At 34.3% G+C, this 72,089-nt stretch overlaps 5 protein-coding genes and 1 long non-coding RNA gene across 9 annotated transcripts in view; 2 read left to right on the top strand and 4 right to left on the bottom strand.

Annotated features, from left to right (window-relative positions):
- Positions 1–18,857: 18,857 nt before the first annotated feature.
- Positions 18,858–19,680, top strand: LOC112001613 (actin-depolymerizing factor 7). The gene is made up of 2 exons (XM_024033786.2): positions 18,858–19,120; positions 19,506–19,680. The coding sequence occupies exons 1-2, from the start codon at positions 18,879–18,881 to the stop codon at positions 19,651–19,653; spliced, it is 390 nt and encodes a 129-aa protein (XP_023889554.2). The 5' UTR covers positions 18,858–18,878; the 3' UTR covers positions 19,654–19,680.
- Positions 19,681–22,004: 2,324 nt separating this feature from the next.
- On the bottom strand, positions 22,005–38,272 carry LOC136067118 (uncharacterized). Its single transcript, XR_010628635.1, has 2 exons — positions 37,792–38,272; positions 22,005–22,855 (listed from the first exon to the last, which is right to left on the bottom strand). It is a non-coding gene; the product is annotated as an uncharacterized LOC136067118 (long non-coding RNA).
- LOC112001595 (receptor-like protein EIX2) lies at positions 24,546–26,333 on the bottom strand. Its single transcript, XM_024033768.2, has one exon. The coding sequence runs from the start codon at positions 26,294–26,296 to the stop codon at positions 24,878–24,880; it is 1,419 nt and encodes a 472-aa protein (XP_023889536.2). The 5' UTR covers positions 26,297–26,333; the 3' UTR covers positions 24,546–24,877.
- LOC112016895 (L10-interacting MYB domain-containing protein-like) lies at positions 26,366–34,794 on the bottom strand. 2 transcript variants are annotated; one of them, XM_065772440.1, is made up of 4 exons: positions 34,446–34,794; positions 34,251–34,308; positions 26,720–27,435; positions 26,366–26,631 (listed from the first exon to the last, which is right to left on the bottom strand). In XM_065772440.1, the coding sequence occupies exons 3-4, from the start codon at positions 27,422–27,424 to the stop codon at positions 26,392–26,394; spliced, it is 945 nt and encodes a 314-aa protein (XP_065628512.1). In that variant the 5' UTR covers positions 27,425–27,435; positions 34,251–34,308; positions 34,446–34,794; the 3' UTR covers positions 26,366–26,391. The 2 variants fall into 2 exon arrangements, with proteins under 2 accessions (XP_065628512.1, XP_065628513.1); XM_065772441.1 differs by lacking the exons at positions 26,366–26,631; positions 26,720–27,435 and adding exons at positions 27,535–28,295; positions 28,387–28,737 and having other exon boundaries at positions 34,446–34,772.
- Positions 38,273–41,121: 2,849 nt separating the features above from the next.
- LOC112030464 (heavy metal-associated isoprenylated plant protein 31) lies at positions 41,122–42,342 on the bottom strand. Its single transcript, XM_024063152.2, has 3 exons — positions 42,081–42,342; positions 41,896–41,974; positions 41,122–41,498 (listed from the first exon to the last, which is right to left on the bottom strand). Exons 1-3 carry the CDS (start codon positions 42,087–42,089, stop codon positions 41,170–41,172), a joined length of 417 nt encoding a protein of 138 aa, XP_023918920.1. The 5' UTR covers positions 42,090–42,342; the 3' UTR covers positions 41,122–41,169.
- Positions 42,343–63,297: 20,955 nt separating this feature from the next.
- The window catches only part of LOC112001598 (uncharacterized), a 10,050-nt gene continuing 1,258 nt past the window's right edge, over positions 63,298–72,089 (top strand). For 2 of the 3 annotated variants that reach the window (XM_065772436.1, XM_024033771.2), the window contains exons 1-5: positions 63,298–65,801; positions 67,055–67,647; positions 70,357–70,549; positions 71,120–71,184; positions 71,368–71,578. In XM_065772436.1, coding sequence (XP_065628508.1) covers positions 65,691–65,801; positions 67,055–67,647; positions 70,357–70,549; positions 71,120–71,184; positions 71,368–71,578 — 1,173 coding nt within the window. In that variant the 5' untranslated portion in view covers positions 63,298–65,690. The remainder of the gene's footprint in view (positions 65,802–67,054; positions 67,648–70,356; positions 70,550–71,119; positions 71,185–71,367; positions 71,579–72,089) is intronic. The other variant, XM_065772437.1, reaches the window with a different exon arrangement.

Here is a 72,089-nt window from a genome sequence, read left to right as displayed (position 1 = left end):
ATTTCCAGCGTAGCTGAGTGCATCAAAGCTCTGAAGCTGGGTGCTTGAAGGAATTCTACCTGAGAAGTCGTTGTATGACAAGTCCAAGTGACTAAGAATGTCAAATTAGACATGCTTGGAGGAATCTCACCCGATAGATGATTTCGAGAGAGATCAACAGACTCTAACTCTTTCATGGTCCCAATTTTTTCTGGTATGTTTCCTATCAAATGGTTTTGAGACAAATTCAAAAAATGCAATTTAGAAAGAAATGAGATTTCAATAGGGATTGATCCAGACAAGTTGTTACTTGAAAGGTCTATTATTTTAACAAATCTAAGGTTCCCTTCTTATTCTAATACATTCCCTTTGGGGACCAACATAAGACTGACATAGTAGGGGCTAACATCATTAAAATACTCCAAATTTACACCATATGCATAATTATGCAGCATTGCCATGGCCCTAATCAGATTCAAACACTTTAGTATGGAACCTGATTGGCTATTATTAGCAAGATCCAATACTTTGAGATATGAAAGTTGGCATATTTGTAGAGGTATATGCCCTTTGAACCCACTCGACCTACGGAGAATTTGAAGACTTGGCATTTTTCCAATCCAAAGTGGTATGGTCATTGGAAAATGATTCTCACCTATATCAATGAGCATCAAATTTGAGCACTTTTGTAATGAGGGGGGAATATCCCCAGAGATGCTATTGTTATGTAAACGCAATGCTTTGAGCCCAACTAAAGACACCATCAAGTAAGGAATTCTACCTGATAAATTATTGCTCCCTAAATTTAAATAGACCAAAGACTGCCAATACATCCAATAATGAGAAAGTTTTCCTGATAAGAGATTGTTTGATGCATCTAAAACCTCTAATTTATTCCTTCTATTCTCCTCGTGGCATAGGAAAGTAGAAATGGATCTAGAAAATGAGTTGTTAGCTATGTTGAGCATTTTAACATTTGCAGACAAATGTGGTAGCTGACCTTTCAAGTGATTATATTTTAGATTTAAGATCCTAGAATTTAGCAAGATGTCAGATACATCACCTTCTATGTTGTTGCTAGAGAGATCGATGGTATCAACATTTGAAGTCCAATTCCAAAACCAACTCGGAGCCTTGTCCAAAATTCCTGACATGGACATTAGTAGAACCTCGAGAAACCTTTGTGTTTTTAGCCATTCTGGAAAGTTAGGTCCTATCTTGCAAAAGCTCATGTCAGCAAATTGAAGTTGGAAAGGAGGAACCCAATTGGAATTGACATTGAAGAACAAGGATGTTTAAGACACCGATAGCACCTTTAATTTTGAAAATTTGGTAAAAAACACTACATCTAGATTGCTTGTTAGTTTTTTTTTTTTTTATCTCCAATAGCTAAGAACTTTAAATTTGAGAGTAGTGCAAGACTCTTTGGGAAAGTGCCATTTTGAAGAGATTCTTGATATTTATGAATCTCAGACAGAAGCAAGATTACAATAGAGAAAAATAATGAGAAAGATTAGTGAAGGTAACGAGAGAGAAAGAGTGAGAAAGAAAGAGAAAATGAGAGAGTAAAATTCTATGAATGATGAAAATATCTTGCTTGATTGTACAAATGATCAACTGCTTCCTATTTATACACTCACTCTATCACTCTTAACTGATCAATAATTAGATCCAAACTATGCGGATCAAGTCCGTAAATCACGAAAATATACACAGCTAAATAACAAACTTTTGCCCAAAACTAATTGAGTCTTAAAACAGAGTGAACAACATTGTTTTGCAGTGCATCCTGTACTTTGGCTCTGCGTTATTCAAAATGGTGTGTTACATTAAATGAAACGATGTGTTTCACAACATTAATCTGGCTTCACCGTTTTGTTTGTCCTGTGCTGTCATTTTGATCATCCCTAAACTTAAGCTTCTTTAAGTTGCTTCTATCTTCAACATCCCCCCTCAAATGAAAGGGGGAGGAATCCACCAAGTGTTTGCATCTGAGAAGAAGGAACAGAGGAGCAAATAAAGGCTTGGTAAAGATATCAACCAAATTATCTTTGCCTGAGACAAATCCAACACACAAATCTTTGCGTAACATTTTTTCACGGACATAGTGATAATCAACCTCTAGATGCTTGGTACGAGAGTGAAACACAGGATTAGCAGACAATGCAATGGTAGAAACATTGTCACACCACAAGACTGGGATATGAGTAGCCAAAAGCTTGACTGAGAGCAGAGATAAGATGATCAACCTGAACTGAGCTGTTACCAGTAACAATAATATCATCCACATACAACAATAGATAAATGATAGTACCAGAAGAATGAAACATGAAAAGAGAATTGTCTGCAATTGAGGCAATGAACCCAAGATGGAGAAGATGAAAGGAAAATCTCTCAAACCATGCCTTGGGAGCTTGCTCCATAAAGAGATTTGTGCAACTTGCAAACATAGGAAGGATGTTTAGGATCTTCATACCCAGGAGGCTATGCCATATAAACCTCCTGCTTAAGGAAGCCATGTAGAATGGCATTGGAGACATCAAGTTGCCTAAGGGACCAGTTGCAGCTCACTGCTATAGCTAGGACAAGCCTCACAGTTGCTGGTTTGATGACAGGACTGAATGTCTCTTGGTAATCAATACCTGCTTGTTGATGAAACCCTTTAGCCACAAGTCTAGCCTTATACCTTGATATGGAACCATCACTGTTAAGCTTAAGCTTATAAACCCATTTACAGCCAACCAAATTGACATTAGGAGGAGCTGGAACCAAGGACCAAGTATGCTACCTCTGGAGAGCCTGAAATTCAGTATCCATAGCCTCACACCATTTGGGGTATTTGGAAGCAATCCTATAAGTGGGTGGTTCAGTAAAAGTGTAGCCTAGAACTTCTTTGTAACATATTTTGGAAATAGGCTTAGTGATCCCACTCTTGGATTTGGTTTGCATAGGGTGATGGTTTAAGGTAGTAGGTTGTGGAAGGGCAGTAACAGGTGGATCAGACTGAGAGGGAGCAGACTCAGGTAAAGGGGATGAGGAATTAGGCTGAGACACATGATCATAAGGTGTATCTGAGTGAGAAGAATAAGACTGAGATGAGGCAGGAGTTGGAAGAGAAGAAGACTGAGATGAGACATTACCAAGAAAAGCACCAAGAAGAGAGGGATGAGTGAGAGAATGGAGATATAACTGATTTGAGAGCCAAAGTGTATCAAAAGGAACATGGGAAGAAGTTGGATCAGATGTAGAGACAATGAGAGTAGAGAAAGGGAATTTTGACTCATTGAAAACAACATGCCTAGAGATGTAGAAACGTTTAGAGCTGATATCAAGACATAGATAACCTTTGAAACCAGTGGGGTAACCAAGAAAGATGCATTCCACAGTCCTAGGTTCAAGCTTGTGACTAGTGTAGGGTCTAAGATTAGGATAACAAGCACAGCCAAAAATCTTAAGCTGTGAGAGGTCAGGTTTTATGGAGTATAACTTGAACCAAGGAGAATGAAAATTCATAACTGAGGTAGGAAGGAGATTGATCAAGGAAACAGCAGTTTGAATGGCATATGACCAATAAGAAGAAGGTATAGAGGCTTGAGACAAAAGAGTGATAGATGTCTTAATAAGATGTCTGTGTTTTCTCTCAACAAGGCCATTTTGTTGAGGAGTATATGGGCAAGAGTGCTGGTGAATGATATCTTGTTGTAACAGATAAGTTTTAAAGACATTAGAGGTATATTCACCACCCCCATCTGACCTAAAAATCTTGATTTTGGCAGAAAATTGAGTTTCAACCATAGCCTTAGATTTAGACTTAAGCAAGTAAAGTCATGTAAATCTGGTATAATTGATAGGCCACAATATGAATGACCCCTTGTGATTAAACCAATTAATTACTTAGCCAAGTTATTAATTAATCAACTTATCATGCAATTGCGAGAAAGCACAAACAAATCACCAAAAACTAAATATGTAGTGAAAATTAAATAACTCAGTGATTTGTTTACGAATGGGGAAAAACCTCGCAGCAAAAACCCCATCGGGTGATTTTCAGGTCACCACTCCCAAAACTCCACTATTATCAAATCAAGTGGTTACAAGTAAAGGAATCCCAAGTACCTTACCAACCTACAGTTGGACCTTTACCCAATACTCAATTGGACTTGATCTGTAGTGACAATTTCCACCTTTGATGCACGGCTCCTAAGTACGTGACTAACCAATGCGCGGATCCCAGTATGCGACTTCAAAACACCAACTTAAGGAAGAAAGGTTGGTTGTAAAATTCTTCAGTTCATCCTACACGATGAAGATCAGGAAGATGCTTGGTCACAAAACCCTTTGGTGCAAATACACAGCAACTTCTTCAGAGAAGATGAACTAGGTTAAGAACTTCGTCTTTGATCAAAATTTGCCTGAACAGAGATTGCTCAATGCTTTTGCAACTTGTGTACCACTTGACGGCTCTTAAAACAATCCTTTTATATGTTTAGGGTTTGGAGAAAAGAAGGCCCAAAAGCATATTTACGGATCCCAAGAAAATCAGATCAGAAAATCTGAAATTATAAATCTCGACAGATAGCAGGTGTCGAGATAGCTATCGAGCAGGTGTCAAGCTTTAATGAAATTGCACTTCAGCTTGCTTTTTCTTGGACAGACTTGATGACTTCAACACTTGACCTTGAAACCTTATTTCTTGAAGTATTAAAAACACCTAGAACTACCCAATTACAAGTAGAATGAGTTTTGTCAAAAGATTTAGCCAATTTACATAAATAAGTGACATATGTTCTTAGCAAGTGAAAACACATGTCCTAACAATAATGATCAATAAAGATAACATAGAATCTAAAGCCATCAACAGAATTAACAGGTGCAGGGCCCCATAAATCTGAATGCACAAGTTCAAAAAGAGAAGAGGCAACAAACTGAGAATTTGGAAAAGATTGATTATGCATTTTACCATACAAATAGTGTGTACAAGTATGGTCAACAGAATTACACTTATTCAAAACATAATTGACATTTAGAAACAGAAGTTTGAGCACTTGATCATGAGGATGACCAAGTCTCTTGTGCCAAAGAGACTTATTGACAACAAAAAAATTGACAACAGAATAACTAGTAACATTGTTGTAGACCTTAGAAGGCAAAGAAAGCTGAGAAGCCCTTTGAGGATAGATGGGATAAACTCCATCTTCACTCTTGCTCTGGTATAGAACCTTCTCTATGGCCAAAGCTTGAATGGAAAGTATATTCTCATCAAAATAGCACCAACAATTATTGTCATGATAGATTTTATGAATTGAGGCAAGGTTTGAGGCAATGGAAGGAGCCCTAAAAACATTATTAAGATGAATATTTGATTTAGTGAGAGGTATAAGAACATTACCAGTGTGTGTAATAGGAAGATTTTGGCCATTTCCTACATTGAGGTGATCCTGACCATTGTAAGGCTTTGGGAAGTTGAGGTGATTGAGGTTGGCTGTGACATGGTTTGTAGCAGCATTGTCAGCAAGCCAGGGCTGGTCTTGAATAAGGCAGGCATTGGAAGCAGTGGCCATTGCTGCAAGTTTGGTAGGAGGATGCTTCCCTTGATATGCATAATCCATTCTATGGTAACAATCCAGAGCAGTATGGCCTAATTTACCACAAATCTGACAAGATGGTCTCTCTGACCTTGGACCAACATTAGGTTGAACTTGCTGAAATTGATTAAAGTGTTGATATTGGGATGATTGATTAGTTGGTCCTTTATCTCCTCTACCACCCCTATTGTTGAAGTTGCCTCTATTGAAAACTTGATTATAACCACTATTGTTAGGTTTTGGAGTAGTTGCTGCCATGGCAAAAACTGAGTCTTTTACATCTAGGCCATCATTTTGATATTCCTCCTCAGCACTGAGCATAGTAGAAAGCTCATCAAAACTTAGTTTTGTACTCCTGGTCCTTATAGCAGACCTGAAAGCATTGTATTCTCTGGGAAGGCCTTTAATTGCAATGTGGAGGAGTTTCCTCATTATCTATAATCATTCTAACTGCAAGAAGTTTGTCTCTTACCACTTTAATTTTCTGCAAATATAGATCTACAGAATCATTGCCCTTCTTCAAATCATGTAATTCACCTTTCAAATTCACAATGCGTGACCTAGAGATCAAACAGAATCTGTTCTCCAAAAGACCTTCCAAACCTCCATTACTGAGGTACAACCAACAGTGAGGGCAAGAACTGATGGAGTCAAGGTTGAACTCATGAAGATCAATAATGCCTTCTCCTTAGATTTCCAGATCAAGAAGTCTGGATTCAAGATTGTGGTGTAGTTACCAGAAAGATCTTTCAGAAATTTCTCAAGAACTAGCTCAGGTTCTTCAAGCAATTCAAACAATCCAATACCATGGTAATTTGGTATTTCTAAACGATATAATTTGTACTATCCAATTTCACAGTCATCATGTTGGACATATTTGAGAGTAATAACAGTGGTTGATTCATCACATTCACTGAAGGAATTGATGATGTAGATGAAGACGCCATTGTAGAACTTGAGGACACCATTGTAGAACTTGAAGCTGCCATAGTTGTGCTTTGAGTAGAGATTAACTCGGGCTCTGATACCATGAAGAGATTCTTGATATTTATGAATCTCAGACAGAAGTAGGAATGACAACGGATCGGGTTCGGGTCAGGTTTTTCCATACCCGGACTCGACCCGCGGGCCAAGGCCTGTGGCCTGAACCTGGCCCGTTTACTAAGTGGGTTTTTTTTCGGGGGCTCGAACCCGCCCCTACCGGAGCCCGTGGGGCCCGCGGGCCCTGTTAAGGGATTGGGCCCAATTCGTGGCCCAACCAAAAATTTTTTTTTAACTAATTCTTCAATTTTGAAAAAAAAAAAAAATCACAAAACATAAAATAGAATTAAAACACAAGAACACGCATGAACACAAACCCAAAAAATTCAAACACAAGAACACAACCCAAAACATTAACAAGAACCTAACATTAAACCGTCTCTAGCAAACCCAGAAAAACCCAAATTAATTATCCAACCAAAATTTGAATAAACCCAAAAATTTTCTTTGAATAAACCCAAAATATCTTTGAATAAACCCAAACCGTCTCTAGCAAACCCAAAAATATCTTTAAATAAACCCAAAATTTCTTGGGAAACAAACACACAAATCCAAACACCATACAACAATACAAACCCAAAAACACCATTCAGTCCGTGAGTATCACAACCTTCACTCCATAAACCGCTGTTCAATTTGTGAGAAGAGAAATTGAGATAAGAGAGAGGCGAGATTAAAGAGAGTGTGTTAGTGACTAAGAGTGAGTGAGGGCTGTGAGAGTGTGAGGCCGTGTCGGACTGGTGTTGGAGTGACTGAGCTGAGGGAGAGGGAGTGACTGAGCTGAGGGAGGGAGGTGTGAGGCAGTTTTGGAGTGACTGAGCTGAGGGAGAGAGGCGTGAGTGCTGAAGAAAATAGAAATGAGGGATTAGGGATTTAGGGTTAGATTATAGGTATATATATAGAGAGGGTATTTTTGTAATTTCTGAGTACCGGGTTTTTATCTGGGCCGGGTTTAGGGTCGGGTCTCGGATTTTTTTAAAAAAAATCCGAACCCGACCCGGACCTGTTTCGGGTTTTTTTTATAAAAAAAAACCCATACTCGACCCTATTTCTAATCGGACCGGGTAAAATCCGGCTCATTAGGGTCGGGCCGGACCGGGTACCCGCGGGTCGGGCAAAAATTGTCATCCCTAGACAGAAGCAAGATTATAGCAGAGAAAAATAATGAGAAAGATCAGTGAAGATAACGAGAGAGAAAGAGTGAGAAAGAGAGAAAATTTCTATGAATGATGAAAATATCTTGCTTGATTGTACAAATGATCAACTGCCTCCTATTTATACACTCACTCTATCACTCCTAACTGATCAATAATTAGATCCAAACTATGTGGATCAAGTCCATAAATCACGGAAATATACATAGCTAAATAACAAACTTTTGCCCAAAACTAACTGAGTCTTAAAACAGAGTGAACGACATCGTTTTGCAGCGCATCCTGTACTTTGGCTCTGCGTTATTCAAAACGGTGTGTTACGTTAAATGAAACGATGTGTTTCACAACATTAATCTAGCTTCACCGTTTTGTTTGTCCTGTGCTGTCATTTTGATCATCCCTAAACTTAAGCTTCTTTAAGTTGCTTCTATCTTCAACACATTTAACTGATTATCATAGAGGATTAATCCCCACATGAAAGATAAATTCCCAAGGGATGAAGGAATAGGACCACTAAAAGAATTAATTTGGAGATCAAGCCCTGTTAGATGCTTAAGTTGCCCAATTGACTCCGGAATATTTCCAGTTAGATGACTTTTCGCCAATTCTAGAATTCCTAACTTTTGAAGAGGGTTGCACTGATATTAGAGAACCAATTAGGAATCTCATGACTGAAAAGATTTTCGGAAAGATCAAGGACTAGAAGAGATGTAAAATTGACAAATCCAAGAGATGGATTTAGGCTATCAAGATGACAATATTGCAAGAGTAGCTTATAAAGAGATGGAAGCCTACTCATTATTTGAAGCCAATCAGGTGCTGCGTGAAGGTCGACAAAGGACATGTCAAGGTATTTCATGGAAGAGAGACTAGGCATCCAATGAAGACTATCCACATAAAGGCCAGAGTAATATCCAACATCCAAATAGTGAAGGCCTGAAAGATTTCCAAGCTGATGAGGAATCAGTCCACAGAATCCAGAGAGAGCGAGATGTTTCAGACTCGCCATTGAACCAAGGAAACTTGGAATACGAGTACAATTAAAATTACTAAAACTCAAGTCCAAGTAATTCAAATATTCTAATTCAAGCAAAAAATGACTGATCTCACCATGTAAGTTGTGATTACCAACGCGGAGCTCTCTAACTCTACCAGTTTTGTTGTCGCAAAGAACTCCTTCCCATCTACAACAGTCTTCTTGGTCAGACCAGGATGAGAGTGTGTTCCCAGAGTTTGTGAGACCTAGCTCTTTGAAGATTAGCAGTGCCTGTTTCTCTTTTTCATTGCAAGAGATATTTGAGCTTCCTTTGCAGAAGCTGAACGTTGCTGCAAAGAACCATAGTAAAAAGTACATGACTTGCAGAAGAGTTATCCATGATAAAGCAAAAACAAGGGAAGAGACGGGTTCAAAGACAACTGTGAAGGTTGTGAGCAGGTTGAAGTTGAACCTCAAACCCATGATAATATAGGCTTCACTAACTTCCATGCATGGCTAGTTGGCTACATAAACAAAATTTGACTTTTTGACTTCTTTTTGCGTTTTTGTTGGTGACTTGTTGACTACGTAAGTATTATTTTTCTTTGATCAGCACACCAAGGAATTGGGATTGTCCAAATTCTGTTACTTCTAAGTATTTTCTCCCTGTCAAAGATTAAAGCTGCAGAATGAGGAAGCTCGAGGAGAAACTGAGTCTGCAGAAAAGAACATTGAATCCGCAGAAAAGAATAAATCCGCCAAAACGACTGTAGCTTAGCTTGCAATTGTTTTCTTTGTATAGAGCTACTTGTAGTTTTGTTAGCACATGATAAACACGTGATCACTTAAATGTACAACTATACAGTTTGTTAGGATTAGTTGTTAGTAAGTTAGTTAGCGTTTTCCCTCTTTTATTGGTTGTATATAAACCGCTTTGTAACCTCAAGTTATTCAGATTAATCAGAATATTCATTCAATCAAATCTGATTCTCCCTCTTTAAAATTAAAAAAAAAAAAAAAAAAAAACCATTAACAACAGAATTGAATCATTGGTATCTTTGAAAATTTGGTCCGTGCAAAAAAATTCCTATATTTTGTAATCTACTTTTTTTTCATTTCGTGTCATTAACCATCTTAACATTGAGTAAGATCTAGAATTTTCCAATCAAATGTTATCTTCCATTCAATTCAAGGGCCTTGTTTTAAACCAGGTAAAATAGTTTCAACTGCTAGAAACACGGTGATGATATGGTCCGATGGCGAATGGCTAGAGAGCTCTATGCAGGACACGTGTTGGGAATTTTTCACAATTAAGCTAACATAGTCCATTGTGATTGAGTCATAATAAAGTGAGTGTCAATTGTAATTTCATGTGAAAGTGATGTTTTATTCACAACTTGCAATTTTAGTAAGTTGTGAAAAAGTTTTAATGTCCTTAATTATAATTAATTAGGTGTTGAACTTTTTTTTTTTACCAATGAACTATTAGGTTAAATTCAATTAGGTAAGAGTACATAGCTTTTCTTGCATTGCTTGAATTCAATTACGAAACTAAGATACTTTACCTAAGTTATATATATATATATATATATCTATCTATTATTTTGGAAATATAAGGAGAAAGGCATGTCATTCAATTGACAAGTCCTCACTAATTTGAAGAAATTACCTATAGAATCTGTTAAGGATAAGATCGGCAACAAATCCAAAATACAAATCCAAGCTAGTTGTGATAAAGAGGAGTCTTTGAATTCTAAAATTCAAAAACTTTGTGCAAATAACAATCAAGCTAGTGATAAGAACAGTTGTCAAAAATAGACTTCTTTTGTATTTTAAACTCCTTCTATCTGTAACTTTATCTTCTTGTAATTTGTAACTCAAAAACGTATTATAGATATGCAGTACTGCCAACACTATTTTGGTAGGGCTGAAAAATTCAATCATTGTCTTGCACTTATTTGCTTTTACAGAATCCAAATTGGCCATTCTCAATCTTTCACAATTCTTCACCAAAATCCTCAACATTTTTCACGAAATTCCCACACCCAGTAGGCTCAAAAAGAAAAAGAAAAAGAATTGACCTATGATCTTTGGTTGGGCCCATATACAAAAAATGGAAGTGCAAAACATGTTTGTTGTGGTTGCGGGGGTATGGGCCATATCCAATATATGTCAGCTTTGGGTTGTGCTGCAGTGTCAAGAAGAGTGAGGAGTTTAGGACTGTTTTGGGTGAAATTGCTTTGGAAACAGAGGTGGTGGTGAATGCTGAATCAATGGGCTGGGATGAGATTCGGAAGTCATATAGACTTGTGGCACAAGAATTGAGGCCTTGGTTTCTTCTTCAACTCGGAAAAAGGTTGTTTTTCTGCTGGGTTCATAGAAACTGCAACAATGTAGCCCACTACGGAGCTAAATGGACTTTTACAATAGTAGTAATTTTGCTGACTAAGTTATGCCGAAGGATTTTCCTCAAGCAAGTAATTGAGCCCTGGCCCATGATTTTCAGATTTTGTACCTGATCTGTTTCAAACTTTCTATAAAGTATTTGTGGAAATTAAATTGCAAACCTCATTATTGGGAGTTTTAAAAAAGTTTTTGGGGAAATCATATTTTAAATCCATAGTTTATAATAATTGTCTCATTGATTAGATATGTGTATTGGCTCATCCTCTCTCATAACATGTGCACCTTACAAATATGTGAGACTCACATATTATGAGAATAATAATACATATATCCAATGCATGTTATAAATTCTCTATATTGTGGGTTCCAATTAGCTCAACTGATAAAATTTCTAATGGTTGTATAAGAGATTTAATGGTGTGTTTGGTTGGAATGAAAACAAGGAGGATGGAAAATAAAGAGAGGAACATAGGATGGAAAATGCTGTTTTTTACTATTTGGTTGAGGAAGGAAAATAGGAAAGACAGAAGAAAACCCGGGAGAAATTTTTCACTCCTTGGCCCACTTTTTTTATCCTCCCAAATTGGGAGGAAAATGTGGAGAGAAAAGTGTTGTGAAAGGACTTTTACACAAATACCCTCTCTCACCTATCTCTCATTCATGACCTGATGACCCTTCTCTCACCTATCCCTCATTCATGACCTACCCCTCATTCATGACCTGATGACTTTTGTCCACAAATTATCCTTATCACTTTTGCCTCTTCTCATCCTTACTTTCACAGCACACCAACGCCCAAGTTCTCTTCTTTTTTCTTTTTCTTTTTTTCAACGTGACCTGATCAAGTTGATACATTCTATTTATTCTTGTCCTCATTGTACTCCTTATTATTGTAATTTTTACATTATAATAATAAAAATTTATATATATGATGAGGTAAATTTTATATTATTTAATGAGTACAAATAAATCTATTTCTTACCTATTATGTAACAAGGGTATAATAGTCAATTTATATAAATTACATTTTCCATCCTTCCATTTTTCTCTCCAACCAAACAAAAGAGTTTTCCATCCTCTCACTTTTCCACATTTCCAACCAAACACACAAGAGGGAAAACTAAATATTTTCTATCCTATCATAATTTTCCATTCTCCCACTTTTCCACTCCTCCAACCAAACGGACTCTAAGGTTCAATCTCCACTTACACCAAAAACTGACTAGTGTTTTGGTCTTATGATAAAGAGGTATCATCATAAACGAATGTTATAAGTTGAAACTCTCTTAAAAAAAAAAAAAAATTCTTCATAGTTTATGGGTAATTTCAAATTAAATGCTATAGTTTTATAATATACTGATTGCACCCTATAATTTGCCACCAAATTGGTTGAATACAGTCTTTATATAAACTAGCCGCGAACCCGCGCGTTGCGCGTGATAATTATTTTTATGGTGGTTTTATTAAAAAAAAATTTACAATTTAAACTAATCTAATAATGAGTAATGTATTTCATAATTATATTTTTATTTATTATAAGAACAATCATAAGTGTAATATAGGATCAATCCAAACACCAAAAAAAAAAATAATAAACTAAAAAAAATTAATAAAACTTAACAATGATTAATTGAACCAATATTAGGATAAAATTTTGTTTTTGATAATCTATTAAGGTTATTTTCTTTGTAGAAATTATAATTTCGGCCGCTCAAAACATATTATCAAATAAACAATTATTAGCGAAATCTAAGAATTAAATTTCTATACATGCATTGTTAAAAAATAATAATAATTAAAATAAAATTACAAAAGTTAAAATTTGTCACCTATTCGATTATTTTTGTTTGGCTAACCTTTGCTTTTCTTTCGTTTGGCTAACTTTTGTTTTTCTTTAAATAAATGGCAATATAAAGTACTTCTAGTACAACTATTAAGAGTACTTTGTCCACCACAAAAGATTAGAAAATAAACAAAAATTAGTAAAGTCTCATAGTTTAACATCTAAATTGAGCACTATAAAAAATCATGCTATGTAACAAAATAAATGCCAAATTATCCAAATCATGCTATGTAATAGAATAATATTATATTTTTATATGCTATATTTAATTCTTTAAAACGCAATAGGATAACATTTAACATTCAAAGAGAATAAAAAATAAATTAAAAAAACAACAACAACAATTTAAAAAACTAAACTAAATCACAATTTAAAAAACTAAACTAAATCGCATTAACCCAAAATAGAGTTTTAAAGAATATAAAAAATTATCAACCTAAAGTAGAGATGCAAGAAAAATAAAAAAAATCCACCAAAAAATTTAGAGAGAGAGAGAGAGAGAGAGAGAGAACCTTTTTTTTTTTTGTGAGGGAAAACTATGCATAGAATAGAAGAGATAGTGACAAATTTATAGTAAGAATGTGTGAATAAGAAAAGACAAAAATAAAGGAAGATAAAGGGAAAGAGGAAGAATGATATTAATGGAGAGGGTAGTGGGGAGATGAAAAGGTAAAGAGAAAGATTGGAGAAGTGTAAATAAATAGTGGAAGTAAATAAATAAGTAGTGAACTGCATTTATAGGGTTGAAAATTGTAAAAATCATTTTTAAATTGTAGAAAAATTATATTTTAAAAAAGAAAAGGAAAAAAAAGAATGACGTGGCAGCTAATGTGGCGCAACGTGAGAGCAGCAGCATTAAACACTACGCTTCAGCTTTTAGTAATATATAGACTAGCCGCGAACCCGTGCGTTGCGCGTGATAATTATTTTTATGGTGATTTTATTAAAAAAAAAATTACAATTTAAACTAATCTAATAATAAGTAATATATTTCGTAATTATATTTTTATTTATTATAAGAACAATCATAAATGTAATATATGATCAATCCAAAACACCAAAAAAACATAAACTAAAAAAAAAAAAAAAAACTTAACAATGATTAATTCAACCAATATTAGGATAAAAATTTGTTTTTGATAATCTATTAAGGTTATTTTCTTTGTAGAAATTATAATTTTGGCCGCTCAAAACATATTATCAAATAAACAATTATTAGCAAAATCTAAGAATTAAATTTCTATACATGCATTATAATAAAATAATAATAATTAAAATAAATTGCAAAAGTTAAAATTTGTCACCTATCCGATTATTTTTTTTGGCTAACTTTGCTTTTCTTTCGTTTGGCTAACCTTTGCTTTTCTTTAAATAAATGGCATTATAAAGTACTTCTAGTATAACTATTAAGAGTACTTTGTCCACAAAAAATGATTAGAAAATAAACAAAAATTAGTAAAGTCTCATAGTTTAACATCTAAATTGAGCACTATAAAAAATCATGCTATGTAACAGAATAAATACCAAATTATCCAAATCATGCTATATAATAGAATAATATTATATTTTTATATGCTATATTTAATTCTTTAGAACGCAATAGGATAACATTTAACATTCAAAGAGAATAAAAAAATTAAAAAAAAAAAAACAACAACAACAACAATTTAAAAAACTAAACTAAATTGCATTAACCCAAATAGAGTTTTAAAGAATATAAAAATTATCAACCTAAAGTAGAGATGCAGAGAAATAAAAAAATTCACCAAAAAATTGAGAGAGAGAGAGAGAGAGAGAGAGAGAGAGAGAGAGAGGGAACCTTTTTTTTTTGTGAGGGAAAACTATGCATAGAATAGAAGAGATAGTGACAAATTTATAGTAAGAATGTGTGAATAAGAAGAGACAAAAATAAAGGAAGATGAAGGGAAAAAGGAAGAATGATATTAATGTAGAGGATAGTGAGGAGATGAAAATGTAAATGAGGGAGAAAGATTGAAGAAGTAGTGGGGAGATGAAATGGTAAGGGAGAGAGAAAGGTTGAAGAAGTGTAAATAAGTAGTAGAAGTAAATAAATAAATAGTGGGCTGCATTTATAGGGCTGAAAATTGTAAAAATTATTTTAAAATTGTAGAAAAATTATATTTTAAAAAAGAAAAAAAAAATGACGTGACAGCTGATGTGGCGCAACGTGAGAGCAGCAGCATTAAATGCTACGTTTCAGCTTTTAGTAATATATAGATAGATATAGATTACATTTTTCATCCTTCTATTTTTCTCTCCAAGTAAACAAAAGAGTTTTCCATCCTCTCACTTTTCCACCCCTCCAACCAAACACACAAGAGGGAAAACCAAATATTTTCTATCCTACCGTAATTTTCCATCCTCCCACTTTTCCACTCCTCCAACCAAACGAATCCTAAGGTTCAATCTCCACTTACACCAAAAACTGACTAGTGTTTTGATCTTATAATAAAGAGTTATCATCAGAAGCGAACGTCATAAGTTGAAACTCTCTAAAAAAAAAATTCTCCATAGTTTATGGGTAATTTCAAATTAAATGCTATAGCTTTATATTATACTGATTGCACCCTATAATTTGCCACCAAATTGGTTGAATACAGTCTCTATAAAAAAATTAAAAATCAAAAATTAAAAAACTCCCTATAATTTAATGAAGGTTTCAAAGTAAACTTTACAATTTTATAAGTTAAAAGCTAAACCCTATAATTTAAGGGATTTTCACCCTTAAATTAAATTAAGTTGGCACATGAGAACTCTTAGGTTAATCTGTAAATGAGAAAGAGTCCTACAAGAGGAGTGTAAGACGTCATTATTGTTCACAAAGAAATAAATTGTAAAATGTATCCTTTGACAACATATTCAAGGATCATACTCATGAAATTAATTCATATTTTAGTAAGAGTACACTTTAATATCAATTGAGAACTATGAATAGACCCTGACAAATTAAGTATCACTTATGCCCAAAATTAACAGAAAGAACAGTGTGTCACGGTCAATTTGGCCAAAGAAATCCAAATTATGATACTTTAATGTGCAGTAATAGTACCATATTGTTGCACCTTTATTATTGGGACAATGTGACCGAATTTCGTTGGCTGCATTAACAATACAACTCTTGCAATCTTTCTCTAAGATATCACCACAACAAATGGTAAGCCCATAAACTATGTCTGCGCTTGACCCTTTATGCCTATTGCAAAACCAGTGGAAGGGATTTCATAGGAAAGATAAGGAAAAAGCTCATTCAAATTTGTATCATAATGGTCTATAATTGTGGAATTTACCCAAACCAAAATTCAACCAAAGCTACAAAAGAGAGAGAGAAGACTTTGTGATGTAAAATTTAAAAAATACAATACCAAAACATATATTAAAAAAAAACCATCAACCTTAATCAGAGTTGTAAGAAAGAACAAAAATCCATAGAGAGAGAGAGAGAGAGAGAGAGAGAGAGAGAGAGAGAGAGAGCACTCACAATTTTTCGAAGGAAAAATATGGATTGAATGAGAGAAATGCTATCGGATTTATACAAAAATAAAATGGGGGAGAAGAAGAGTCAAAATATAAGAGAAAATTGATTAAGTGTAACGGTAAAGAAGAGGGTAGTGGGGAGATGAAGAGGAAAAAAGGGAGGGGAAAGGTTGGGAAAAATGTAACAGTAAATGTGAACTCATAGGAAGAAGAAGAGGTGTTTTTTATTTATTTATTTATTTTTTTAAGAATAGGGAGAATAAAAGTTTTAAAAGAGAGAGAAAAAAAAAAGAAAATAAGTGGATGATGTGGCCGCTGATGTGGCTCAACGGGAGTGTAGCAACAATAATTGCTACGCTTCAGCTTTTAGTAATATATAGATTTTTACATTATAATAATAAAAATTTATATATATGATGAGGTAAATTTTATATTATTTAATTAGTACAAATAAATCTATTTCTTACCTATTATGTAACAAGGGTATAATAGTCAATTTATATAAATTACATTTTCCATCCTTCCATTTTTCTCTCCAACCAAACAAAAGAGTTTTCCATCCTCTTACTTTTCCACCCTTCCAACCAAACACACAAGAGGGAAAACTAAATATTTTCTATCCTATCATAATTTTCCATTCTTCCACTTTTCCACTCCTCCAACCAAACGGACCCTAAGGTTCAATCTCCACTTACACCAAAAACTGACTAGTGTTTTGGTCTTATGATAAAGAGTTATCATCAGAAGCGAACGTTATAAGTTGAAACTCTCTTTAAAAAAAAAAATTCTCCATAGTTTATGGGTAATTTCAAATTAAATGCTATAGTTTTATAATATACTGATTGCACCCTATAATTTGCCACCAAATTGGTTGAATACAGTCTTTATATAAATTACATTTTTCATCCTTCTATTTTTCTCTCCAAGCAAACAAAAGAGTTTTCCATCCTCTCACTTTTCCACCCCTCCAACCAAACACACAAGAGGGAAAACCAAATATTTTCTATCCTACCATAATTTTCCATCCTCCCACTTTTCCACTCCTCCAACCAAACGGATCTTAAGGTTCAATCTCTACTTACACCAAAAACTGACTAGTGTTTTGATCTTATAATAAAGAGTTATCATCAGAAGCGAACGTCATAAGTTGAAACTCTTTAAAAAAAAAAATTCTCCATAGTTTATGGGTAATTTCAAATTAAATGCTATAGCTTTATAATATACTGATTGCACCCTATAATTTGCCACCAAATTGGTTGAATACAGTCTCTATAAAAAAATTAAAAATCAAAAATTAAAAAACCCCCTATAATTTAATGAAGGTTTCAAAGTGAACTTTACAATTTTATAAGTTAAAAGCTAAACCCTATAATTTAAGGGATTTTCACCCTTAAATTAAATTAAGTTGGCACATGAGAACTCTTAGGTTAATCTGTAAATGAGAAAGAGTCCTACAAGAGGAGTGTAAGACGTCATTATTGTTCACAAAGAAATAAATTGTAAAATGTATCCTTTGACAACATATTCAAGGATCATACTCATGAAATTAATTCATATTTTAGTAAGAGTACACTTTAATATCAATTGAGAACTATGAATAGACCCTGACAAATTAAGTATCACTTATGCCCAAAATTAACAGTCTACAAAATCACATGACCACAGTAATAATCACCACAATATGGTAATACTTTGTAGGGAGGGATTCGACTAGTGCATTTTGACAAAATATACCGCAGGTGCCTTTTGGTCATGTCTCGCAAGTTCACATGTTTGTTATGCCATAGCATTATAGCAACCAAGTAACACAATATGATGTTTCTCAAAAAACTTTTTTTAAAAAGCAATGACAATATGCTTTGTCTAAAACTATGATTTATGACAGCATATTACCAAGTAATGACAATATGATGTTTCTCAAAAAACTTTAAAAAAAAGTAATGACAATATGCTTTTTCTAAAATTATGATTTATGATAGCATATGAAAATGAATTGCAAATATGCAATAAAAAAAAATTTGGGGTCGATTATAGATCCTTGACAAGATTAATTAGGGTTAGTCTTATGTATTTTTTTCCTACATTATATTCTATTTGAAGTCATCGCCTCTATTACTTTCTTAGTTGAGATTTTTATTTTTATTTTTTATAGAATCAATTAACGTGTCATTTTTAACTACTTGTACTAATACTATTTTTGGTTTTCCTTTACCTTTTTCGTTCCCTTAACTTAAATCAACTCGCCATTCATTACTTCTTGATATTGTTTTCTTCTTAAACAAATAGATCCTATTAACTTAAATAATTTATTGTATATGTGTAAATATGTTTGTGATGTGTACATGTTTTTTTTTTCTTCCAAAATTAAATCTTTGGGTTAGGCAAATGTGGCGTCTTGTATGGATGTGAGTGATGAATGTAATCTGAAGTTCTTGGAGCTAATAGCAAAGAGTAACAGCAGGTTTATTATTTTCAAGGTTGAGAATCAAGAAGTGGTGGTAGAAAAACTTGGAATCCCGGATGAAGCCTATGAGGACTTCACCGCATCTCAGCCTGCCAGTGAGCGCCGCATTACTGTCTTTAATTTTGATTTCATCACTGATCAGAATTTCCAGAAAAGTAAAATTTTTTTTTTCTCATTGCATGGTAATTAAGATTTTCTCCAACAGTCTATATGAATGCTTAAAGACTAGTCCTTTAGTGTATATACTAGTGGCATATTGAAATAGAGATAAAAAGCAAAATGTATAGTAATACTAATCTTTCGATTAACATTCAAAGAACTAATTTTCTGCTTTTTTGAGAAAAAAAGTCACGAAATTTTTATGCTTCTAGGAGTAATGGAAATTCTCACAAAATATTTCTGATAAGTAATGACACAATGGAACTAGAAAATGGATGCCAAATAATATTTGGCTTCCAGGCTAACACTGCTCCTCTTTGGAGGCAATTGATCATATATTGAAGGCCAAAATAACAATTTGATACACAATGGTGTTTGTGAAAGTTAACTCTCTTGTTTTCAGGTCACCTTTCTTCAAAGGGAGAAGTAAGGTGGTCTATGCCAGCTCCGAGGATAGATTCAAGAGTCAACTGGATGGAATTGAAGTTGAGTTGCAAGCAACAGATTCTAGTGAAATGAGCCTTGGCATTTTAAAAGGACGAACACTGTAAATGTTGTCATTTTTTTTACTTTGATGTTTAGCCATTCCTAACAATTACATTATGTGAGCATTGTTTTTCCGTTCCTCGTCAATTGTTTTTTCTTGTTGTATGTGTTTTATACTAAACCTGTAGTTAACGCCATACCATGAATTTATCTGTCATGATTAGTACTTATTAGGTTGTTTGTCCAAACTCCGAAGTCACTTGATAGCACATAACTCGTCTTTTCTGTGTTGGTGTGTTTTAATGTAGAGGACAGAGCACTTGGAAAAGCACTGCATCTGTCTTTTATCAGAAAAATCTAATTCTAAGTATCCATTCGTACTCGCCCATTTTAAGGAATAGATGAGTGAATTCTAAACCTGTTAGAATTGCTTTGCCGACTAATCTTTGTGGCCTCTTCGAAAGCATGAGCCAGAGCCACCTTCTAAAGCATAAACAACCTGCAGTGATCAATGGCATTGCCATGTGCATTTAAGTTAGGAATTTGAAGTACTTATGAGCTGCATGACCACCAACACAATTCTATTCTTAATATTAGTATATCCCCCAATAGAGTAAAAGCTTTTAGCATGTTATGTGTGTGGTGTAGTAAAAAACTATATGATGCAGATATGTCTGAGAAATAACTCGTCATAGTGACTTTATTTATTTATTTAAGTGAAGTCTGCATTTCAAAATGAACCATATTTCATATGGCAATAGTAAAATTAAGAGGTAAGCTATGAATCAAATTACAGTTGCAGTGCAGCGCTACAACATCAACATGAGCAAAAAAACCATTCTAGGACATAAGGTCAGTTTGGAAACAGCTTATTTAGTTGAAACTGAAAACTTTTTACTGAAAGTACTGTAGATAAAGCTAAAAGTACTGTAAATAAAGCTAAAAGTACTGTAGATAAAGCTAAAAGTTAGTTGAAATAGTACAGTGGGACCTATAAATAGTACCAAAAAATGCAATGAGACCTATGAATAATAGCAAAAATAAGTTAAATAGAAAAATAAGTCGCCTAATATAATCTATCCAAACGCAACCATAATACGTAGAAGATGATGCCTGTCACTTACATCTATGCTTACTCAACTTTTAAAGGAATCAGTCTACTATTAACATTGTAGTCACATGGATCTTTCATGCCATTGATAAACCTGAAATAAGCATGCCTCTTAAGTCCTTTTGAAGAAGATTACTCCACAAACTCCCCAATGGCCGACAGAAAATCCAACTCTCATACCTATACAGAACCAGAAATTTTCAGTCATCTTCATCTTGCCAAATGCTTTGTGCAAGTTTTGGCAATGTAGCTAAATGCATAAAAACTCAGAAGCCGGATGCCTAAACGAGTTGTTCTTGACAAATTGTTGTATGGCAGGTTCAAGTAACTAAGAACAGGAAAATTAGATATGCCATGAAGAATTTTGCCCAAAGATTGCTTATTAAGACATCAAGGGATTCCAACAATGTCATGTCCTTGGATTTTTTTGGTACCTTTCCCATCAAATGAATTTTAGACAAGTTTAAGCAACAGAATCCAGTAAGACCTCAGTAAAAATTGATCCAGAAAATTTGTTACTTGAAAGGTCTGTACTCCGTAAAAATACGGAATAATAAGACTCCTGGAAAGTGCTAGAGAATAATAAGAAGTAGCCGTGAGGTTATAGCTCAAGTCCATTTGAACACCTTGGTATATGTCTTGACAGGCTATTAAGGGCAAGATCCAAAACCAAAAGAAAGGCAAGTTGCCATAAGTTTTTCCAACAATTGTTGGATTTTAAGCTGAGAGCTACTAGATTTTTCATTTCCCTACTCAAGCTTGGTACAATCACTGTAAATCTATTCTGGCCTAGATCAAGGAGCCCAAAATGTGTGCAGTTTGCAATGAAAAAGTTACATTTCTGAAGAAGCTATTGTGTTCAAGCACAAGGATTCAAGCTTATATAAAGAAGCCAATGAGTTCGGAGTTCCACCTGAAAGTTTATCTTTCCCAAAAATAAACATGGTTTAGAGATAGCCAATGCATCCAGCAATGGGGAATTACCAGGGCACCCTTTATTCATGTTATGGCACTGTAATGGTGATAGTGGTGTGGAAAATTAATTGTGCAGTATTCAACATTCTAACATTGGGAGATAATCATGGTAGTGGACCATTGAAGCAATTAGAGCTCAATTACAACTTCAGAGTTTAGCGATGTGTTGGATGCATCACCATTAATTTGTTTCTCAGAGAGGTTAATTAATGAAATGCAGTCCAGGCTTAAATATAGTAATGTACTATATAGTTTTGCAATGTAATGTAATGTACATAGCCATATTCCTGAACCAGTCTGATATTGTCTGAAATTCCAAACGTTTAGATGTCTAACTACTTAAGAGATTTTTGTGTTTGTAACTATGCAAGAAACTGGCAACCAATCTTACAACTTACAAGATCTCACTGTAAGAGATTTTTTTTTTGCTAAGAGTGGTTTATTAGACAAAAGAACTACATACAGCCATCCTCCCTTAAGGCATAACATAAAAGCACATCTGGCTAAGGCATGAGCAATGCCATTTACAGTCCTAAAAACCAAGCAAAATTACAGACATCAAAATGCTCTTTTACTGCTAAAATATCTTCAATCAGCACACACAATTCCAAGACTTGGGCAACTGTTCACCTCAGTTAGAGAGTCAATTCAAATCTTAGAATCTCCTTACACAATCAGCTTTGTACCCCAAAATCCTTGGCTGTAACATAGCTCACAGGACAGCTTTTGTTTCAACCATCTCAGTCTTGCACAAAGAAGTGATGACTGACCATGCTTTATCCACCTGGCCTTCCCAATTTCTTAAAGCAGCACCAATGGTAGTATTTCTGTTGATTGATGGCAGCATCACAGTTGAACTTAAGTAATCAACAAGAGGTCTTTGTCATTTGCCTTGCTCTTTTTGATTTATCTCCCTGTACCATTCCTGCAAAGTTGATAGAAAGCTGTCAAAGCTCTTAAAAGTCTTGAAAACTATCTTAACAGTTAAGACAGAATCACCATTACACCATGCTCTGTGCCTTGCTTTCCATATCAGATCAGAAACTATAGCAGCAAACAAGGTGAAGTTCTCCTTCATAATTTGATCTCCCAAAACATCTGGAGGAGGCTTAAGTATCAACTTGACCAGCTCAAAACTGGAGTACATATTGAGGGAAGCAATGTTGAGAACTCAACCAGACCTGAATCACATAGCTTTGGTGGAGTCACACTGACAAAACAAATGCAAACTATTTTCTTCTGCTAAACGACACAGAGAGCAAGAAAGTTCCTCCAAATTTGAGATGCTGTTTATTTTAACTTTGGAAATGGGAAAGGCATCTGATGCTGGACAGAATGGATTGGGAAACAGAATGAAGGGAAAAGAAAGAAGAACAGGACAAATCCCTATGCTTCACCCCGTAAAATAAGCCTGAAACCCCAGGCTTCACCATTATGGATGGCAATGTGATAGGGCAGGGTTGGATCAGGGGTGCCTCAACCCTTATTCAGGACGGGAGTAGGACAGGGCGGGTTGAATGTATTTTACCATTCCTAATGAGGTGGCTTCGACATTAAAAAGGTAAAGATTAGAGAGAGAGGGAATAGGAAGTTACAAGAGTGCTAAAAGGAAGAGAAAGTAAGTGTTTTGAAGGATGGTCATAGAATTTGTAAAAGAAAAAGGTATATATTAGTTTGTGCAAAAGATATTAAATTATAGACATAAATAATTTAAATATATATGAATTAAAAAACATATATACACATTCAGGGCAGGGTGAGCAAAACCCATCCTTGCCTTGTCATCTCTTCGGGGTGGGGAAATCCTGCACTAGGTAGGACGGGCCAAGTGGGGCAGGGATTTTTTGCCATTCCTATTCACCACCTATGGGTACTTGAATCACCACCAAGCTTAGAGGAACATCTCTAATCAGAAAATTCTGATTCACATCTCTTATTAGAGAATTCTGATTCAAAGCGCACTGTTTCAAACCATTCTTGGAGCCTCTTTTTAATAGGCTTCAAGGAGTACATCGAGCCATAATCTCATTCCACAAAATCCTGAACAACATTAAATTTGAAATTCAAAAGTGAAATCCCAAAAGAATTCTAAATTAAAAAAATGAAATATGAGATTTCAAGTAAATAAATTTTGATATAATTTTGGTTTTGCTTTGCTTCCTGCATCAATATCCTTAACAACTCCCCACAGGAAATGTTCGGGCTTTCATGAAGTTTAAAACTCCATAGAGCCTTCCAGAGGTCCTGTTTTTATTATTGAATCTGTGATGTTGAGACAGCCAATATGCAGAATTAACTTTGGAGCTACCTCGATGACAATGGAGTTTGAAGACAAGGAACTTCTGCAATTATCTTCGTCCATTCATGAAGTTTAGGACTCCAAGGAACTTTTTACAATGTTTAAGTCATCCAAATCTGAGAGTTGCTCCAACCACTCTAGTGTAGTGCTCCTCAAGTTTGAGAAGTTTGCAAGACACTCAGGCATAGAAAGAATAGTCATTATATAGAATGAATGATACGCAAGATGCCTAAATTGGCCAAAGGAAGCTGGGATTTCCCCGGCAAGATTATTGCTGGGGAAGAACATGTTCAAGTTGTAAATATTTAATATGGTATGTGGTATTGGACCATGATCCTTCTCTACAAATATTTCCATCTAAATATATTAGCAATATACTTACCAAAAAGGCCATAAAATTGTCAACTTTTCCAACCGCTTCTCCATGCCAAACAGGTCCACTGAGGTGAAGCCATGAAGCAACAAACATTTCTATAATAGGTGCAATGTGCTTGCGCATAGGTACAACAGTGTTCTATGTAATTCATGGAGCACAAAAAAACCCAGTTGCCACTTTTTTTAGTAAGAAAATCTTAATAAAAATCGTACTACACATAGAATTTTCTTCACATTAGAATGCTCATCAAAGGATATTAAACAAAATACTTAGAAGAGCCACTACATAATAGCACATTTCTTCACAGTTTAATGCATCATCATATGCGCATTATTCCAACAGTAGCTACAACATCAACAAGAGCAAAATATCCTAGACAACATAGTTTCCAATTTTATACTTGACAGAAGATAATGCCTTTAGCTTACCAAAATGTTAGCCTCTTAAAATTTTTGCAGATCTAGTTCACCTTCAACACTATAGTTACATAGGCTGAACTTTCACGTTATTGACAAACCAGAAATAAGTCTAAGTATTTTTGAAGAAAGGAGCAGCACAAACTCCCCAAAAACCTACAGCAAATCCAACCCCCAAGCCACTGTAAAACCATGATGTTTCAGAGTCATCTTCTGCTTTGCCCACAGGAGTCACACCAGCTTTGCCCACAGGAGTATTACCATCAGATTCTTGCTCTTTTCTGCAGATTGTTATAAGAGGAGCTCCACACAGTTCAGGATTTCCAGTGTAGCGAAGTGCATCAAAGCTCTGAAGTTGGGTGCTTGAAGGAATTCTACCTGAGAAGTTGTTGTATGACAAGTCCAAGTAACTAAGAAATGTCAAATTAGACATGCTTGGAGGAATTTCACCCGACAGATGATTTCTTGAGAGATCAATAGACTCTAACTCTTTCATTGTCCCAATTTTTTCTGGTATCTTCCCCGTTAAATGGTTTCGAGATAAGTTCAAAAAATTCAATTGGAAAAGAACTGAAATTTCATTAGGGATTGATCCTGACAAGTTATTACTTGAAAGGTCAATGATGCTAACAAATATAAGGTTCTCTTCATACCTTAATTCCTCCCCCTTGGGAATTAACATGAGACTCTCGAAGTAGGTGCCTGCATCTTCAGAATACTCCATAGTTTCATAGTTTTCAACATGGGGCATTGCCATGGAATTGATAGAATTCAAACACTTTGGTATGGGTCCTGATAGGCTATTATTTGCAAGATCCAATACTCTAAGAGAAGAAAGTTGGCATGTCTGAAGAGGTATATGCCCTTTCAACACACTAGATCTTAGACGGAGAATAGTAAGACTTTTCATTTCTCCAATCCAGAGTGGTATGGTCATTGACAAATTATTTTCACCCATATCAAGAAGTCCCAAATTTGAGCACTTTTGCAATGATGAAGGAATATCCCCATAAATGCTATTGTTGGGTAATCGCAATGCTTTGAGTGCAACTAAAGACCCCATTGAGTTAGGAATTCTACCTGACAAACAATTGCTCCCCAAGTTTAAATGGATCAAATACTGCCAATACCTCCAACAATGAGAAAGTTCTCCTGACAAAAGATTGTTTGATGCATCTAAAACTTGTAACTTATTTTTTCTATTAGTCTTTTGGCACAGGAAATTGGAAATGGGTCCAGAAAATAAGTTGTTAGCCACATCAAGCACTCTGACATTTGCAGACAAACGAGGCAGCTGACCTTTCAAGTGATTAGAACTTAGATCTAAGACAGTAGAATTCACCAAAAAATTTGGTACGTCGCCTTCTATGTTATTGGCAGAGAGATTGACGAAGTCAATGTTTGAAGTCCAATTCCAAAACCAACTCGGAGCCTTGTCCGAAATTCCTGACATGGACATTAACAAAACCTTGAGAGATCTTTGTGTTTGTAGCCATGCAGGAAAGTTAGGTCCTATCTTGCAAGAGCTCATGTGGGCATATATAAGTTGAAAAGGTGGAACCCAATTGGAATTCANTATTAAACACACACACAAGGTGTCATTATAATGAACAATTGATTAACCAATTACAAACCTGGTGGTGGGTGTGGAAAGTTGTTACTTTGTTTACGAATAGCATCAAGAAAAATGTGGGTGTCGTGTGCTGCACCTTCCCATCCAGGCAAAACAAATGTGAATAACATATCAAAGTCACATGCAGCCATTACATTTTGGGTTGGATATCCCTTTCTTCCAAAGTATGGAATGGACTTCTCAGTAGGTACAATCGCTACCACATGTGTGCCATCAATCGCACCAATGCAATCCTAATAAAAACATTAATAGTTTTTAGTTCCACATGACAATTATCTTATAGACAATAACATTTATTCAAATATACAATAGTACACATACTTTGAAATGTGGCCAATAAATTGGATGGTCTTGTATTTTGGTTGGAACTTCACTAAAAGTTGGATCCGAAGGCTTTACATATGCAGCTGCAAACCGAGCACCCAACAGAGTGACCATCTTCTCAAAATGTCTACTTATGGTTTCACCCGAATGCTGAAATATTTCTTGAACCATTCGGTTACATGTTCCATGACCAAGTATCAGTAAACAGATTGCCACTGACTCTTCTAATCTTATATTCCTTGAATGTTGAAGTCCATAGTCGTGTTGTAAAACTTGACACAAATTTTGAAACACCTCCTTTTTCATTCTAAACATGTTGTAACACAATGTCTCATTACCTTCCATACAACGTCTCACCCAAGCCCACCCTGTTTGTTCAGAATCATAACAAGGAGTCTTATTAATGTATTTATTGAAATATGTCACAACTGCTTCACAAGTAACTGCCACAAGCTGGTAAAGCTTCTCATCAGAATCATCGTTACTATCATCATCATCATCAGAATCACTATCACTATCATCATCACTGTCACTACTCTCATCATCATCATCATCATCATCATTATTGTTATCACCATCATTATTATTGTCAGCAATGTTATAATCACCACCATCATTATCATCACAATAATTTCTATAATCCCCATCCATTAATAGTTCCATAAAATGGCCACTCTCATGAATACCATTATAATCATCCATATTGGTTTACGCTACACAACAAAGTAACAAATAATCAACCATTGGTAATACTTTTAATATAAATCAACATAATAATCAACAAAGTAACAAAAGGCAACAATAGGTCCCAATTCAAAACATCAAGTTAATATTATATTACACATATAGTAGTCCAAAACTAATACTAAATATCACATAACATAGTTTAAAGTTAATACAACATAGCATACTTAATAAAGCTAATATTAGTCGTAAGCTAATACAACATAAAAATAATATTAGTCTTAAGCTAATACAGAGTGCCACATAAGATTGGTCACTTCTTGTTTTCCCTACAAATCATTTCTTGTAGCCACTCCAGCTGTGACTCTGACTCCTTGAAAGCTAGGAACATCTCCCTACGTGACTTTTTTAGTAAGACAATGGAAGCTTGAATCGCAAACTTACTATCCACTCCAGGAAGTGTTCTCACAATCGCCATGACATTATCAATCGAACTTGGTGACTCTTGAGAAGTACCTTCATGCCTATTCTGACATACAGTTATTAATTGACTAATACGATTGTCTAACATTGCAGCTCCTCCTATCTTCTTCTTTTTCTTCTGTGAGGGTATTGATTCACTAGTTCGCTTTTGTCCTGAACTACGTGATTGACTAGTATGTCCTTGCTGCAAACTATCAATGTCTAAACTCATGTCACATCGATCATCCTTAAATTCGGAGCTACCATCTGAATCACCAGCACCCTCTTGTGGCATTGTTGGAGGGAGTGTATTTGAAGAAGGGGTCCATGCAGCTACTCCAGTTGCTGCAACATCCCTAAACATTATATCAAGTTCATCTAGATTCTGTGGACCTTTCTCTCGAAATTTTCTAGCTTTGGGTAATTCCTACAAAATGTAATTGTAATTTCACTCAGATAACAATAATATAAAAAAACTATCTCCAACTAACTACATATAAATAAAATACTCAACTCACCTCCAACTTCCGCGTCCACCAATCATCAGGAGCACGAATCGTTCCCCTCTCTGCATCCCAACCTAAACCTGTGTCAAGATTCCTCAATTGTTCCCACACTCTCCAGTCACCTTTTAATACATCCCACCTACTTTTTAATTGACCCCTATCATAGTTTTGACCGGTCTCATCACAAAATTTGGTCACTAGAGTAGTCCAACCTTTGGTACTAAAGGCAGCACCTTTTGATCTATTCCCAAGTTGAATCTGTTCCACACAAAGCTTACAAAAAGTAGTTGTCCAGCTTGGATTAATATCCCATAATGCTCTAGCCTTTTTTTCCTCAGGGTTGGAAGTGGTGTTTTTACCCATCTATAAAGTTAACCAACCATAAGAAATGCAAAAAATAGAATTCATAATTTAGCAATTACAAATATTTAACGCTGACTTAAAATATAAAAAATCTCACAGCAGCTAAGGTTGAACTAAAAAATAGTAAATGGAAAATAAGCAAACAATGTTTGGATATACGTTAAACTAGCAGTGTTTAAAACCATAAAAACAAACCATAAAAACTAGCAATGTTTTGAATTTAATCAGATCACTATTAATAAAAACCCCATGATTACCCTGACAACAACTGCATATTGTCTTTTTTCTCCTCTGATTTTCAGACCCCAAACCCAAACTGTTAAATTCCAATCAACAAAAACAAATAACTAAACAAGTAAAGGAACATTACCCATTAATCTATAACAATAACTCTCTTCAAATAACCAAACTGTTAAATTCCAATCAAGCTTCCCAATAACTGTATCTTGTTTCAAGTTATCACTGACAGTGAGGCTTTTAACTTAGTCAAGGCTGACTTCATTGATGGAAGTTTTAAGTCATATTTCTGAGTAATACAATCAATTTCTAAACCAAATGGTACTAATTGAATAATTGTAAATAAAATTCAGCTTACAGAGACAAATGTTCATTGCCTTACCCAGCCAAATAAAACTCAATTGCCCTTATTGTATGGGTGTGAAAATTTTGGGGGCAAAATCAGTGTCACTAAAATTTTCCCTAAGCATTGCACGAGAGATTACAAAGCATTTTACAGCCAACAGAAAAGCATTTTACAAATAATTTTACAGCCAACAGAAAAGCATTTTACAAAGCATTTTACAGATTACAAAGAATTTTTCCCTAAAATTACAAAGCATTTTACAAAGCATCCACAAAAGAAAAATTACCCAAAGCACTGTTACAAAGCATTTTTCCCTAAGCATGTAGCACTATCATCATCACTGTTACAGAGCATCCACAAAAGAAAAAAAAATTACAAAGCATGTAGCACTGAAAATTTTTGTATTTCTAGGACACAGAGCATCCATTTTGGTTCACTCTCTTTTCTTTTCTTTCTTTCCCTGTCATGAGGTTCGCTCTCTGCAGAACCAGCAGCACTTCAAACTCTTAAATTTTCATAGATGCATAATTGTTTTCAAGCTTTTCTTTCAACCCCCACTCTCAATTAGAGAGAGGTAAAGAAAGAACCCTACAAGACACCGTATACATTCCTGGGAAGCTTGAGAGAATTGTATTGACTGATAACCATACATTCGCAACACACCAAATTCTAGGAACCATGAATTATGACTGGACCGCCTCATTATCTTGGACGGTTGGAAAATTGATCCTCTGTAAAAATAGTACATTTCTTTGTACCTTATCACAAACAAGAATAACTGAAAAGGCCCTTAGTTTATTGAAAATTTTGCTCTATATGCTACGCAAACTATCGCCTCTATAAGAGTTACCAAAAACTACAATTTAATTTGATGTAATTCGCTACTTTCTACCCAAAAAAAAAAAAAAAACAAATAGATCATCCACAAATGACCTGAATCACATAGCTTTGGTGGAGTCACACTGACAAAACAAATGCAAACTATTTTCTTCTGCTAAACGACACAGAGAGCAAGAAAGTTCCTCCAAATTTGAGATGCTGTTTATTTTAACTTTGGAAATGGGAAAGGCATCTGATGCTGGACAGAATGGATTGGGAAACAGAATGAAGGGAAAAGAAAGAAGAACAGGACAAATCCCTATGCTTCACCCGTAAAATAAGCCTGAAACCCCAGGCTTCACCATTATGGATGGCAATGTGATAGGGCAGGGTTGGATCAGGGGTGCCTCAACCCTTATTCAGGACGGGAGTAGGACAGGGCGGGTTGAATGTATTTTACCATTCCTAATGAGGTGGCTTCGACATTAAAAAGGTAAAGATTAGAGAGAGAGGGAATAGGAAGTTACAAGAGTGCTAAAAGGAAGAGAAAGTAAGTGTTTTGAAGGATGGTCATAGAATTTGTAAAAGAAAAAGGTATATATTAGTTTGTGCAAAAGATATTAAATTATAGACATAAATAATTTAAATATATATGAATTAAAAAACATATATACACATTCAGGGCAGGGTGAGCAAAACCCATCCTTGCCTTGTCATCTCTTCGGGTGGGGAAATCCTGCACTAGGTAGGACGGGCCAAGTGGGGCAGGGATTTTTTGCCATTCCTATTCACCACCTATGGGTACTTGAATCACCACCAAGCTTAGAGGAACATCTCTAATCAGAAAATCTGATTCACATCTCTTATTAGAGAATTCTGATTCAAAGCGCACTGTTTCAAACCATTCTTGGAGCCTCTTTTTAATAGGCTTCAAGGAGTACATCGAGCCATAATCTCATTCCACAAAATCCTGAACAACATTAAATTTGAAATTCAAAAGTGAAATCCCAAAAAATTCTAAATTAAAAAAATGAAATATGAGATTTCAAGTAAATAAATTTTGATATAATTTTGGTTTTGCTTTGCTTCCTGCATCAATATCCTTAACAACTCCCCACAGGAAATGTTCGGGCTTTCATGAAGTTTAAAACTCCATAGAGCCTTCCAGAGGTCCTGTTTTTATTATTGAATCTGTGATGTTGAGACAGCCAATATGCAGAATTAACTTTGGAGCTACCTCGATGACAATGGAGTTTGAAGACAAGGAACTTCTGCAATTATCTTCGTCCATTCATGAAGTTTAGGACTCCAAGGAACTTTTTACAATGTTTAAGTCATCCAAATCTGAGAGTTGCTCCAACCACTCTAGTGTAGTGCTCCTCAAGTTTGAGAAGTTTGCAAGACACTCAGGCATAGAAAGAATAGTCATTATATAGAATGAATGATACGCAAGATGCCTAAATTGGCCAAAGGAAGCTGGGATTTCCCCGGCAAGATTATTGCTGGGGAAGAACATGTTCAAGTTGTAAATATTTAATATGGTATGTGGTATTGGACCATGATCCTTCTCTACAAATATTTCCATCTAAATATATTAGCAATATACTTACCAAAAAGGCCATAAAATTGTCAACTTTTCCAACCGCTTCTCCATGCCAAACAGGTCCACTGAGGTGAAGCCATGAAGCAACAAACATTTCTATAATAGGTGCAATGTGCTTGCGCATAGGTACAACAGTGTTCTATGTAATTCATGGAGCACAAAAAAACCCAGTTGCCACTTTTTTTAGTAAGAAAATCTTAATAAAAATCGTACTACACATAGAATTTTCTTCACATTAGAATGCTCATCAAAGGATATTAAACAAAATACTTAGAAGAGCCACTACATAATAGCACATTTCTTCACAGTTTAATGCATCATCATATGCGCATTATTCCAACAGTAGCTACAACATCAACAAGAGCAAAATATCCTAGACAACATAGTTTCCAATTTTATACTTGACAGAAGATAATGCCTTTAGCTTACCAAAATGTTAGCCTCTTAAAATTTTTGCAGATCTAGTTCACCTTCAACACTATAGTTACATAGGCTGAACTTTCACGTTATTGACAAACCAGAAATAAGTCTAAGTATTTTTGAAGAAAGGAGCAGCACAAACTCCCCAAAAACCTACAGCAAATCCAACCCCCAAGCCACTGTAAAACCATGATGTTTCAGAGTCATCTTCTGCTTTGCCCACAGGAGTCACACCAGCTTTGCCCACAGGAGTATTACCATCAGATTCTTGCTCTTTTCTGCAGATTGTTATAAGAGGAGCTCCACACAGTTCAGGATTTCCAGTGTAGCGAAGTGCATCAAAGCTCTGAAGTTGGGTGCTTGAAGGAATTCTACCTGAGAAGTTGTTGTATGACAAGTCCAAGTAACTAAGAAATGTCAAATTAGACATGCTTGGAGGAATTTCACCCGACAGATGATTTCTTGAGAGATCAATAGACTCTAACTCTTTCATTGTCCCAATTTTTTCTGGTATCTTCCCCGTTAAATGGTTTCGAGATAAGTTCAAAAAATTCAATTGGAAAAGAACTGAAATTTCATTAGGGATTGATCCTGACAAGTTATTACTTGAAAGGTCAATGATGCTAACAAATATAAGGTTCTCTTCATACCTTAATTCCTCCCCCTTGGGAATTAACATGAGACTCTCGAAGTAGGTGCCTGCATCTTCAGAATACTCCATAGTTTCATAGTTTTCAACATGGGGCATTGCCATGGAATTGATAGAATTCAAACACTTTGGTATGGGTCCTGATAGGCTATTATTTGCAAGATCCAATACTCTAAGAGAAGAAAGTTGGCATGTCTGAAGAGGTATATGCCCTTTCAACACACTAGATCTTAGACGGAGAATAGTAAGACTTTTCATTTCTCCAATCCAGAGTGGTATGGTCATTGACAAATTATTTTCACCCATATCAAGAAGTCCCAAATTTGAGCACTTTTGCAATGATGAAGGAATATCCCCATAAATGCTATTGTTGGGTAATCGCAATGCTTTGAGTGCAACTAAAGACCCCATTGAGTTAGGAATTCTACCTGACAAACAATTGCTCCCCAAGTTTAAATGGATCAAATACTGCCAATACCTCCAACAATGAGAAAGTTCTCCTGACAAAAGATTGTTTGATGCATCTAAAACTTGTAACTTATTTTTTCTATTAGTCTTTTGGCACAGGAAATTGGAAATGGGTCCAGAAAATAAGTTGTTAGCCACATCAAGCACTCTGACATTTGCAGACAAACGAGGCAGCTGACCTTTCAAGTGATTAGAACTTAGATCTAAGACAGTAGAATTCACCAAAAAATTTGGTACGTCGCCTTCTATGTTATTGGCAGAGAGATTGACGAAGTCAATGTTTGAAGTCCAATTCCAAAACCAACTCGGAGCCTTGTCCGAAATTCCTGACATGGACATTAACAAAACCTTGAGAGATCTTTGTGTTTGTAGCCATGCAGGAAAGTTAGGTCCTATCTTGCAAGAGCTCATGTGGGCATATATAAGTTGAAAAGGTGGAACCCAATTGGAATTCACATTGAAGAACAAAGGTGTTCGAGACATGTCTAGGTACTTTAATTTCGAGAGTTTGGTAAAAAACACTTCATCTACTGCGCCTGTTAAGAAATTATCTCCGATAAACAAGTGCTTTAAATTTGAGAGAAGCCCAAGACTTTTTGGGGAGTACCATTCAACCGATTACCTTCAAGGATTAACTTCCACATATAAGATAAATTCCCAAGGGATGAAGGAATAGGACCACTAAAATGATTAAGATTGAGATCAAGTACTGTCAGATGCTTAAGTTGCCCAAATGACTCNAATTTTGCAGGGGAGAGGACACAGAGCATCCACAAAATTAAAATAAAAAAAAAAAACAAATAGATCATCCACAAATTTTGCAGGGGAGAGAACTTAAACAGAGCATCCACAAATTTTTTCAGTTCCCGGCAAGAGAACAAATGATCTTTAGCAAGAACAAAGCATGCAATATCTGAATTTTTTTTTTGATAGGTAACAAAAAAAAAAAAAAATTCAGATCAGTGTTGTACCTGGCGGTTTTTGGTAGCAGATCGGCCTTGGTTGGTGTTTTGTTTATCAAAACTCGACCTTCAAGACATATTCCTCAGATCAGATTAGACAAAAAAAAAAAAAAAAAAAAAAAATTGCAGAGGAAGGCCCGCTGAAGAAGACGAAAGATGAAGAAGATTTTCAAGACAAAATAAAAGAGAGAAACGGGTACTTACGCACGGCAGAGCAGAGCTGAGAGGAGACTTCTGCTGGGGTGAGGGAGCTGCGCACAGAGATGAGATGAGATGAGAGGAAGAAATGAGGGCACCGTGCGTGATTCCTCTAAAGACCCCTTGCCCTTTGCCCTTTAGTCAAGGGCAATTTCGTAATTCTACTCTCCAACGGATATATGTAAATGCGCGTTTGCTTGTTATGGACCTCTGAGCTCCATATTTGTTGCGCGTTGATAGGCTGTTTTTTGCCTTGGCCCAAAACGCAACTTTTTTCAAAAAGTTGCGTTTTGGGCTGAGCCAAACGCAAAAAACAGTCTCAGCATTTGCAAAATGCGCATAACATGTAAAAGTGGGCTCTAAAAGTCCAACCAAACGGGCACTAATTACGCTTTCCTTTTTTACATATGTTAATTTGTGTCAATTGAATATTATAATTCATAATTTTAAATAAACTACAAAAACTTGTTATTTAAATAATTTATTGATGACATAGTTATTGATATTTAATTTTCTTAAAATTTTACAAGCATAGAAAATATAAGAAGAAAATGTAAAATGTAATTTAATGGTAGATTTATCAAAATTTATCTCTAATAAAAAAATTGAGTAGTCTTAAATTACAATTAATTTTGTATCTAAACTTTGTCTAATTATTATTCAATGTGTTTTTTTTTCGTTGTTTGTATAATTTTTAAAATTTTAGAGCACAAATTTTATTTTTCATAAATTTTAAATTTTATTTAATTTATATGAAATAATAAAGATGACATTTCATTTTTTTTTTCATTAGACCAATGCAATACACTGGGCTAGCTTATCTAAATACTTTCCATTTAAAATTCAAATTTGAAATTTCGAAGGTAAAAGCTAAACACTTCTAAACTTTAATGTGGCGTTTGGTACAGGGTAATGTTTTAGGATTCCTAGGAATGTTTAAAGATTTTCATGTTTGGTTGCAAATTATGCTAGGGAATCAGATGCCAAGGGAATCTGGATTCCCCCCTTAAACCCCTCTCAGTAGGAATGTGGATTCCTTTAAAACAGGTAGGAATCCAGATTCCCAGGCTTAATGGAAATTGTATTTTTTATAAATTGACAATTTTAACCATATTTTTTAAATGACTTGATAGTTCACATTCAAATCTAAGGATAGAAAGGTAAAAATAAATAATTCATTTAAGATTCCTGAGAATAAACCAAACATAGGAATAGCTACATTCTTAGGAATGTGATTCCTAGGAATTACATTCCTAGGAATCTGGATGCAAGGAGTAATGTGGATTTCCCCGTACCAAACGCCACATAAGGGTGTATTTTAGAATTTACTCTTAATCTTAATATATTAAGAGGATTCAGAAAATTAGTTATTGTTTTTTTCCCCGTAAAAAATACCCCTAAACTGTATATATTAAGAGGATTAGAAATTTAGTTATTGCTTTTTCCCTGTCAAAAATACTCCTAAATTAATTAACCAACAACTTAAAAATGGATTTAGAATAGTAAATTGGCAAAAGAAAGTTAGTTATTGTTTTTTTTTTGCTGTAAAAAATACCCCTACCTAAAACTTAAAAATGATGTTAAAATAGTAAATTGACAAAAATAATAAATTCTTACTTTTACGTTGAAATGTTTCCTGCTTCTAATAAACTCTTACTTTTATGTTGATTTAATTCATACTTCTACTTACTAACTCCCTACAAAATAAGATTACTCTTTTGTTAGTTTTAAAACTCCTTCAATCTATAAAACTCACCTTACGTATTCATTTTTTTTTTAACCCAAAAAATAGAAGAACCTCTGAGGACGCGCTCACGCACGTGCTCAGAGGCTAGTTATAATTAAGAGGATTCAGAAAGTTAGTTATTTTTTTTTTCCTATCAAAAACCCTAAATTAATTAACCAAAAACTAAAAAATTGGATTAAAATAGTAAATTGACAAAATAATAAATTTCTACTTCTATGTTGAAATGCCTTTATGCTTTAATAAACTTCTACTTTTACGTTGATTTAAATTTCTACTTCTACTCACTATCTCCTTACAAAATAAGATCACTCTTTTGTTAGTTTAAAACTTTTCCAAATACAAAACTCACCCCACATTTGTTTGTTTGTTTGTTTGTTTTGTTTTTTTTTTTTTTCTTTTGATAGGAAAAAGTAAAAATCCAAATTATAATAAATACAAATTATTAATCTTTATCCAAAAAATAGAAGAGTCACACGCGTGCTCAAAGACTAGAAAATATTAAAGGCATTTGTTTTTGCATGTTTGTAGGCCCGTTATAAGTTTATAACAAGCTTATTCGGTTTCTGTCAAAGTCTATGCATTATCACTAATATAATATTGTTCTCACCTTTCTCCATTTCTTTAACTATTTTTCTTCTCTATAATTCTTCTTCACAGTATTGTTCCAACTCTTTCATCTCCCTTTCTTTTTTCTCTTTTTCTCCCCATCCAATTTTCTGTAAATTTCCTATTATTTCCTTTGCGCCTCTCTCCCATTATATATTTCATGTTCTCCCTGCAACAAAAAGGTGACTACTCTCTCTCTGTGTTCGATTTTCTTCTTTTATTTTGGTGGATTTATAATTGTTTTTGACACCTTTGTGGTGATTACTTATTCTTTCTAACATTTTTCGTTTGTGCTGATGCATTTTAGTGTTTTGTCCCCTCTTATTTGTAATTTGGTTTAAGTTAAGAAGTTTGGATTAATAAAATAAAGATGCTTAAGTTGCCCAAATGACTCTGGAATTTTTCCAGTTAGATAATTTACCCCCAAGACAAGATGTTCTAAGTTTTGAAAATTCGAAACACTGCACGGTATCTCGCCCTTCAGTGCATTGCTGCTCAAGTCAAGCTCTATGAGGGTTGAACTAATATTAGAAAACCAATTAGGTATCTCATGAATGAAAAGATTTACAGAAAGATCAAGGACTAGAAGAGATGTAAAATTGACAAATCCAAGAGATGGATTTAGGCTATCAAGATGACAACCTTGCAAGTATAGCTCCGAAAGAGATGAGAGCCTACTCATTATTTGAAGCCAATCTAGTGCTGAAGAAAGATTGACAAAGGACATGTCAAGGTATTTCATGGAAGAGAGACTAGACATCCAACGAAGGTTATGCACATAAAGGCCAAAATTATCTCCTAGATTCAGATAACGAAGATCTGAAAGATTTCCAAGCTGGTGTGGAATCAGTCCACAAAATCCAGCGGAAGCAAGGTTCAGATGTCTCATACTGCCCATTGAACTAAGGAAACTTGGAATAGGAGTACAATTAAAGTTACTAATGCTCAAGTCCAGGTAATTCAAATGTTCCAATTCAAGCAATGAAGGACTAATCTTACCATTTAAGTTGAGATTACCGAGCTGTAGCTTTCTGACTCGAGCAGTTTTGTTGTCGCAGTGAACTCCTGCCCATTTACAGCAATCTTCTTGGTCAGACCAGGATGACAGTGCGTTCCAAGGATCAGTGAGACCTCGTTTAAGGTTTAGAAGTGCTTGTTTCTCTTTTTCATTGCAAGAGATATTTGAATTTACTTTGCAGAAGCTGAACGTTGCTGCAAAGAACCATATTAAGAAAAACACACGAGTTGCAGAAGAGTTATCCATGATAAAAGCAATAACAAGGGAAGAGAAGGTTCAAAGACGAGTGAAAGTTCTTAGCAGGTTGTGCCTGAGCCACATGCTCATGATAGATAATATAGGCTTCACTTCACTTTTCTGCATGGCTACATACACAGAATTGGACTTTTGATTTTTTTTTTTTTTTTTCCTTTTTATCTGTCACTTTTTTACTACGTAGTATTATTTTCCTTGATCAGCGCATGGAATTGCCCAAATTCTATCACTTCTAAGTCTTTTTTCTCTCTTAAAAATTGAAGTAATCACTAATTAGTCAGCAAAATAAAATTATATCACTGCTGGTATCTTTGAAAATTTGGTCCGTGGAAATAAATTCCTACATTTTGTCATCTTCTTTCTTCATTTTCATGCATGTCGCCATCTAGATCTAGATTTTTCCAATCAAATGTGATCTTCCATTCAATTCAAGGACCTTATTTTAATATTCAGGGGCGGCGGCCAGGTGGTCTCAGGATCACTTTGACTTGAATTTTTTTTTTTAATATATATAATAATTTAAAATTTTTTATTTGTCTACCCTTCAAAAAAAATTTGGAAACACCCTCAGTTTTTTTATGCCAATAAAATTAAATTTTGCTCCATAATTTGTTCTAGATTTAGTGGATGAATAATTGGTTGGTTGTGTACATTGAAAGAGATGTAACTTGTAACATTAATAATGAGATTATCATATAACGATTTCAAAATATGAAAACTCGTAAAAGATAATTGTAAATTTTATGTATTTACGTGTTTTTTTATTATTGTTATTGTCAATATATGAATTTATCTTTTTATTACATTGTATAATTTATGCTTCTTAAGGAACACTTTGAGAAAAATTTCTGGAGCCGCCATTGTTAATATCAGCTTACTGCAACCTTAGTTAGCAAGTTGTGAAAAATGTTTGGTAAAAAGTTGTCCTTAAATACAATTCTGTTGAACCTATTTTAGCCAATGAAATACATGGTTAAATACAGTTAGGTAAGATAATACAATTTTTTCGGCATGGCTTGAAATTCATCTAAAACAAAGAGTCTGTTTGGTAACAACTTATTTAGCTGAAATTGAAAAATTTTTATTGAAAGTACTGTAGATAAAGCTAAAATGTAACTGAAATAGTATAATAGGACCCATGAATAGTAACAAAAAGTGCAATGTGACCCATAAATAGTAGCAAAAATAAGCTAAATAGTAAAAATAGCTGGCTTCTTAAGTCAATGCTAAAAGCACACTAAGTAACTTTATTTAACTAAAATTTTGACTTATACTTGTGTGTGTATATATATATATTTTGAGCAAAATGTAAGTATTATATATATTGGAAATATAAGAAGAAAGACATGTCATTCAACTGATGTATTGACGAAAAAGTCCTCAATAATTTAATGAAATTCCCAACAGAATCAACTGACCTCCTCAGTCCTCAAGCTTTCGCACTTCTTCACTTATAACTTTGCAATCTCAATCTTTAACACTTCTTCACCAAAATCCTCAACATTTTTCACAAAATTTCCACACCCAGAAGGTCCAAAAAAAAAAAATGAAAAAGAAATGAGCTATGATATTTGGTTGGGCCCATATGCAAAATATGAAAGTGCAAACATGTTTGTTGTGGTTGTGGTATATCCATAAAAAAAAAATTAAAAAATTAAAAAAAAAAAACCTGGAACAATTATCCTTGCTTGAGTGGCATCATTCTCTTCTATAGAATTCTAAAAACAAACATAGACAGGCTGCAGGGCCTTGAAGGATATGAGACTTGAAAGGCCTTGGTTTGTTTTTCACTTTTTCTATTGGGTTCAAAGAAACTGTAATAATAATGTAGCTCACTGCAAGCTAAATGGGCTTTATCATAATATAGTTTTTGCTGACTGGTTTCTGCCCAAGGATTTTCTCAAGCCGTTAATAAGCCCCGGTGGCCCGGCCTATGCTTTTCAGATTTTGTAGCTATTCTGTTTCAATAAAATATTTGTGGAAATTACATTTTAAATTTAAACCCCATTATTGGGAGTATCAAATTAAAACCTATTCAATAAAGTTTTTGGGGGGAAATAATTGTATTTTAGATCCATAGTTTATAGTAATTATCCGGTTGATCAGATATATGCATCGGTTCATCTTCTTTTTCATAATGTGTAAGTGTGTAACCCAATAAATACGTGAAACTCATACGTTATAAGAAAAATGATGCTTATATCTAATGCATGTTATATTTTCACCATAGTTTCAAATTAAATTCTATACTTTTGTAATATACTACTTAAACCCTATAATTGAATGGCAGTTTCAAAGTAAACTTTATAGTTTAATATGTTACAAGCTAAACCAATTTAAGGGAGCTGCACCCTTAAATTAAATTAAGCTAGCACCCGAGAGAAGTATAAAAGTGCTCATTTTCTTTTATTTCTCTTCACTTCTCTCCTCATTATAAATCCAAGATTAAAAATTTTACCCACATCACTTCTCTTCTTTTCACTTTTCTCAAGCCGAAGATAATATAAGCCTAGCAAATCTCAATTTATTCCTAAAAGAATTATATATATATATATATATAGAGAGAGAGAGAGAGCATACATCCACTCCTCCATGAGAGAGGTGTTACATATGCCCACCATTACACCATATATCTTTTGAGAAATATTACGTTCACAACATTTTCATAATACTTTCACAACAAATCATAGGTGGTAAGCTGTTATTAATTTGAATTTGAATTTACTACTTAAATTATTTTTTTCCCACTTATAACAGCCAATAACAACTTACCATTAAAAATTTGCTGTAAAAGTGTTATGAAAATGTTGTGGACATAACATTTCTTGTACCGTTCATGCTTGATATTCTCAATTCTTGTAGGATTCTAGGGAAATTAAAGCATGACAAAAAGAAAAGGATCTGTTTTTCTTTGGCCATCCAAGAACACAAATATAAGATGAAAAATAGTATAAATGACATACTATTACAATGATAAGCTTCGAGCCAAACAAAAAGACAGCATTAAACCTCTCCATCTCTCAAAAAATAATAAAACATCAATTAGATAAGACAGAAAAAAAGGAAAAAAAAAAAAAGGAAAAAGAAAGAAAAGAGAAGCATGTTCACATGATTGTACAAGCATGCGGATTGTCATCGCTAAAGAGTGAAGCAATGGCTTCATCGGATGCGACGGCGACTGAATAAACAGCAGGGGTTTGGAAGAAAGTGTGTACGCCTGTGGTAGCTTCATTTTTGTATGTGTCATAATAATGGTTAACAATGTAAGTTGGGTATTTGTAAAATGAGGCAAAATGAGAGTATCCTGGGAATGGCCATGGCTCCACTGCTTTCCCAGCTCGCTTGATCGCTTTAAGAACCTTCTTTTCCTCCAAGGCATATCCTCTCACTGTAATCTTTTGTGTCTCCATTTCTACTTCCACCTCTTCTACTCCTGAAAGCCATGAATCAAAGTTAAAATTACATGAAAGTCAACTTTGAAAGCTCTGCCTTATAATTGAACAATTATTATTTCTTAAATTGTGCCCTCAAAACACCCTTTGTAACAAAACTCATAAAAGTGGTGGTCCAATTAGTCAACTTAAAAAGGTTGTAAGAAAAATTGTATCCTTAATACTTTATTCAAAGAATATGTTAATGGAAGCTCGATTGCGCTCGTTAAAGATGAATTAAATAGAGCCTGTTATATTGAGAAGTAATAAAAGTTAACAAACAAATATCCCTTCAATTGAAAGTTGCTCCACTACCTTAAAAAAAGTTAGTCAATTACAATAAAAAAACTCAACCTTAACTAATTTACTTTGACAGTCCTGTTAATGGTATAAAGGTACCTTTGAGCTTGAAGAGAGCTTTCTTCAACTTAGTAGCACATCCTTCACAGTCAAGGTTCGGAACTCTCACCTCCACCATCTGCAAAACCAACATTGCCAAATTGTCACTTCCACATTGTGTGTGTGTGTGTGAAAGAGAAAGAGAGAGAGAAGACAGAAAGAGAGAGAGAGAGAGAGAGACTCACTGCAGACATAGTTTTCTTAGCTTCAGAATGCAAAGAAACTGTGATGAAAAATTTGTTAGGAGTCTCAAGATTGTTCTATTTTTAGTGAAGGAAACAATTAGAGCTGAGAAGTCTCTGAAGTCTTTATGTAATGTCGGGTTATAACTTGAGACTCTGGCTTAATCGAAGTGCTTATTGAAATTGCTTATAGCTAATAAAGAGAGAGGAGAGAGCCTTGGGTTTTGAAAATGGAAAACAATGCAAAGAGCATTCACGCGTGGAATGGAAAAGTGTGACTTTTAACATATTTTTGCCCACTCCAATGCCTGGTCCTCTTTTCTGTAACGTTGTAATTAGAAAATGCCCCCCAATGTCTTATGTCACGCTCTTTGTCGAATAATGAAGGAGGACACTCCGGCAAAGGTATTATGACCTATTTGTTTATGTAGGACCTCGTACTCATTATGCATGTCCGAAGTCAAAATTAATTTCCAAAGGTTTTTGTTTATTTATTTGATGAACAAATTTCCAAAGGTTTTAGTGTTGGCTTCCCTTAGAATGTTATCAAGCACTTGGATAAGTAATCCATTATCCGGTTAGTTTCATATGGTATGAGATTGATTTATCACATACTCACATACATTATGTTGATTGTGAGTTTGGATTGGTTTATTTGTTGATTTTCTGATTTTATTTGTTGAAAATGGATAAAGGTACAATTGTGACATTCTTAATATAGTTTTAGGCCTAAAGTGACAACTTTAAATAGACATTTTTAAAATTTAAAAATTACTTATATAATAATTGGTTTACATTTTATATTATGAACTTTTTTATTATTTAAAATTTGTTATTATGACTTTTTTATACGATTAGTTTACTTAGTGGCAAATGAGTTGGTTTTCTATCGGTCCATAATTTTTTAAGGTTTTTTTAGGAGTGGAGAAAGAAAAATGCACAATTCCATTGAGTTGTTGTTGTTGTTGTTGTTATTTTTTAATAAATTTATTTATTATTATTTTTTTAATATTAAAGTAAATCACTTATTGCCCCACATTTAGTGATCTTTGTCTTGTTGGGGGACCCTAGGCCTAGGGTAGAGTTGTATATGGGGATTTGAAAAGTTATGCATAAACAGATAAACTCCTTAAAAATGTTAAACCAAAACATTGAGATACATAAGTTAATAAAAAATTGGATGAAAAGAAAATATTCTTCTACAAAAATATATCCGTACTAAAATTTTAAAATTATGTATATCAGTTAGAGGAAAACCTTAACTTTTTATTTTTATTTTTTTTATTTCAGATTCTTCAACTTTTCAATATATTTTATCTTCCTTGCTAGTTGCTACAATAATTTATGGAAAAAGAAAATTACGAAACCATGTTGAAGTGAAGTGTATGACAATGAGAAATTGGGAAATGCATAATGTCTCATACGCGCTACGATGGAGAGTAGTCCTTGTGATGCTGATACTTAATGCTCTCACAGTTCAAACGAAACAGAACTGTATCAGCTTTAGCATTGTAAAGGATTTTAAGAACAAAGAACTGAATCAACTTTACTGGAACCTGCTTTATTTCTGTAAAGAATTCGATGAACAGAGATATTCGTTGTTGATATAAGCTGGCAATCGATAGCTTTGTATGTTCAAGTACAACAACACTTTTCTGTCAACGATTCCTTTTAAATTACCTCAGAGTGGTCAACATATTGGTATTTGAATTGAAGATTAATATAGGTAATTTTGTGACTGTTTTGATCGTATATTAACAATTTCAATGCCTCGAATAATGAGAACAGAATGACAAAAAGGGACCACACACAAATGGATGCTAAGAATTGTTATCATCATACTTGTTTTTTATGAAATTTGGGTTAAGGAATATATGGTCATAATTAGAAATGTTTCTTGGGGGAGCACAATTATCATAGTTATAATAATGGTTTTTTATTAGAGGGAAAGTTTTCATGCTGCACACAATGACACTCTACACCACATTACTGTGTAAAACAAATATAATCATCTATTTTTTGATGTTTTCTGTTGCTTTGTTTGCTGCACCTAGTTTTGAATTTATTTTATAATAAAGTTTCTGTGAAATGCGATTCAAGAGTCAAGAGACACAGTACTTTTATGTTGGATGGAACTTTTCCAAATATCTCTAAACTAACAACTTGTAAATATAATTTTGCTTAATGGGCGTCAATAATTTCTGGCTTTCTTCAGTTTAACTAGTTGATTTTTTTTTTTCCTTTTATTTTTTTTGAAGGAACTGATTTTCTTGCGTGAAAATACTGTATAGGGCTTGAGCATAAGATCCCATCCAAGTTTTGGTTAACTCCAGCACATTCTGGAGAAGGGTTTATGCTAATTGATCAAACAATTAAAAGGTCTTTGTCGCTTAATTGTATAAATAAAATATGAAATTCAGCCGCATAATTGTTTTAAAGAAAAGCACAATCTTAAAAAACTTTCATCATTGACATAAATTTCAAAAAATTATCCCCTCACCAACCTTCGGCCCTGCTTTGCCATCATTTAGTGTTTCATATATATATATATATATATATGGTTGGGTGCAAGTTATACTTGGTGTAATTTTAAGTAATGTTACATCACTTAATAACTTGTTATTGAATTTATATTTTGAAAATTCAACCGTTGAATTAAATGTTCTATATGTTCTTAACATATATACTAATTTTCATGCCAATTGGATATAATTTATTATTCGATCTATAAACTCATCTTTTATGTATTATTTTAAACTACAAAAACTTGAATTTAAATAATTGATTAATAACATGGCTATTGATCTTTGATTATCTTTAAAATTTGTAAGCACGGAGAACATACGAAGCTAATGTAATCTAACGGTGAATTTGTCAAAATTCACATTCAATTTAAAAATATTTTAAAGTTACACCAAGTGTAACTTGAACTCAACCCATATATATATATATATATAATTTAATGTATATAAGACCTACTCATATTAACCAACTTTTAGGTTGGTTTGCATCTTCTTATGTTTCAAATGGAAATGTACAAAATTTAAATCCTCATTTATTTACTTGAAATAATAATAATAATAATAACAACAATAATAACAACAATAATAACTATATCAATAAATTGGCATGCAACCTAAGTTTCTATGCAAAAAAAAAAAAAAAACCTAAGTTTCTAATAAAAGATCTATCTATATAAAAATTGGCATAATGCAACCTAAGGGTCTATTTGGTACATGTGTTTAAACACATGTTTTTATTTTTTAAACAATATTATACGTATTTCCACACACTTTTTCACCCACACATATTTTCCAAAAAACTGAAAACTGTTGTTTAAACTATGGTTTTTAGACCCGAACCGTTCAATGAATCGTAAAAGTAAGAGGTTCAAGGTTTTTAAGGTCAGACCAAGGTCAAACCAAGGTCGAATCGTGATAATGTCATAATTAATTAATAATTATTTAAAATATAAATAAATATATTAAATTAGTAAAAAATGAAAATTTAACTAAAATAATTCAATATATATATATATATATTTATTTTGAAAATAAACATTTTTCAACCTAAGATTTATTATGAATTTATTATAGAATTAACATTACTTTAAATATAAATCCAATACAATAAAAAAAAAAAAAAAAAAAAAAAAAAAAAAAAAAAAAAAAAAAACTAAGTTTCTAATAAAAGATCTATCTATATAAAAATTGGCATAATGCAACCTAAGGGCCCATTTGGTACATGTGTTTAAACACATATTTTTAGTTTTTAAACAATATTATACGTATTTCCACACATTTTTTCACCCACACATATTTTTCAAAAAACTGAAAACTGTTGTTTAAACTATAGTTTTTAGACCCGAACCATTCAATGAACCGTAAAAGTAAGAGGTTCAAGGTTTTTAAGGTCAGACCAAGGTCAAACCAAGGTCGAATCGTGATAATGTCACAATTAATTAATAGTTATTTAAAATATAAATAAATATATTAAATTAGTAAAAAATGAAAATTTAACTAAAATAATTCAATATATATATATATAGAAATTTATTTTGAAAATAAACATTTTTCAACCTAAGATTTATTATGAATTTATTATAGAATTAACATTACTTTAAATATAAATCCAATACAATAATTTATTGTATAAATATTATAAAAATATTAAGTAAAAATATCATTACGTTAATTTCTAATCTAGAATATCTATGTCTACATTATTTTTACAACAAATTATAGGTTAATTTAAATTTGAACCTATCATTGAGATTACTTTTTTATTCCAATAATGACAACTAATAACAACCCACCGCTTAAAATTTATTGTAAAAATATAGTTCTCTTTCTAACCCAATACAAATTTTAAATCTTTTTCTTTTTATGTCCTCCATTCACCTGCCACTCTAGTGCCAACAACACATCACGTTTTTTATTTTTTTGGTAAACCATGGAAAATGCAACACATCACGTTTGGTCTCATCAGAACATCAACTTTCGCTTTTTTTTTTTTTCCCCCAAGGCTTCCATTTCCCAAAGTTTAATCTACCTCACACCTTTTAAAAAAATCTCTACACCAAGTCAGCCTCTTACTTCTTCATATTTTTTCCTTCTTTCGTCTTCTTAACCTTCATTTCTTCCGTCACTCCAACTTCCTAGTTCATACCTTTTCCATTTTTTTTTTTTAATACCTTTTTTTAGTTTTCTTAAACTAGTTTACGCAACATCTAGATGGAGTAGAGGCAGGAAAACAAGACAGAGAGAGAAAGAGAAGATGATTAAGAAGAAAAATTCTAGACAGATAACAAATGAGAGACAAAGCTAGCGAGATAGTGATGATGGGATCTCAATATTTTCAATGTTTGATAGCATCTCGTAGTGGTTGAAGCTAGGGCTGTACACGGTGCGGTGCGGCCGGTTTTTGTGGCCGTTTCTGCACCGCACTGGAACATTCGGTTTCCTAAAAATTCGAGCCGCTGCCGGGTCTGAGGAACGGTTCTCCGCCAACATCGGTGGCGGTTCTAGTCGGTGCGGAGGTCGGTGTCCACCTATCTATCACACACAGAGAAAAAGAGAGATCTAAAATCAAAACAAAACCCAGAAAACTGAGTTCTGACTTCTGAGGCTGTGAGGCGAGTATGTGAAACGTGAGAGAGGAGCAATAGTTTAGAGAGTGAAGAGGATAAATGAGAGTAAAGAGGAGAAATCTGCGTTAGAAACAACTCAAAAGAAAAGGCATCTGTGGCTGAGATCAAAAGAAAGAAAAAAACATCTTGCACAGTAACTCTGTGACTGACTCAAACAGTGATAGGAATGACTTTTTTATTTTTTTAATATATTTTTTTTAAAAAACGCAAGTGGCAAGGGAATGACTAACCATGCGGCATTTTTTTTTTTTAATTTTTTTCTCAAAAAACGAAGTGGCATGACTGTAACTAGGCCAGCATTTTTTTAATATTTTTTTTTCAAAAAATGCAAGTGGAAGATAGTCTTACTTAGACAAGACCACTCAACAGTCTCAGACTTCCACCTGACACACGTTACCTATCTTCAGGCCTGTTGGATAAGAATTCAAATTTTTTTTTTATAAGAACAACCCTATCCAAGGATGAACATTAGGCCTGTTCTTCCTCTTTTTTTTTTTTCTTTTCTGCTGAAGCTCTTCTTCTTCTTAATACTTATACATATTTACATATATATAAACCATGCTCGGGTCGGTTCGGTCTTCGTCGGTGTGCACATCTCGGCGTCGATGGCCGCACCAGTCCGACGTCAGCACTGAAGATCTATTGCCAACCACCATGCCGGTAACCTTCGGCAAAGCCCTGAGCGGGGCGGGGCGGTGCGGTCAGACCGGTTTTGTCGGTGCCGGTATTTCGTTGAACAGGCCTAGTTGAAGCTTCAACTATGGTGATAAGGTGCTGTGAGCTTCTAAATTTTTTTTTAAATTTTTTTAATTTATTTTTTAAAAAGCGTTGATATGAACCGTGAGAACTGTTCACAGTTTTCAAATCGGGCGGTTCAACCGCAGTTCGAATGGTTTCGTGCTTTTTGTGCATAGAACGGTTTTGGTGGTTTAAAGAGCCGTGTTAGTGAGAGGTTTTCGGTTATCTCAATCTGACCATACGGTCCGATTTAGATTTGAAAACCATGGTTTAAACACACGTGCCTTTGGAAAATATATTTTTTTAGTTTACCTTTTTCTCATATCATTTGGCCCAATTTTATTGGGCAGCTCATTCCATATTAGCACGTTTTACAAATAAAAAGAGTGGCTCGTCGGCTAAATTATTTGGGCTTAATTAAATCACAAAATCATGGAGTCTAAACAAACTTTTTGAAAGCCCAAGCTTTTATAGGTAAAAATGCTTCATTTGAAAAAAAGAGCAGCCCAACTCATTCTAAGACAAAAGCCTCAACTCATGCAAACACGTGGGCCCCAAGGTAAAAAAGGAACCAGACTTGCCAACTCACCAACAATCCTCTCTCCTCCACAAGACATAAAGAAAGGTAGGGGTGGCAAAATTGTATACGATCTACGAACTCGACACGATACGATATAAAATTAGCAGGTCATGAGTTGAAGCTTAATGGGTTCGTGTCATATTCGGGTTGACACGGTTGACCCGTTTAATAAACGGGTTGGGTTAGTGTTGAACATATAGAATCCGTTTGATCTATTTGACCTGTTTAATTAAATGACATTTTACCAATATACCCTTCAAACTTTAGGTATATAAACTTATTAGTTGTTGTGGTTTATTTTCTTTGACATATTGTGATTGATTATTTGTGATATGCTTTAGTTTTGAATGATTATTTGTGATGCAATTACTCGTTAGTTCTGAATTTTATATTAAAAATATTTATATATTTGTTTTTTCATATTTTTTTTTCATTTTGATAAAATGTGATAAACAGGTCGACACGACTGACCCGTTTAATAAATGGGTTATGTTAGGGTTGAGAAATCTTGACCCATTTAATAAACATGTTGGGTTAGTGTTGACCTATATCGTTGAATACTTATGAGTTAACATGATACGAACCCGACATGCGAATACGAATTGACACCCCTAAAGAAATGCTCAAATAATACCCCATTAGTTCCTCGGGTTTAGTATTTGAGCCATTTTGGGCCCAAAAGTTTACAGAAAAGAAAAGAAAAGAAAAGAAAAGAAAAGAAAAAACTGTTACGCACATTTTTGAACTATATTGAACTATAATAGTATGTAGTAGGGTGTGTATAATAATACCCTAAAGTATAAAGCAATTATTTTTAGTCCCTTGTATATCGTGGCCAAACTAAAAACTGGTATGTCATCATTCAATAAAGACTAGAAGCGACCACTTTAAGTTTGTTATGGACTAAAATCGATTACTTCAAGGTTTTCAAGGTTTGTAGGGACTAAAATTAATTGCTTTACGGTTTTTAGGGATTATTTCTTCAAAAAAAAAAAAAAAAAAATTTTAGGGATTAAAAGTGATTACTTTAAACAACCACCTTAAGTGCTAGTGATCCGATCATTGGACTTTCAACACTGACGATTCTGATGATTGAGGCACTAATTTTAGCAATTTGTGCTTGAAATATTTTATATATCATACCAAACACCTAATAATGTTTTACTAAATTATTCTGTATTTGAAAATGTTTTACCGCTAAACAAATGGAGTATACACTTGTTCAACAATCAGAAAGTTTATACTCTTTGGAAAGGAAGACCAAATGATTTTTTTGCTGAAGAAATGAATTAAACTTTCCCCATCAAATCCTTTTTTTATTTTTATTTTTTGAGAAAATGGTTGTCAAATCCATCTATTGCCGAATGAGAGGAAACTGCCCATAAATGTTGGCCATCCTCTTTTACCACTTTTATGTTATTTTTCAAACTTGTCCCCAAAACCATATTTAAAGAGGACAAAGAGAAATAGAGAATCACTTAGAACACCCATTATAAATTTCCATATTAAAAAAAGAATACCCATTAGAAATATCATAAAGACATATACAAAATAACCTAAATATCATAACTGGTACCACCAGTGGGTGTGGTACAACTAGTAGGTGACTGCTGAGGCTTCACCACATCCCAAGTTCGAGTTCTCATGAGGACTGTAATTGCAATTTCTGGAAGTTCCAGAAACCAATAGAGCCTGGGGTGTGTGTGGGTTCGGAGTTTCCGAGCTCCAGTTCGAGCTGGTGGTACCCATGGGCTTACCCAACTGTACCATGGGGCGTGGGACAATGACTGTTACACGCGAGTCTCCTTTTTTTTTTCTTAAAAAAAAAAAAAATCATAACTGGTCACGGTCTCTTCTTCCATCGCACATTCACACTCAAGTTTGCCTCTTTACCTATCCAAAAAAAAAAGTTTGCCTTTTTAAATATGAAAATATTGTAATGATATAAAAACTTCAAAGGTAGTACAAAAGATTGAGGATGATCTAAAGTTAATTATTGCATTAATGTGCATGAAAGAGACTAGACTAGCATTAAGTTGTACACCCAGAATTAACCCATCTCTACTTTCTCAAAAAAAAAAAAAAAAAAAAAAAATCTCTAAGAGCCCAAAACTCAGCTGATACAATAGTGTACATCCTATTCTTCAAGAATAACCCTTAATCCAATCTCCATAAGTGTTTCTAATAAGACCTCCACTCCTTGCATGACCTAGATTTCCAAGCAATGAACCATCAGAGATTCAGAATAAGTTTAAACCAACCCTCAGGTTGTTTCTCCCATTCAACTTGGATTATTGCAATAGTCTTAAAATGTTCTTTTCTTAGAACACAAAAGGTGAATTCTAGAGCTAGAGCATTTCTACATTCTTAAGAAAACCTGGTTTAGGAGACTAATGCTTGAAAATTTGCCTTTTATTTGAAGGGAAAAGTAAATAAATACCCTAAGAGTATTGATTTATAAAATATTTTAAAAAAACTTTTTATGAGAAAAAATAATTTTAATAGTTTTTTTATATTTTTTATGAAAATAGTATCAAAACTTTCTTAAAATGGTTTATTAACAGTTGCTCACCCATTAATAGAACACGTGTTGTTGTTTTTTTTGTTACCGCCAAATAAAATCACATCTAGGAGAGACTTGTAAAACTTGTTGTCACCATGTTTGCTAGTCCTTGAACTTCTTGGAATACCGGTTGAGGAGCAACTTGTATATGAATGTGCTTAATCATCTTCTTTAATGTTGCAATATCATCTATGATGAGAACATTCTCCAAGTTAGTTAGGCAATGTGTCTAAATTAGCTTCACCCCTTGATTTGATCTTTAAAAAAAAAATTATCTCCCTGAAATCGTGCTTCCATGCCTCATATAATGCTTCTCTAATTGTGGACAAATGGTTGTTCTCATCAGTGCAAGAGTGCCATAAATAACAACCTTTACGAATGAACTGACCTAAACGATTTTTGATTACAAAGGCACCTCACAGAACATGTGTTGTGGCACTCGCACTAACTCGTTGCTTTATTTAAGTATGTGTTTAATATTTCATATTTAGACATGTGGGCTGATATACAATATTAAATTTATATATTTCAAAGGGTAGAGTCCAGCACAGTAGCTTGCTTTGGGGCTCCCGCGCCCGCCCATGAGTTGTTGCACTAAGCATGGGCCTGGTACTGTACAGACAGTACAGTGTACTCCCCAAAAATAAAATAAAGAAGAGAAAAATAAGCCGAAAAGGTTGGCAATATTGCTACTTTTTTTTTTTTTTTTTGAGAATGATATAACTACTTAATTGATAAGGAATTATTACTAATGGTATACCATATACATGTATTCTAACTCCTCTCAAATTGCTGGAAATTCTAGTTCATGATCAATTTTTTTTTAGAGAAGTTTAGTTCATCAATTATACTACACTAATAAAGATGAGATTGATAAGATTTACCAGTATTGTGTATCAATCCAATTCGGATGGTCCATGGTTTTGTTTTGTTTTTCCTATAATAAGTGGAAATGGAGAATTTCAACTTAATCTTATAAGAAAAATCTTTAGATAATTGGTCTATTCGTAACCAAACAACAAAATCTAAATCTGTGAAAAATTCTTATTGAAGAGTCCCCTTTTGTTTAACTTCTTTGATTCCTATTGTAAGGACGCGGTTTGAGCCGTTAGCCCTAAAGGTGAATGGACTCAGGTCCAAAAAGTCCAAAACAATGAATTTGTAGAGAGTTGGTTGAAAAACTAGGCTTTAATGAATCAGTTAATCACTAAAGTGGATTCAGATGATAAGAGAATGAAAATAGACTAGTTTAAACTAAAGAAAATCATCCTCGGCACAGTTCGAGGAGATCAATTCTTATATATTTCTCTTAAGTTAGATTTACAAGTTTAGTTCTTGATTGTTACAGTGTTTTTCTATTCACTTCTCGATCCCCTTCTCTCATTGCTTTCTTCTTCTTTTATACTATCTTCCCCTTTCATTTCTACCCTCCACGTGCAGGATAGATGGTTGGTGTTAATATTTGTCCCATTAGCACCTTCCTAAAATCTTTGTGTAGTAGCTGTACGGCTGAAAACCACTGTTCAGGTATCACTTCCACATTAATGTGGCCAGAGGATTAGCTGCAGAACATTCAATGCAGTGGTAGCAGCTTTCTTCTTAGATATTTTAGGACTCCCCCCTATCCTATGTTTCTGTAATGTTTATCCGTATCAACAAAATTTCCTGGAACGTTCCCTTAGACGGCAGACCACCCCTTGGAACCTCGGCTTCAGTTAGCCGAGGAGGTATTCATCCTCGGACAACCCTTATGGGCTCTTATAACCAAAACTAACTTCTTCATTTATCAACACGGACTCCCCTGGTAATGCTTACTCCTCCTTGAACGACTTCAAGTCCTTGGATTGGGCCCTAGGCCCAATATATACATAGATAATGAGCTCCTGGGCCCAATACCCTTACACCTATATTATTATGCAAATTGAACAAAAGAAAAATCTAATTTTATATATCTAGAAAAGAGAAAAAAAAAATTGATGGAAAGAAAACAATAAAAGAGAGGCTTTTCAGAGATGATCTTTTATCTTCTAGACCTAGGAAATGTTTATTTTAGCTTTAAATTTAAGTTTATTTCTACGTTCGGTTTATGTAATGTGTACAATTTTTAAATTTTTACTTTTTTTTTTCTTCAGGTGTAATTGTAATTTTGTATAGAACATTTTTGTTTTTGTTGAGATAACTTTTTTTTTTTATAGGTTATTATTTTTTAAACAAAATAAGTCAATAAAAAAAGAGGTCATATAAAGCACACTGTAAATATAAATTGAAAGATCATGATAAAGAATTTCTCTTGGTGCGTTTAGTAATAAACAGTATTCTCTACTAGTTTCACCGAATTTTCCATTACTCAATATCCAGTACTATAATGGAGGAAAAAGTTGATCGAAAAATTAAATGAGAAGTGAAAACCTTTCAAGTAGAAGTGGAGAAAATCTCTCCCTAGTACAACTAATTTCTTTGCAAATTTAATTTGATTGTCACAACTACCCCATGCCTAACATAAAGAGCCCAGGTAGCAGAGGGCGACTGAGGCAGCCCCATTATGTTAATTTATGTATATCATGTAGAGCTATGCAAAAGAAATTTCGTACAAAAGACATCCACTTCAACACGGGGCATAAATGTTATGGTATAAAAGCTTGAAGTTCAAGTGAGTAGAATTTAATTAGACTTACCACTTTTCCAGCCATATTTATTAAAGAATATATCCTAATGTGTGTGTTTGTTTCTCAAAAAAAAAAAAAAACAAAACAAAAACAAAAAAAAAAAAATCACCATTAATGTTAAAATATAGAACGTCACCACAGTTTTGAAGTGTCTAATAATTATTTACTGTATTTTGAAGTGTCTAATAGTTTTTCTTTCAACCCAAGTTACCAATCTATACCGGTATCTACCATCCACTCTATGATTATTATTATCCTTTATGGCTTTATTATTAGATCAAAATATCAGCTGGTTTTTGTGTTAGGATTAGTGCCCTTAAATCATATTATATAATGTTATGTATGATATTATGTATGACATGATTTATGACTTGATATTGTAATTAATAAAGTTGTTTTAATTATCATCTAAAATAATGGTAACATGAATATTTGGACATTATCATATAGTCAATGAGATGCATAATATATGATTTATGTGAAAAGTCATAGAAGATATAAATCATAAGTCCATGAGATGCACACAATTTTTACAACATTTTTATAACAAATTCTAAGTATCAGGTTGTTACTTATTGTTATTGTTAGATTAAAATAGTAATCTCAATGATAAATTTAAATTTGAACTAATAATTACTAGTTACTTATGATTTATTGTGAAAATATTGTAAAAATATTGTGTACGTAGCACATTATATTTTTTCTTTAATTCTTCCCTAGATTTTGGCATTCACTTTTTTTTCCCCTCCCATTTTCGGCAATACCATTGCCACAATTACTTTCTTTTGGGCACTCACACTTTCGGTCAGAGCACTTCTCACACAGCCACTCGGTCAGCACAGTTAGGCAAAATGAATTGCGGCAATGCCATTGCCGTAATTCAACTTTTCTCTCTCCAGCCTTTTTCTCATTCTCTCTCCTACTTTTCTTGGAATTTCGGCAACACTGTTGCCGAAATTCAATCTCTCTCCTCATATTCCTAAATAAGTTGTAACTGTACCTATAACGCAAATAAGTTTCAAATTTAGCAATATTTAGCCAAAAGACTCAAGAATTTAGATATGATATGAAAATGTTTGTATGTGGGGTTAGACACTGTTCTCATTCTCTCTAGAACAAACTAATTGAAAGACCACACTTCTTGGGCATAAGTGAAGATTGAAAGTATTCTCAAGAATTTCTGATCTTCGGTTTTGAAATCACCACACCAAGGGACACTTTCTTATTCTTGAATTCTGAAACTTACATAGTGCTTGTTATCAATTGCGAATGAAGTAGATCCGTTATGCTTAATTTTTCCGCTGCGTACACTCATATTTCCGTCATTTTGATGTAGGCATAATTCGAATGTTAAATCTTTTATTCTATACAAGAAAATAAACTTTACCAATTAATTTAATTGAAATCTATTTCAACTCAAGTTATATTATTATAACATTCTAAAAAAAAAAGTTATACTATAATAAAACTTGCAATCACATTAATAATATTTTTCAACTTCCTTTGTTAATCAATATCAAGTCATATAAATAAATAAATAGATAACTTTAAAAGATAAAACTAACATTTAAATTCAAAAGAAACCTAATCTTTATCTACAATAAATAGATAAGATTTATTCAAATACTAAGCTAACAATTTATCATATTCATTATTTGATTAACAACTCCTAATAACAAAAATAAAATTAAATAAAAACTAAGCACGAGGTGGGCACTTAAATGACTTTTTGTTGGTAGCCAAAAAGAGAGCTAATGAAAAAGGTGGGAGAAGACGCCGGAAAATATCACCCTCATTAATACATCACCTCCTGAAATTCGTCCATCACCTAGGAAAATAAAATATGTTCTTTAATATACTAAAATGTATTAGTCGGTGGATTAAAAGTTTGGTGGTCTCCTCCTTTCACATGAGGCTGGGCCCTATTGTTATAGGGAGGGCAATCAGACAAGTCCTTCCATGAAGGTAATAATCTCTCTTAATTTCCTTATGATGCAAGGTCGTTTTCAGTATCTGAAAACTTTTTTTTATTACTCAAATTGCAATTGAAAAGCATCATAATTGAGAGCATTCATGTCCCATTCTTCATAGTTCATATCATCTATTTTAGTCAAATTTTATTCACAAAATTGGTTCTACATCCATTCTTTATTAAACAGAAAAAAATGACTTTTAATTGCAAAAGTTGTTCAAACTTTACAAAACTGAATATGTATGCTCTCTCTGTTATACTTCTGTTTATGTTCACTTTCTTCTAACAAATAAAGTTTTAATCCTTTACTCCAAAAAAGCAAAAAGAAGAGAGAACAGTTGAAATGGTTGGTTGGACAGAGAAATAAGAGGAGTACGTGGGCTGTGCGGAACTGAAGCTTGGTTGGACAGAGAAATAAAGAGAGAACAGTTGAAAAATGGAGAAGGAGATGAGGAGAAAAGAGTCTTTTGGCTAAATATTATTAAATTTAAAACATATTTGTGTTATAGATACTGTTACAAGTTATTTAGGAGTATGAGGAGAGAGATTAAATTTCGGCAACAGTGTTGCCGAAATTCAAGAAAAAGTAGGAGAGAGAATGAGAAAAAGCGAGGTGAGAGAAAAGCTTGAATTTCGGCAACAGTGTTGCCGTAATTTGTTTGCCCAATTTTCCTCACATGACTGGATGTGTGAGTGTGAGAAATGCAATGAGTGAGAGTGCCCAAAAAAAAAGTAATTGTGGCAATGGTATTGCCGAAAATGACAGGGGAAAAAAAAAGTGAATTCCAAAATCTAGGGAAGAATTAAAGAAAAATATAATGTGCTACATACACAATATTTTCACAATAAATCACAAGTAACTAGTTATTATTAGTTCAAATTTAAATTTGACATTGAGATTACTATTTTAATCTAACAATAATAACAAGTAACAACCTGATACTTAGAATTTGTTATAAAAACATTGTAAAAATTGTGTGCACTTATCATTTCTTAAAAAAAAAAAAAGTGTAATGGATTTGCCGAAAATAGCAAAAAAAGAAAAAAACTTTTTTTCCAATTGTGGCAATGGTATTGCCGAAATTGTGGGGAAAATATTTTTTCCCCACAATTTCAATATTTTCCCTACAATTTCGGCAATACCATTGCCACAATTGGGAAAAAAAGTTTTTTTTTTTTTTTTTTTCCCATTTTCGGCAAATCCATTACACTTTTTTTTTTTTTTAAGAAATGATAAGTGCACACAATTTTTACAACGTTTTTATAACAAATTCTAAGCATCAAGTTGTTACTTGTTGTTATTGTTAGATTAAAATAGTAATCTCAATGTCAAATTTAAATTTGAACTAATAATAACAAGTTACCTGTGATTTATTGTGAAAATATTGTAAAAATATTGTGTACGTAGCACATTATATTTTTCTTTAATTCTTCCCTAGATTTTGGCATTCACTTTTTTTTTCCCTGCCATTTTCAGCAATACCATTGCCACAATTACTTTTTTTTTTTGGGCACTCCACTCATTCACTTCTCACACTCACACATCCGTCAGGTGAGGAAAGTTGGGCAGAAGAATTACGGCAACACTATTGCCGAAATTCAAGCTTTTCTCTCTCCTCCTTTTTTCTCATTCTCTCTCCTACTTTTTCTTGAATTTCGGCAATACTGTTGCCGAAATTCAATCTCTTTCCTCACACCCTAAATAACTTGTAACAGTACCTATAACGTAAATATGTTTTAAATTTAGCAATATTTAGCCAAAAGACTCAGGAGAAAAAGTAACAAAAAGATAAAACAATAAAAAATAAGAAATGGTTGAAAGTTAAAAGGTGTGGCTGAGGGTGGATGAGATAAGAGGAGTACGTGTATGGAGGAGGAAAAAAAAAAAAACGTGTATTTGGATGAAAAAATAAGATAATGGAAAAAATAAAATAAAGAATAATAAGAAATTAAAATCAAGAAATGTTACCATAATATTTTTGCAATAAATTTTAAGTGGTAGGTTATTACTATCTAATATTGGTGAGAAAAAAATAATTTTTTTGATGGTGGTGGTGGTGGTAGTGATAGTGGTGGTAGTGGTGTGATTGTTGTTCATTGTAGAGAATATATTATTCTATCATGAGGCGGCGGCGGTGGCAAGGAGGTAGAAGAGTCAGCGGCGATGGCGGTGGCGTTGGCGTTGGCAGTAGCGGTGGTAATGGCGGTGGTAGTGGCAGCGGTAGCGGTTGCAGGTGGTTGTGATTGTTGTTTATTGTAGTGGATATATTATTTTATTATAGTATATATATTATTTTATTGTGATGTTTATATTATTTTATGTGTTAAAATCTAAAATAGATCCACTGCTGCAGCATGTGAGTAGGTAAAATAGATAAAGTAATTTTTTGTGTACAAATAACTATATTTTTAGTTCCACTGCCGTGGATGTTTTCAGAAACACTAAAAAAGGTTACAAGTCCAGTTTTTTTTTTTTGTTACACAATTCAAATATTTTATCTTTTGCAAAATGCTACAGTGTCACATGGAATATTTTGTAAAACTTACTTCTCTTTTTTTATTCAAACAAATACTCTCTCCTTTTCTCTATCCCCAAAAAAAAAAAAAAAAAATCATTTATGATAAATATTTTAATTGATGTATACGAAAATGAAAAGTGATGTATAGTGTATTAAAAATTTAATATTAGGTAGCTAAAATATAAAGAAGTGATTTTTTTTTACTTCAAAGTTTAAAACTAGATGTGATCATGTGAATTGAATATCATATTGTTCTTTTGATTTATAGACTTAAAATTATAAATTGAATTCTTTTTTTTTTTTTTTTTTTGAGAAACCGCATAGTGATGCTATTAATTAGGAAATACCAGCTAAATCAGCTTGGTAAAAGGATAGTACATCAGATGGAACATCTTCCATCCATATTACACAATTTGGTAAATTAACTGCTAACTAAGCCAAGTTGTGTGCAACTGTGTTGCCCTCTCTCTTAGTGTGAGAGTAGGACAATTTGGAAAAAGCTGAAGATAAAGATAAAGAGTCCTGTATCATCAAGCCATAAGGAGCCAAGCTAGGATCCTTAGAGTTCAAAGCCGCCATCACCAGTGAGGAGTCACCCTCCAATACAACATCTGATATGCCCATCTCCTGTGCAAACTCAAGAGCTTTGTTGGCAGCCAAAGCTTCAATCTCTATCGCCTGGAGGAGTTGAGGAACCCGAGTAGCCATGGCTACAATAACCAATCCCTCCTTGTCTTGAACTATGACACCCAGACCGAAACACTTTTCTTCGGCAAAAGTAGCTCTGTCAAAGTTGATCTTGTATGAATCTGGGTTAGGTGGTTTCCACCGTACTCTCCTCTTTGTCTTGCTAGGAATTGGTGCTGTTTTCAGTGCTTTAAACTCCAAATAACTGTCATAAGCCCACTGGGAGTGTTGGTATAAAGGACAGTGTGCTTGTTGGGTTCGAACCTGGTTCCTTTGATCCCAAATGGACCAAATGGTGAAGGCAAACAGAACCGGGTTCTTATTGTTCTCAAATACCTAGATCAGTAGCTCACTAAAACTAGAGAAGCTCCTTTGGTTCCTAAAACTCCAATTATTATCCACTTCCCATACTCCATCCAGCCCCTTGCAACTCCATACCGCATGCACAATGTCTTCATTTTCTTCCTTGCACCAATCACACCTTTGCTCAGTAATAATTGTTCAACGCATAAGGTTGCACTTCGAGGGGAGTGAATTACGGCATGCCCTCCAAATTAGATTTCTTACTTTATTAGGTCATTCAAGAGCCCAAATCTTCTTCCAAAGCTCTTTCTCATGGTCTTGATGCTCTGATACCTGAAAACCCAATTCATCTTCCTTTAGGAATCTATAGCCCGTTTTGCAACTATATCTCCCATCTTACTCCCATGGCCAATATAGCATGTCCTCCGTTTCTTTTCTAGCCAACAGAATATTTTTTATTTCTTCCGCTTCTTGTGGTGCAAAAATCCCATCCACCATTGTTGCATTCCACGTTCTAGTGCCCTTGTCAATTAAGCACTCCACTGTGACTTCTTCCATTGATTCCACCATGGGGGAAAGTACCTTAGTAGGATGTTTTGTAGCCAATGATGTTGCCAAATCTTTATTGATTTTCCATCCCCCACCCTTCAACACGCCCCTTCTAGGATGACATCACAGCCTTGTAAAATACTCTTTCAAGCGTAAGACCCAGAACTGGATTTCTTAGCTTCTAGAAGAGTGTGGTTTGGGAAAAACTTCGCCTTAAAGACTTTGTAGAAGAGAGTTTCCTTATTATGCAAGAGCAGCCAAGCTTGTTTCGCCAAAAGAGCATCATTAAAATGAGCCAAGTCGCGAAAACCCATACCACCTACCATTTTAGACTTAGTCAATTCACTTCACCGGATCCATTGAATTTTCCTTCTATTGCCCCTTTGCCCCCACCAAAACTTCTTTATCATTACCTCAATGTCATCACAAAGCCCCAAAGGCAATTTAAAGCAACCCATAGCATAGGTAGGGATAGCTTGGATCACGGATTTGTTAAAGACCTCTCTCCTGGCTTGTAACAACAATTTACCCTCCCAACCTTGAAGTTTTCTCCAAACCATCTCTTTTATATAGTTGAGGCTAGCCTTCTTCCCCCTACCCACAAGGGAGGGAAATCCCAAATATTTCTCATAAGACTTCACTTCTTGAACTTGGAAGAGATTCTTTATGCTTGATTTTGCTTCATCCTTGGTGGACTTGCTAAAGAAGATTGCGGTCTTATTTTTGTTGATTTTCTGCCCTGACCAAGATTCATATTCACCCAACAGCTTCAAGACATTATTACAATCCTCAGTGATTGACCTGCAAAAAAGTAGGCTATCGTCTGCCAAAAACAAGTGGGTTAGTTTAGGGCCTCGTTTGCACAAGGAAAAACCCTTAATATCCCCATTCCTCGCCGAGTGTTTAATGAGAGCATGAAGGCCTTCTGTGCATAAAAGGAAAAGAAAAGGAGATAAAGGGTCTCCTTGTCTAATTCCTCTTTTAGCATGGATCATTCCAATGGGCTCCTCATTCACCATGATAGAGTACGACACCATCTTCACACAACTCATCATAAGAGCTACCCATCTAGCACAAAAACCCATTTTCTCCATGAGTTTCTCCAAATACACCCATTTCACTCGATCATAGGCTTTACTCATGTCTAATTTGATAGCCATAAAACCATGTTTTCCTGAATTATGTTGCTTCATATGATGTCCCGTAATTAAGGAAGGTAAAAATTTCTTCAACCTATTTGCTAAAACCTTAGAGTAAATCTTATATAGGACATTGCAAAAACTAATAGGGCGAAAATCAGACACAAATTCAGGATTATCTATTTTCGGAACAAGAGTAATGAGTGTATGGTTGATGGGTTCGGGTAGGATACCTGAGTTCAACCATGAGAGAATGGCTGAAGTAATATCATGCTGCATCGTCGACCAAAAGTGTTAGTAGAACAATGGTGGCATGCCATCTGGACCCGACGCTTTTAGAGGTGCCACCTGATTCAAGGCTTCCTTTACTTCCAATTCTGTAAATTCCTTCATCAAATCACCATTTATCTTATCGGTCACCATGTATGGAATTTTCTCAAGAGAATCCACTTCTAAATTCAGGTTGGAGGATGAGAAAAGTTCTTTATAGTAACTCTCCATCACATTTCCAATGTCATCTTGATCGGTCACCCAAGCTTCATTCCCATCTCTTATTCCTCGAATCAAATTCTTCCTAAGCCTCTTTGTAGCCTTACTGTGAAAGAAAACTGTATTATTGTCACATTTACTTAGCCACAACACCCTAGATCTTTGACACCACATCCTTGATTCCCGGTCTTGCAACACATTAATCTCCATTCTTAAGCTCCTAATCCGAGTATTGTTCCCACTCTCCATAGCCTCAATCTAGGCCAAAGCTAGTTGTCTCTTTTTAGTCTCTAATTCCCTCCTCACATGCCCAAAGTTGTGCTTGTTCCACCAAGTTAATTCTTTCTCACATTTAGCCATTTTTTTTTTCAGAATGGCTAGACTTGGATTTAGTTCCCTTGTACTACACCACATTTCCTCCACCATTTCACCACAAGAAGGATCCGATAACCACATTTCTTCAAATCTGAAACACCTCTTCTTCCTAGGTTCAGGCAATCCCGACAAATTAATCAAAAGAGGAGAATGGTTGGATGACATACAACTAAGATGATGTATCCTAGTTCCTGGAAATTTTTGAAACCAAGAATTTGTAGCCATGCATCGATCCAATCTTATTCTTATGGAATGCCCATCAACATAATGTTTTGCCCACGTGAACTTCGACCCCACATATCCCAAGTCCATGAAACTACATTCATCGATCACATCTCGAAATAGTTGCATTTGATTATGATCTCTAGGTGCCCCACCTCACTTTTCCTCTTGACAAACGATTTCATTAAAATCTCCACCACAAATCCAAGGAATGTTCATTCTGGAATTTAAGCTTCTCAATTTACTCCATGCTTCACTCCTCCTGTGAGTTTCGGGCTCTCCATAAAAGCTAGTGAATCGCTATGCATTCTCAGTATTCTCATTGATGATCGTATCAATAAAATACCTATGGGAATCAACAACCTCAATGCTAATAGAATTTTCCCAAAATAATGCTAATCCACCACCTCTATTCAATCTTGGAGCCACCCATTTCTGATCAAAATTAATCTTGCTCAAAGTATGATCTAGCCTTGCTTTGTCTACCCATGTTTCGGCTATAAACACGACAGAGGGATTTTTTGTTTGTATCAATCTAACAAGCTCATTCTCTATACGTGGGTTCCCAAGCCCACGACAATTCCATAATAATAAACTCATTACTTCTGGTAGGGCTGGTAACCAACCTCCACCAATATTTTATTTTTTGTTGCACCTCCCTAGGAAACCCTTCTTTTTTTTGGTAACTCAGTTTGGTTTGTTGTATTTTCTGCACTTCTTTTTTCTCCCACTGTTTCAGCCATACCCACATCTGATGCCACCCCTATTCTAGTGTACCTTTTCCAAGTACCTTCAGCATGCACATGATTGACAAGAGAGCTTGGGATCTCAGCTAATGGCATGCGTGTTGATGGAGACAATTAAGTTGCATGGGCTGCTGGGTCTAACATATTAGCTGCATGGGCTGTTGGGCACGGCACATTAAGCTCATAAATGCAAGGCTGACTCACAAAATTTTCCTTTCCTGTACCAACTCCAAAACCGAGTGGCCTTATGATTTTTCTATCAAACTTTTTTTATTTTCCTATCCAGCTCCCTAATTTCCTCCTCAAAAGCTTTAGCTGACAACTTTTCCTTTGCTGGCTTAGGTTGGTGTAGCTTCACATCACAAGTCTAATTCATGGGTTGGTCTAGTTGGGGTAGCTTCACATCACAAGGCTGATTCACGGGTTGGTGTAGCTTCTCATCACAAGGCTGACTTACCAAGTTTCCCTTTCCTGTACCAACTCCAAAACCGAGTGGCCTTACAAATTTACTATCATGCTTTTTTATTTCCCTATCCATCTCCTTAATTTCCTCCTCAAAAGCATCAGCTAATACTTTTTCCTTTGCTGACTCGGGCTCGTGTAATGTCACATCCTCCATACTTCCCTCATCAGTTGATAGCCTTGACTTCTCTTTGTTCACTTCCTTAAAAACCAGATCCATGTCTCCTGCAGCGTCAGCATCTAAATTTTCCTTATTAGTCCTAAAAATTTCTAGAGCTAGTTTCCCAGAGCGCACCACCACTACTGGCGCCTTCTTCACTACACATTTTTCCATCGATGGTCCAGCTTTTTTTTTTGCAAAAAAACCAAGTACTTTCACCATGTACAGTCGTGTCGGCACAAAAGGTGCAGCCTTAAGCTAGGGGCCGAACTGTTGGGACTCTGGTGAGAGGCTCCCTTCACTTTCAACCCAAACTTCGCAATCACGGTCATCATGTGTTAAACATCCACACCAGAAGCAGAGGCTTGGAAGTCTTTCATATTTGAAGGGCACCCATATTTCTTTCCCACTGTTAAGCGAGATAACTCGCCCCCTGCATAGTGGTTGGGAGATATCAATGGTAACCCAGACTCAAGAAGTTATCTCCCTCTGTTTCAGCTTCATTAGTACCTACGTTCACCTTCCCAATCGCTTCACACAGCTGTTCCACAATCTTCCTTGTCCGAAATATGATTGGGATGTCATGTACTCGCACCCAGAATGTCACTTTATTGAACTCCATATCCCCCAAGTCCGTTTCCTTCCCATACCGTTGCAATACCATTAGACTCTTGTCAAAGCTCCAAGGCTTAGCTGCCATGACTTTCTCCATCTCATTCTTATCATCAAACTTAAACAATACCATGTGACTACTTTCCTTTTTAATTTTGAAGCCATTTTTCGATCTCCAAATGGGTGTGAAAGTTTTAGCGATAGCGTCTATGTTAAGAGCTCGCTTAGTCAAAAATTTAGCTACTATAATAACTTCGGTTTTCGCCTGGTCCTCCTTGATGTGAAAATTTGAACCTTCACATTCCGAGGGGGTTAGACTATTCCAGGTTTTTGTAAGCTTTTCCATCCTATTCTAATAATTATTTCCCTAAAACTCTGAAGAAAAACCCACAAAGCCTCAAGGTAAACCTGTTACCTTGGGGGACAGAGACACCTTTAAGAGAAGGGACTACTATTCTACACTCTAGGAGGAGATGGGAACCCACCCTTCACTAGCAGAGAGAAACCCCCTCCAACCTATAGTACTCACAATTTGAATTCTTCTTCATTTCCTTATTAGAATCAATTTCTCATATTAATCTTCATTTCAATTTATCATAAATTGAATACCATATTGTTCTTATCACATTGTTCTTCATTAGAATCAATTTCGATTTATAGACTTAAAATTAGAATCATATTGTTTTTCATTTCAATTTATCACATTGTTCTTTTTCTTTTTTCTTTTTGGAAAGGAATTTATCACATTGTTCCAGCCCAATTCAACTGGATTCTTAAATCTAGGCACCCAAAAATTTGTGAAGCATAGATGATAAATAGTGTCACATATAAGAAGAAGCTGAAAAAGTGTGGGCTTACACGTTTGGCCCTATTCCCTCTTTGTCACTCACATCCTAGATCTAAAATTAGTGAAACTCTGTTGTCCTTTTTTGAATGAAAAAAAGAGATCTAAAATTAGTGAAACTTTGTTGTCCTTTTTTAAACTCTGTCAAAGAGATCTAAAATTAGTGAAACTCTGTTTTCCTTTTTTATACTCTGTTCCAGTGAATGAAAAAAAGAGTTCGGGAGAGAAAGTCGCATTTGTTCACGAGATTCTATCTACCTCTAAAAGTTTCTTCATTAAAATAAAAAAAAACCCTCTCACTTCCTGTGGTTCGGTTCTCACTTCTCACATTTTCGGTTTTCCACCTCTTTCTTTCATCATTTCCATATATACTTTACTTATTTTTCGTGTACCCAAAATATCTCTCTTTGCATTTCCCAAGCGTACCCAAAGCTTTTATCTCTGATCTAAACAAATTCAGTTACACTTCCAAACACAACCCAACAACACATTTTTTTTCAATCAGGTCCATTTTTCCTGCACAACAACAACGGTAACTGAAATCTTAGGTAGATCATATCACGTCACTTAACAAAAACCCATCATGTCAAAAGCTCCAATCAGCCAAGTCTGAGAAACCCAGGTAAGAAACTTAACTAAGGCTTTCCCAAAACATAACAAATAATCCAACAAAACCCAGTTGAGAAAATAAAAGTTTGAGTGAAATTGTTGTCAGAAAGTGTATGGTTGAAACTCAAAACATAGTGTGAGAGAGTACAATTACAATTACAATATGCATCAGAGGTTTGAGTAGTGTTATTTCTTGCCAAGGTCGGGGCTTTATCGTCACTTCGCAGACATGATCTGGCGGCCATTTATGAAGGCTCCTGCTCGATCCTCTGCTTTCTTCATCTTCCTCTTCTTCCTGATCGCCGGCGCGTTTGTCTTCACGCGCGTTCTCTACCCCACTGTAAGTATTAATGTATTATTACAATACTCTACTACTATCAATGATGGTGTGTTTTACTTTATTCGTGAAAGAAATTTTATACGACACGTCGCTGTCTTACGCGATTGAAACGGCACTTGAGGTGGTGAGGTTCCACCACCATATGGAGCCGTGGAAACGACGAGTTTCAGAGTTCATAAAACGACACGTTGGTGTCTGTAAAACTATAAAGTACAAACAAAGTGAATGAAGTCATAAAACGTGTCTAGAAGCTGTTGGTTTAGCGATCAAACAGCTTGTGCCGTTTTTGATCAGTGACAACTGACAAATTGCGCGTTGTCTTTGTCGTTATTCCTAGGTTGAATACTGTTCGAAGAAATATGATAGTAGGGATTTACTAACAGGTGGCTTTAGGCATATATTAATAATCTATTTTTTTAAAAAAAATTTGTAAGGAAGAATGGAAAAATAATTCATTATTTTTATAGATTTTTCAATTTTTCATAAAAAAACTTTCCCAGAATAGATTTCCGGTGGTTGTGGACAGCTTTCTCTTTTTACTCTCATTTTAAATAATTGTCGTTAGTCAAAATTATTTTATTACTCTCACGGCTTTATAACAAGGCCTTAGGGCATTCCTATATTCTATGATAATCTTGTTGGTTGTTCTTTTGTTTATGAAATGAGTTTTTTAGTGTACTTTAAAATAAAAAAAAAAAAAAGAGTCCTCTAATGACACATTTAAAGAATGAAGTAAGTTATGTAATTGCCATTTAAGAAAAGTAAAATCAGACGTAAATGATTCTTTTATATACTATTTTTTGCTGCACCCTTTTCTTATTTCGAAACCATTTGAAATATCTAAGCGATTATATTTAGATTTTAATATATGTTTGGCTAGATTTTATAAATTCCACTTTTGCATGATAACGAAACCAAAGGAAGTATATGCAAGTTTTGACAATTAGCTTTGTTGTTGGAAATAAAACAATTCTGAAAACAATGAATACATTCAAAATATGTGGAGTTATTATCGAATTTGTCATTTCTCAAGTCAAAGTCGGCTGCATTTGGATTGTGAAACTAAGGCATATGTTCAAGAAGTCTATAAGATAATGATTGATTATGTTCTATCTTATTATTTTATTGAGGTAATTGATTTTTTTTTACCCCTAGGTTTTCTTGAAAAAATTAAAGAAGTATTTTTTTACCATGCGTAAGAATTTAATTATTCTTGTGTTATTTACTATTAAGCATTGTGCTACGTGTCTCAGGGTTTAGCTGACGATTCGGCACCAAAATCAAAACTAACTACTATAACATCCCACGTATACCCTCGAGGAATCCCCAAAATTCCTAAAGAGCCCTTAGAGCCAATTGCGATCCCACTAAACTGTACAACTTACAGCCTCACACGAACCTGCCCTTCAAACTACCCAACCACGTTCAACACAGAAGAAGATACTGACCGTCCATCACCACCCACGTGTCCCGAGTACTTCCGTTGGATCCACGAAGATCTACAGCCCTGGGCCCACACTGGGATCACGAGGGACATGTTGGAAAGGGCTAAAGCGACAGCAAATTTCAGGCTAGTGATAGTGAAGGGCAAGGCTTACGTGGAGAGATTTCAGAGGGCGTTTCAGACAAGAGACGTTTTTACGCTGTGGGGGATCCTACAGTTACTGCGGAGGTACCCTGGGAAAATTCCTGACTTGGAATTGATGTTTGATTGCGTTGACTGGCCAGTCATCAAAACGAAGGACTATCAAGGGCCTAATTCCACAGGCCCACCTCCGCTGTTTCGGTACTGTGGGGATGATGATACACTGGATATTGTTTTCCCTGATTGGTCCTTTTGGGGTTGGTAAGACCTTTTTTACTCTCTTACTTGCAATCTCCATTTGTGCTTGTTTCACTCACTCGCAATCCAACGGCTCACTCTTCTCCATAGCTTTGGTGAAATAACAACAATTTTACGACAAATTCTATATAGTAATTTGTTACTGCTTCTCGTCTAATTCCATTACTATTATTGCTTGTTACTTAAGATTTGTTGTAAAAATAATGTATCGGTAACTTTATTCATTTTAGTAATAATCAGTTTAACACAATTAAACCACTATTAATTATAATATTATAAATCGATCTATGTCATACTTGCACTTTACCCCCTCAAACTATTAAGAAGTTATTACTCAACTTAAAAAAGTTTACCTCAAACTTGTTTGGAGAAATTTTGCTTTAATGCACTATTGGGTGGTTAAAGGGATCATATATGTGTATTTTTAAATCACTGCTTATTATAATATTATAAATCGATCTATGTCATACTTACTTTTTACCCCCCTAAAACCATTAAAGAGTTATTACTCAACTTAAAAAAGTTTATCTCTAAACCTATTTTGAGAAATTTTGCTCTAATGCACTATTGGGTGGTTAAAAGGATCATATACGTGTATTTTTAATCACATGACATTTTTAAATGAGTCATGTGAATTGTTTAAATAATATATGTGAATATTTTTCAACAATATATATATATATATATACACATATATGTGTGTGTGAATAGTCTTATAAACCTCTACATAGAAGGTTGTAGGAGATTCTTTTAAACTAGTTTAGAGAAAAACTATGTCTTTATTCAATATTATGGAATTAATACTTTATCTTCTTGCTTGAATGATAGATTTTACTATAAACTCACATAGTAAGATCCCATATAAAATAAAAAATAAAAAATTTACTCCCACAATTAGGAATGACAACGGGTTGGGTTCGCGTTGGGTTTTTATACCCGGACCTGACCCGCAGCCCGAACCTGGTCCGTTTATTAAACAGTTTTTTTCCTAGGGCCTAGACCCACCCCATTGGCCCCGCGAGCCCCGTTTAGCCCAACCAGATTTGGGCCCAATCCGTGGCCCAAATCATGGCCCAACCGAAAAAAAAAAAAAAAAAAAAAAAAAAAAAAAAAAAAAAAAAAAAAAAAAAAAAAAAAAATTTGAAATGCAAAGAGACTCACAAAACCCCTCTCAAATACTTTGGCTTGAGACTATAACAAGAACAATGAAATCCAAATTTCAAAACTGTGAACCTCACATACAAAGCAGATCCATTTACTGAAACTCTGAAGTAAACAAAATGGGAAAACCTTGAGCTTCTTTAACTGGGCTCTCCAGCTCCTATGCTAAACCAGCTAATCCAAAAAGGAACAAACTTGAACAAAAACACAAATCACACGCACCATTCAAAACAACCACAAAAACACAAATCCACTACAACCACATTCAACTCTTCTTTTATCATTTATATATATATATATACACACAAAAATGTTTGATTTAGCTACAGAACAGAACAGACCGAGTACATTAATATCAAAAATTTTTTTTGAAGAAAAGTAGAGAACAGAATAGACAGAGACCGACGGCAAGAGCTTGGGATGGCGATGAGAGGGACCGGTGATAAGAGCTACGGCGACTATGAGAGGTTAGACAGTTGGGCCGTGGTGAGATTGAGAGTGAGTGAGTAAGCTTGTGAGTGAGTGAGCTTGGGACGGCGGTGAGCTACGGTGACGACGAGGTGAGTGAGAGTGGCGAGACTGAGCTAAAGAGATTATTAAGTCTGAGGCGGCGTGAGTTCTGAGTAGCTGCTGAAGAAATGAGGGATTAGGGTTAGATTATAGGTATATAAATATAAAAAAAAAAAAAAATATATATATATATATATAGGGTATTTTGTAATTTCAGGTTACCGGGTTTTATCTAGGCCGAGTCTTGGATTTTTTGATAAAAGCCGGATTCGACCCAGACCTGCTATGGGTTTTTTTTTTTTTTTTTTTTTAAAAAAACTCATACCCGATCCTATTCCTAATCAGACCGAAAAAAAAAAAAAAAAAAAAAAAAAAAAAAAAAAAAAAAAAAAAAAAAAAAAAAAAAAAAAAAAAAAAAAAAAAAACAAAAAAAAAAAAAAANCTTTGAAAAAAATAAATTAATTAACTGCTTTACAAAAATTAATTAAAAAAAACAAACTAAAATTTTAGACTTTGCCCCCTTAAAATTATGAGCTCATACTCAAAAAAATAAATAAATAAAAATAAAAGGTCTTTTAAATTCAAATATATAAGAGGTTTGAACTTTTAAGGATCCATTTTTTGATATTTCCCACAAAGACGTCTAATGTTTGAATGCCCTCTCCTTTACTTAAAATTCAAGTATTTAAAATTCTCAATATTGAATGACAATTTCTCATTGAGATTCATATAGTCTTATATGAAAGATGATATCATATTATAACTAAAATACTAAAAGTTCAAAAGAGAAATTGAATCAAGAACATTCAAGTGGTGATACTTTATTCCTTTCTCATAAAGCACATTTTTTTTCAATGACATTTTAAAAATAAAACCATAGGTACATATATGCATATATTTTGTGTGTGTGAGTTTGCGTGCATGCTTGTGCACAACTATTTGATGTTCTTAACTATCCAAGGAAGGGATCTTTTCTTAGTAAACAATTTCTCTTTTCTATAACTTCCCTCCTAAGTCCTAACATGACATGTACTTGTGTAGGGCTGAGATCAATATAAAGCCTTGGAAACATTTGTTGAATGATCTAAAAGAAGGCAACAAGAGGATGGGATGGATGGCAAGGGAACCTTATGCTTACTGGAAGGGTAATCCATCGATTGCTCTACTCAGGCAAGAACTCATGAAATGTAATGTCTCTGACAATCAAGACTGGAATGCTCGTGTATATGCTCAGGTAACATTTTGAATTTCTTTCTTTCAATTTTTTTTTTTATTCGTATATCATTGAATAGATAAAATTTAGATACAATTTCTTATGTGCTGTACCTTAGGTTCTCCAATTAATTTCAACCATATGGTTGCATTGATGAACAAAAACAATTATCCTAGCCACTCTTATAACTAGGCCATATGTCCCTTCTACTCCAATTTATAATTAAAATGAAGTTCTTATTGAAAAGAAGAAATACATACTGAAGAATAGAAAGCAACTAAGCTATCTCTTCTTTAGGCGTACCCCACAGTGAAGCTTTTGGAGTCCACTAGCAACTTTATGGTGTAGGTGGGAGCCAAACTTTTAAGCCAAACCCAAAAGTATACGCTTTAAAGAAGATGAGGGTCCTCTTTTTCTATTTACATAGAGAAAAGTAGATCTTTTCTCGCATGCCAGTAACATGTTAATAGGGATTTAATGTTGAATGATAGAGGAATGGATGCTTCATGAGCATATGAAGTTGAGCAAATTTGTTATGTCACATGTAAAAAAAGTATCGCAACTGGTACAATAGTGAATGTTCATTTGCAGGATTGGATCCGAGAATCACAGGAAGGATACAAACAGTCAGACTTGGCTAGCCAATGCAATTATAGGTGAGACAAAAAGTTTCAATCTCTTTCTGCTTTTTTTGCATGGCATGCTTGTCTTTAGTTTTCAGTTTTTATGATTTTTTTTTTTTTTGTTTACTAATTCCATGTTCACTTTATCACCTCTTTTTGTTGACTATGTGCATTATCAATTAGTAATATGGTTTCTTCCTTTCACAACAAACGCAGGTATAAGATTTATATCGAAGGCTCTGCCTGGTCTGTCAGTGAAAAATACATTCTTGCTTGTGATTCTGTTAGCTTACTTGTGAAGCCCCACTACTATGATTTCTTCACAAGAGGTTTGATGCCATTGCACCACTACTGGCCTGTAAGGAATGATGACAAATGCAAATCTATTAAGTTCGCAGTTGACTGGGGCAACAGCCATAAGCAAAAGGTAATATCATACTTAGGCTTGTTGAGAAGATGTCATTGGTGTAATTGTATCCAACTTTGTCATTATTCATCAAAATTTTGAAAAGTAAAAAGTGTAATGTTGGTTCTTAAAGTGTTGAGATTAGGTGTCTGGTGTATGTACATTGGTGTCCACAAGTAGATGTCCAAATAAGTATTGTCAGTGCCAAAAATTTTCATAGGGGGATGATTTCAGACAATGAGTTTTGAACTTAAACATGCCTGATATAACTTATAAGAAGCCAATAAGCAACTACTTAAAAGCTTAAAGGCTCTCATACGTCAAACTATCTGATCATTTCAGTTTTTTTGCAATGTTTAATTTCTTTAAAACAAAACCCATGCTTGTTTTGTTGCTATCTTTCTATTCATACCTCAAGTACACAAAATTCATGGGACATATGAAGGATACAGTACCAAAATTAAAATTTCAAATGCAGTTTTGAATTGACTTTGATTTTCATATTTCCCTTTCCCTTTTCTCGATTACTTAT

The sequence above is a fragment of the Quercus suber genome, unplaced genomic scaffold (assembly GCF_002906115.3).
Source record: "Quercus suber isolate HL8 unplaced genomic scaffold, Cork oak 2.0 scaffold_5, whole genome shotgun sequence".
In the NCBI taxonomy this organism is placed as follows: Eukaryota; Viridiplantae; Streptophyta; class Magnoliopsida; order Fagales; family Fagaceae; genus Quercus; species Quercus suber.
This window is presented reverse-complemented; position numbering and strand designations above follow the sequence as displayed.

What these genes read in the sequence shown, in the direction of transcription:
- LOC112001613 (XM_024033786.2), top strand. Translation starts at nt 18,879, where the DNA reads ATGGATGTGAGTGATGAATGTAATCTGAAGTTCTTGGAGCTAATAGCA. An exon ending in AAAATTTTTTTTTTCTCATT is followed by an intron (nt 19,121 to 19,505) that starts GCATGGTAATTA and finishes TCTTGTTTTCAG; the next exon opens with GTCACCTTTCTTCAAAGGGA.
- LOC112001595 (XM_024033768.2), bottom strand. Translation starts at nt 26,296, where the DNA reads ATGAGCTCTTGCAAGATAGGACCTAACTTTCCTGCATGGCTACAAACA.
- LOC112016895 (XM_065772440.1), bottom strand. Translation starts at nt 27,424, where the DNA reads ATGGATGATTATAATGGTATTCATGAGAGTGGCCATTTTATGGAACTA. An exon ending in TTTATTGGCCACATTTCAAA is followed by an intron (nt 26,632 to 26,719) that starts GTATGTGTACTA and finishes TGTTTTTATTAG; the next exon opens with GATTGCATTGGTGCGATTGA.
- LOC112030464 (XM_024063152.2), bottom strand. An exon ending in AGCTCTCTTCAAGCTCAAAG is followed by an intron (nt 41,499 to 41,895) that starts GTACCTTTATAC and finishes CATGGCTTTCAG; the next exon opens with GAGTAGAAGAGGTGGAAGTA.